We start from the raw sequence: 72,089 nt of genomic DNA, 5'->3' as shown, positions 1-72,089 counted from the left end.
CTACTACAACTTCAACTACCTAAAAAAGTTGAAAAAAGTTCATCAAAGTATTCAGCTCCCAAAAAACCATATTAAAACCCAATCATAACTATATGAGAATGTCGGAAACGACTACGTGGAATTCACTGCACCAGCAATAAACATGGGGTTGGATCATTAAAACCGTTCTTTATTGTTTAGTCCAATACTTTATTGCTTCAAAAAGAATCCATATTTTTAAGTAGAATGCTATAAAACATCAATCAAATGAAAGTACGTTGCTATTGCAACAATAGAAACTTACTTTTATTTATTGGTGTTTTAACATATTTACAAATTTATGCTATTCGTTTCTATTCCATCAGATGTAACAAAAATCATATTTACTTGAAATATATAAAACGTTACCTTGACTTTGTACATGGCCACATTTCTTCTTCTTATCATTCCCCACCAAGGCTAGCTATGCCTATCAGATCCAAACCAACTGAAGTTACAATCACATTGATTATTAGCTGCAAAGTCTTAAAGTATAATTGTTTCCAAGGGTTACTTCAAAACCCCCTATTAACAAAACAATGGGCCTAATCATCTTTAGAAAATAAATCAAGTAAAGATTGTCTAAAAATCATTGTTAGTATTTATTTGAAAAAAAACTACTTATAAAAGTTCAAATGAGATGATATCTATATGTAAGACATATTGTTTCTTATCTTTTCTTTTACATTAAGTCCTCGATGGTAAACTCAAAACCTTAAAAAAAACATTAATAGATGAAAAAAAAATATACATGTTCAGCCCTTAAAAGACATCCATCGAAAAAAGAATATGCATATCAAAATAGTTTACAGAAACAATTTCATTTACAAAAGCATTACTATAATGTAAAAAAAATAATTGATGTAGTGGTTAGGTATATTTCTACAATTTTGAGGAGCAAAAGTTCAAACCTAAAAAAAAGACTGTAGCTTGCAATAAGCCACATACCAACTGGAACTTATTGGGATTTATATGTAAAAGTTCAATAAGACACGATGTTGTAAAGGATCACCTGGACTGTGATGATGCAAATCGTTGGAAAGACGATGTTGTAAAGGAACGATTTAGATCAACATGATGGTTAATATTAAACAGAAATAACAGCACAAGAAGAAACAAAAGATAAACACATGCAGGGGTAGGGGTATATCAAGAAATCAAGAAACTAAATACATATACACATGACCATAAATAGTTAAGCAGTCACACACATGCATACACATTGAGAACCAGAAAGTGATGAGAAAAAAACAACAGAAGAAGAAACAAAAAATAAACAAACAATTTGAAAGTATGTTTGTTTTATAAAATTACCGATTGGATTGAACTCTTTGATTGAACAGAAAATTTTTGACTGTGATGATTTGATCCTTGGAAACACGATGCTGTAAAGCATCACATGGACTGTGATGATGCAAATCGTTGGAAAGACGATGTTGTAAAGGAACGATTCATATCATATAATTGAAGTGTATATTGAGCATAATATGATCAAATTGAGGTAATAAAGAAAATTAAATGCAATTGATATCATTCCTTAAATACGAAATCGGATACCACAATAAGATGGTATTAATCGGGTATGTAATGAATTTTGAGTTGATATGTACAGCTCACCGAGTAAAAATTGAAACAAAACAGAACGTTATTTTTATCATTATCAAAATAGATATGTAGGTGAAAGAAAGAAGGGGTATTATTGGTATTTAACTTTTGGCATGATTCAGTAGTTTAGAATGTACACGTGGACTTTTGGTTTTGTTTATTAGATAGGGAGATACTAATACTGATATTGATACATTCCAGTTTCCACCAAGAAAAAGCACAAAAGAATTTTTTTTATTTTTTTTCTTGAACAAGAAAAACAATCCACAAAACAATAACAGCCTCAAAAAACACAAAAGCCAAATCACATTATCAAAACACAACAAACTGTATAGCCATTTGCAAACATTGCCTTTCTATTTCTATTTCTATTTCTATTCTATTTCTATTCCTAATTTCCTATTCCTATCTTTAGTAGTATACTTTTCTATACCTTGTTACTTTCTTCCTATCAAACCTAAAATCAAAGGTTTATCCCCTTTTCCCTAGCCATCTCAATCACTGCATTTGCCTCATTACCACATAATAACCCAAGGTACGATTTCCACAGTTTCAACGAATACGGGTATACCGATATCGCCCTTTTATGAAAACTCTCCAAAATCGACTTAAACTCCAACATCTTCCCTAACACACCCCCTGCCTCCACCCACACGGACTCCGGTGCCACTGGAACCGCCTGAAACAGACAATTCATCAACACCGACCCCGCCCAAAAACAAACACTGTTACTGTTACTGTTACTGTTACTGTTACTGATACCGATACTACTAGCACCTGATTGTGTAAGCATCTTACACAGAGAAAGTGCCAGCTCATAATTCCCGGGCCTCAACTCCATCAAACCTTCCACAAAATCCACAAATTCCGCTGCTTTTTCAGAAACTTCAAACGGGACAAGACACGGGCCAAAACACGATTCGAGAACCGTGTTCATTAACGAGAAATCGGAAGAAACCGGACTCAAAAGATTGTTCATGAGTTTTTGGATTTTAGGGTTTTTGATGGTTTTGATGAAGCTTCTCGAGAGTGGCTCGTGAGGGCGTGTGGCACGTGAATCGGTTACATATCGGTTCAACCGGGTCAAGAAACCGACCGGTTTGCTCAAATCGAATCCGTTTTTTTGAAAAAACATCGCGTGCTCACTGACACAATGGATATAGTCTTTAACAGAGGCAACTTCTAAGGCTTGTTGGATTGCAATTTGGGCTTCTGTGTGTTCGTTTTGTAACTGTTTATGAAGTGAGAGGTTGAGAAGTCCAAACACAACGTCACTCTGGCTAGAACTAATCAAAACCCATCGTTCCATTAACTCTTTTGCAAAATCGGTTTTTTCATTCCGAAGGGCGTTTTCGGCATATTGGTTCCAAATACACTGTACGCCAGGTTTCCCGGCCCAATTCGTTAAAGCGTGTTCGAAAGCTGAGTCGACATTGACCGAGTCAAACTCGTTGACCCGTATCGATAAAAGAATGAGTTCCATTCTCGAAGGGTATAACTGTAAATACTTGTTCAGCAGATTCTTGGTAGATTCAAAACCTTCAAGTACAGCTGTACATCGGATGTGATTAAGGGCAAAAAAATGGGAATGGGATTCTTCGAGAGTTAGAGAGTCACTGATGAGTTCCATTAGGGCAACTACTTGCTGTTTTTCATCAGGGGTTAAATTGACAGAATGCCATTGAAGTCCGGGCAGCTCTTTCGGGCATTCGAATTGCTGGAGTATGGTTTCGGGCAGTTTTTTGTACATGATCAAGTATATGGAACAGATCCATAGGACAGATTTGTCAGAGGTTGTTAGGTGTGATTGGATATTGAAATCGGATGGATTTTTTGTTGAGGGTATGAGATTGTATACTTTTCGGATTGCGTTGTTGACTTTTCCGGAAGAAACTAAACAATTTATCATTTGTAAAAAAAGATCCAAGATGCACGCACTATTGAAATTTAGAACAGATGCATGACGACTTAGTGCTGACATGGCAGTGTTGTACCCGTGTAATCTGTCATCAAGTTTTTCCCGGCTATTGATGAACATCAGCCATAGCTCATATGATGAGTCATTGTGCTCGATCTGAAAACCAAAATCAATACCTTTGTTTTATATATATATAAAAAAAAAAAAAAAAGAATCAATTTAGGTACTTACAGCATAGTGAAATAAGTCATCTTTTCCAATTGACTTCTGATTGCTATAGTAAATGTGCAAATAGACAATCCATAGAAGTACAGATGTAGGATGTTCCTCAAGGGCTCGAGCCAGGACTATAAGAGCCTGTATATTTTCATTTTAAAATATAGTAATAAAAATATAAGAAAGATATAAGTATAAGAGAGATGAAAGATGAAATACCTCTCTACGTCCCTTCTGTTTGTTGACATCTCTAGTGAGTTTAAGAAGAGCCATTTCAAGTGGTTGATCAGTGTCATCCATATGCTGATCTGGCAGACCCTCTTTGAGATTTTGAGTATGGAAATATGATGATTGCCTATTCCAACCTCCATGGACTTCAATGCGTGTTTCGGGGCCATGAAGATATGGTTCATCTGAGTGCAAATCTACAAGGAATGAAGTTGAAACAACCAATGAAGCACTGAAATACTTCTGCCAACGTTGTTCAACAGTTTGAGCTAAAAGATACTTATAAGGATGTGACTCAGCTTTCAAACTGTCTAAACACACAAGGTAAGTAGGTGGAGCCAAAGGAACACAACCATTTCCACTCTTCAATGCTAATCCACCTTCACCATCTGCACACATAACACAACAATACAATATTCAAATTACATAACACAAAAAAAAAAAGTTATATCATATGATCATGATTCATATTTCATAGTTTCATAGTTTCATACCATTGGATGAATAATCTTTAAGATGTTGCCATGGACACTCATCATTGTTGCATTTACCTCGTAGCTCAAACATGCAAAGAGGCCATGAGGGGTTGATTGGTAAATTGTTGGAATAAGAACCAATTTCACCAATATGAATGTCCAACTTTGAATTGGAAATAAAATCAGTAATATCAGTAGGCTGTTGGTGTTGGTGTTGGTGTTGGTGTTGGGCCCCACAAACCTCTTCATCAACAACTTTCAACTCGTCTGTTTTTTCAAACTTTACATGACTGAAAGCACTCCTGAGAATCGGATCAGTCAAAGATCCATAGAAGTTTCCGGAAGCTTCCATTATTTCCCCATCTTCTCTTTCAACAGCAACCTCCATGTTTTGACTCTGAACAGATTCCATTTTCTTGGGAATTCTATTGCCTAACCTAGCAAACAGTTGAGACCTCAAAGTTGCTTCTAGAAGCAATGAATCCTCAGTGGGGTCCACCACGGATATTAAATTTTCATTTTTAGTCCTTTGACTCCTTTCACTACACGTTCCTTCATCTAGACTGGAATCAGCAGCTTTAAGCTCAAATGCAGATGTCTGTTCATCATCATCATCATCATCATCATCATCATCATCATCATGAAGTGAAGAACAAACATCGTTTGTTTTATCTTCTTCTTCTTCTTCTTGAGGCTCATCTGAAGTGCTAGTATCAGGTTCACCACAAGATTCGGTAGTAATCAACTTTGGTCCAGTGTGCTGACGTGGCACTGGCATGTTTGAGTTTGACCAGAACATGGTTGAGTCTTCCATGACATGAGACCGAAGATTAGCTGAAAATAATTCGCGTTTATGGTAAAGATAGGAACATTTAGTATTGGCTTCAGCTAATGCCCTTTGGGCTTTTCGATATGCTTTTAGGGCATTTCTTTCTTCAATTTCACATTTTCTACGGTGTTCTTGAGCTTCATCTAGTTCCTTATCTTGTTGTTCTTCAATCTCAAGTAGTGATTTGAGATCCATGTCAGCAGTTTCTGAGATGTTTGTGGGACCAAAATGATTCCAGAAAGTTGGATTCTTCAAACGTGCCTTCATTGGTTATGCCATAATATTTTTTCATTTACTCTTGATATAAAAACTTTAAGAATCTATATTGTTATTTACATAAACAGAAGTTTTAGTTGCAAAAAATTCTGTGTACCTGTTTATGTGGAGAAGTTTTAGTGGTTTTAGCCACTAATGGTGTAGAAGACTCCACCATATTTGTGATCCTGTTATGTCGCCTGCTATTCCTGATTATACCAGTACCTAAACAGCCAACAGATATCATGTAGTATGATGTATAACTTCTCTAATGATGATGAACAAAAATTAGTATAAAACAATTCAAAGTTCTCTTTCAAACCTGATGGAAGATTAGTTAAAGGCATGTTGTGATTTCTCACTTTTTTTGTCTGTTGTGTTACACTGGGATGTGCTGTATCTTTGTCACTATAGCTACCATCATATCTACCCTTTGGCCCATCACTTTCAGGGGCAGAAATGTCCGCTACAAATGTTGACTCTGTAAGAGGCCTATTTTGTTGGTCAACAGACATTAGGGTGTTTGTAGGAGGCTCAGTAACTTTAAGACGCTTCTTTTCAGGCTCCTTTGGTTCCATAACTTCAGTGGAATCTCTGCTCCTAACAACAGTACCTTTTGGGTTCATATTTTTTATAGAACTTGAAGCTTTCTTTAACTCATTCTCACGAATTGCAATCAACTGCCTTAGGTCTTGGAGTTTACTGCTGTTGATATGAACATTTGGGCCTACTTTGTTTTTGCTAGGGGCATTAGATTTCTTGATATGAAATGTGTTTCCATTATTATTCTTGGATGAGGTTCCATTAACTCTGTTCATTGATGAGAGAAATGTACGACTCACAGATAACTTTTTGGGTACTTTGGTGTTGGTTTTGGCAAACTTTTGCACAATTTGTGGATTCCTGTTCCCCACTGAAATGGGCAATTTTCTATTCTCCATAACTCCCCTTGTCATGTCGTCAGATTCAATTGTGTTTTCCATGTGTTCTTCAGAGTCACTGCCACTGTCATCATCTGAAAAACTAATCACAAATGGCACTCGATTCTTCTCTGTACCTTTACGATTGTTAGATTGAACAGAAGTTTTTAAAGCCACACCAGAATATGTAGAATTGCTAGTCAGACCAGACTTCCCTATCATGTATGCATCCTTGTTCAATGGAACCCGTGGAAGAGTGGTGCTATCAGGGAACTGAGAACCTGCAAACTCCTGGAGAATTCCATTGTATCAGAATGAGAACAGTTCATATTACCTATTATAGGTAGAACACGTAAGTTCCCCCAAAAAGGCTTCCCACTACAGAGCAACTCAGTCGGATATACATTAATTGCACTTACACCTATAAAGGACAACATACTAAATGAATAACATACAGAAGTATGACGTCAAGCAACCAAGCAAATCAACTAAGCTGACGCCTCATCAAGCAAGTGCGCAAGCAATATTTGCTATAACTGGATAGAATATTAAACATACCCCGCCTAAAAAACCCTTCGTGAATAAAACTAAACTGGAAACCGAATCAGTGAATAACGATACCAAAAACCTAGAGAACGAAAAACATATGAAGATTTAACCAACGACGTCTCTGATGTAATCAAATTAAATGAAAGTATCCAGTGAAAAAAATCTAAATCAACGGATTTGTATGCGTCCAATTTTAATAATGATGGACTTTAACAAACAAAAAATTCATTGAAATACTCTAGGGTTTTATAGACGTACGTCGTTTTCCGAAGCAGAAAGCTCGCCTTCTTCTCTGGTTTTCGATGAATTCGCGAAGACTTTTGCATTGGTATCATGATTGGATGTCGTAGGAGGAGAAGGAGAAGTTGTGGTGGTGTTCTCCATTTTCAATCTCTCCCGCTCTCCTCCCCTTCGCTGCGAATATCTCTGTATGAATGGCGGTTAAAAAAAATGAAATATTCGAAGTTTTCATGAACTAAAAAAACTGGTCAACTCAATGCTTTTTCTTTTTGTTAATTCCGTTTAGATGGATTTTTATTTTTACAATTCGGATTTCATGAGACGAAATTTTTTAAAAATATATGTAGCTTAAATTTTAGTCAATTAAATATATAAATTGTTTAGTTATGAATTAAAATTTATAAATTAGAAAACAATATATTATAATTTAATATTTTATTTATATGTTTTTATTGGATAATAATTTCGGTTTTGCTATAATAAAACCAAAATTCAATTTAGTAAACCAATATATTATAATTTAATTAATAATTTATTGATTAAAAACAATTTAGTAAATCAATAAACAAGTGAAAGATGAATATAAAAAACAAAAATATAAATAATTGTTATTTGGTTTTTTTGAACTATTTGGTCTTTATTTAAAAAACAAAAAACAATCCAAAATAATAATTTGCTAAAATTCAATCCAAAAATTCAAAAATCTAAACTAAATTGTCTAATCCTAATTTAGAATTTGACAATTTTGTTTTATCTAAACAACAAAGAGCCTACTTTTTGCTACTTGGTTAACAATTAGAACAAAAAAATCTTTGATAAAATCACAAATAAATAAGAAATATAAAAAATTGTATGTGTTTAAACATATTTTTGAATTAATTATAAAAAAGACATAATATTTTTGGGAAATTATATTTAAATCTAAACTAAATTTTCCATAAATAAATATTAAAAAAAAAAAAAAAAAAAAAAAAAAAAAAAAACCTCGTGTATAATTTATAAAAATGTATTTTGTTTATATATTTGGTTTGTAGGTAATCTTCCAATAATACGTAAGTTAGGTTTTCAAAATAACTCTAATAATAATGAGGTTTCTCAAATAATATAGGATTAAAAAAACATTTTTGTAGAGAATATATATATCAAAAACTGAAAGATCTATTATGTTCAAGAATCATATGATAGTGATATTGTTAATTAACATATGATATTAAAGGGTCACACTAACAACAACTTGATATAATTGATTATTTATTAGAAATTGATTTTAATAAATATTCAATAAACTCTTATAATTAAATTGAAAATTATTTGTTTCTAGGAAATAATAATTTTCCTTAGCAAGTAACATTATATAATCCATATGGTATAAATTAATAAGTTATGCACTCATGCACAACATTTTAGACTAGATAAATTATTTTGTCTTTTACCAAAAAGTTAAAGTTTATATGTTATAAACTTTGTTTATAAAATATAAAAGTTTTTACCTTCTTCTGCCTTTCTTATTTTCGAAAATTAAGAGACAAAAGATGGAGTGGCCTTTTGACTAGTTTATTCAAAAGAAAAGCATGATCTTATATTTATTTAATGTAAAGTAATTATAAGCATGGGAATCATTTAGCTAGTAGGTGCATAGGTGCTTAATGGTAAAGACCCATGAGCATTGTGTATGTTATATATATAAGAGTGAGACTTTCATTCACTTGTCTTAACACACACACCAAAACCTTAACATGCTTAGGCATGTTACACTCTCCATGTTGTTCATCTTTTTCATGAAGATTATTTGTTTTTATACTCTCTTGAAGTTCATACTTTGGTTATGAACTTCAAGCTTAAGAGTTAAGAGTTTTAGACTAACATTTACGTCAAGTTAGCTTATTGTTGGTTTCTCTAAAGTTCATCATTATTCATCGACTTCCAAGCCTCCCAAAATGATCCAAAGAACTACAAATGTTGTTATTTGTTCTTCTTCTTTTTTTGGTTATGTTTGTTTTCTTTATAGACTTTGCAAGAAGATACTTGGTATGTTTAACTTGTTTATGTTATTCAAAATATTATAAGTCTTCCGTTGCTAAAAATCATGTTTTTGAAACTATTTTTTTTAATAAACACCCAACAATTGGTATCAGAGCCAAGTTGCAAGTTTGGTTAGATTTTTTTATTTTTGGAAATCTTAGTTTTTGGAGAATATGGATAACTTAGTTTTGTATAAAAACAAGTTCATACATATTTTCTGTGACAACTTTATAATTGTTATTTTATGTGACAAAAGTTTTCATGCATCTTTTGTCATTTAAAGTTGTCTTAGAAAACAACGGTTGTTTAATGTGTATGTTGATATGTATGATGTCCATAAACTAGTCATTGACCATTATGTTTGTTGTGTTGTTGTGTTGATTGTTTTATAAAAATGGTTGTAATAATTTATTTTATTCATATTGTATGTAATAAATTATTTATGTTGGTTTTCTTGGTTTATTTTTTGTAAATAATAGAATATTTTTTAGAATTAATTTATTTGTATAAAAATGTAACAAGAAATGAAGTCGGAGTCATTTTTTGAAGACCAAAGTGCAATTTTTGCAAGTATAAGATGTGCAGGATTTTCAGTGACAGTTTGAAAACCGTCGCTAAATATTGTTGTTGTTGTTGGTAGATTTCTCAACGTTGCATATTGCTGAAAGATTGTTTTAAAAAAAAAATTTCAATCTTTTGCAAGCAAATGGTGTTTTCTCAAGTGAGATCTTCTACAACAATATTACAAGAAGATTTTTGGTCACTTAAAACGTCCATTTAGAAATGGACTTGACATTTTTGTGTTGACTCACAAAAAATGTCATTAGTTGGTTATATTTATGCACATAAAACTTTATGCATGTTTGTGTTGTCTATTTTATGCAATTATTATGTGTGGTTGATAAATTAGTTTTTCACATGCTAAAATAATTGTAGAAAATATAAACATCACATGGAGTTTGGTTTTCAAAATTTATAATGTGGACATAAGATGTAACAAGTTATTGTTTTAAAATAAAATTCGGTTTTATAAAAACGTTAATAACATCAAATTTTGAGATACTCAAATATAAGTTTTAAAACTGTGATTTTTATAATTATACAAACTCCAAATATAGAAGTAATAAAATAAAGATTTATTAAAGATATAAAAAGGTTCAAATGCACTCAAAACTAATACCGGTTATTAAAATTAAATTACGTTAAATTATATAAAAACTAGCTTTTATATAAAACCTTTAAAAGTGATTTTTTTTTTTTAAATTGGTACCATGGTTTATTATATGCATGTAATAACCATGATATCATATGTTTTTAAAACTAAAATTATAAAACTTATAAAATACCTTTTTACAAACCTCAAATCTATGCAATCTTTTTTAAAGAACACACGCACATCTCTTGTATGCACTAGTAGGATAAATGATACCAAACCTCTTAGTGTTATCTTTTGATGGTCGAGGTGTCTTCACGATTTATATAACCAAGTTACAAGCCGATTACACAAGTTTTTCAAATTTGGTGATTTGATCGGAAATCTTTTGTGATAAAGGATACCTAAGCAAGAGAGTTCTGAGGCATAGATGAGATCAAACATGTCTAATTAAATTTTTTATTAGCGATCCTATAAATCTAGAAATTATATAGTAGGATATAATTGATAATCGATATCTACCAGGTTGAATTCAAATGGATGGGATAAAGAATACCTGACCATTTATTTGTTTTGCAACATGGATCATAGACTTTGATAATTAATGTTTTTGGAAACTAAAAGGGTATTAATTATTAAAGAATTTAAATATTGAAAATACTAAATAAATTTTGTTAAAAATTTGTAGTTAGATAATCCATTCTCATTACCACGCATTGTCATTTTCTTTAATGACTTAATGAAACAATAACATTCACTAGATACAACTTCAATGAATGGGTTCATGTCTTAAGAGACAATCTCATGAGAGATATGAAATTGTATACTCTTAAAGGTTCAAGTCCTAAACTATTTGCTTTGAGCAATAAACCTAAACATGATACCTAGTAAAGGCATCACTATGATGCTAAAGATGTTTCTAACATCAAACTAGGAATAGTTTAAGCCCTAAAAGAGTCACCTTGTGTGATCTAGGAGACCCATGTTTTATGGACTGAACACATTTAAGCCCAAGAAATCCAATAAGGCCCACATAGATGGATCTTGTTTCTTTTGTGTGGAAACTAGACGCTGAAAGAGGATCTGCTCCTCTTATCTGAAAGAAAGTCTGGAAGAGACTAGTATTTCAGGTATCTACTAGATAGAACTTATACTTTTAATATAACACTTAGGTACTTGGTACTTAAATATTAATCTAATATTAGTAAATGGCTTGCAGATATTTACATAAGAGTAACCGGCTGAGGACAATCAAGTTGGAACTACACTCCCGGAGTGTAGTTTATTAATTATGTTAGGAACATAATGTAATTGTAACATAAAACAATGTCTGTTTTGGAACGGTGTACGTTTTAATTTAGCTTGCCTAAATATATGTCTCGGTTTATTTATGAATGATTGGTTATTTGCTTAAATCGTTTTTCATAACGATCACCATCATATTCGAAAATTATTAAAATTCTTTTATGAGACTAGATCTCTTAATAACAATTATAAAGTAAATATGAATGTTTTATAAATAACAAGTTATATATGCAAAATATTTTGACTTAAAATTGTTTTAAATCAAACTCATCGTTGACATTATTATCTTTATTATATAAATGACATTCACAAATTCCAACTTCAAGAAAGGGATCCTTGAAGGCAAATAATGTAATTTATTTGACATGTGTAAATATTATTTATATATAAAAGATTCTTATTGATATTTTCACTAAGTAGCATAGAAAATAAAATTATTAAGGAACTATACACTATGGTGTATGACTTCTTTTCTAATAAATGTCCAAGATTTAGCATAAGATAACAAAACAACTTTATTAGTAACTATAGTAGTTTCAATTATATTTTACATGGTAAAGAATAATTGTGAAAATTTTGTTTAAGTTTTCAAATATAAAGTTGAAATACAAACCGGTAAGAACTATCTAAGGCCTTAATGATAATAAAGGATGGATTAAATCCTACTTGGTATGATTTGCCTTCTAATCAGTAGAAATGTCCTCCTTTTATTTCTTTGGGATAACACCTATAACACTATCATTTGTACCATGAGTACAAACACCAACTAACTAGTGGATATAACATTTTCTTCATGAGATTATGTATGGAATGGCTCCATCTCTATCTTATTAAATGTTTTGTAGATTTAAAGCATGTGTTGGACTAAAAGCTTTTGAACCCAAAATCTACTACATACATATTTGTATAATACTCCAAATGTGGTTTAGATTATTATATTCAAACCCACCAAGAATAAGTTTTCTTATTCCTCTAATAGTTGAGTTAGTAGAAAGCAATCTTCTAATGACAAAGCAAGTGAGAGGTACATGGAACTTGAAGCTGTCACACCCGCGAACCAGACGGCGGAAACGTCCGGGGGCTCGCATGACTTTAATTGAATATCATCACAATGAATATACATGAATCATAACATAAACATCACCATGCATTAATATTTTACAACTGGAATTGTTCACATCAAGTATATTGTTTTAACATTACACATTCCTAACATAAATTGTTTGAGTGTTTTCAACAACATAACATCCTAACATTACTTCATATTACCCTTCCGCTTACCTGTTACCTGAGAATACAAGTTATTTTGGAAAAACGTCAACATATGAAATGTTGGTGAGTTCATAAGCAATGTTGTGATATAATGATTTGTGTAGTTTGTAAAACCCATAAAATCCGATATTTTCTGAAAAGACTATTATTTATCAAAGTGTGAAGATCCATAAGTTGATGCATGAATGATTTCAAAAACATATATATGAAGGGTATTTTGTATTATAGTTATAGAAATTTCAAGCGAGTGGTATTGAATTCCACGGAAAACCCGATGTTTTCCGATGTTGAAAGGTAACCGTGATTACTGATTTTTGTATCATCATATCGAATGAATATTGATTACTCCACATTGAATATCGTCTTAATTTCGTCTACTTTGATTTCTCATAAGCCTTAGCGAACGAAGAGAAGAGGAGCACTAGGTCCTGCTACTATCGTAAGTACCTTAGGTTGTCAGGTATGCGAAAGACACGATGGTCCAACTCGCATTTGATTAATTTGACCTTACTAGCCTTACTAATGGGCCACTAGGGCCCAATAGCGCATAAAAGCTATTGAAAGTCCTTTTACACGGAATTGGGTCATAGGAGGCCCAATAACATATAAGTGTTATCCCTTTGGGCCCAAAGATCATTTTGATGGACTTGCAAGATCCAACAAGCATGATTTGAAACTCTCAAGCCCAAAGTTTGTAACTCATCACAGTTATCGCGTATCTATTGAAGTGTTTGATTTAACGGTTGTTGTTTTTGTATTGATTCGAGATCGAATCGATTTGGTTATAACGATATTTGGAGTTAAACGTGTATTCGTTTTTCGTATTGTCGGTAGTTATGGATTTTGTATTTTGACTTAATGAATTAATTTGTTTAAAAGTAGAAGTTCGACCTTTTCTCTACCTTTCCTTTTATAAAAATAACAATTTTAGTCCTTTATATAAAAGAATTTCATTTTTAGTCTTCCTTAAAACATTTTCTTGACACTTTTGCATCATAAATTTGTTGAAAAGATAGTTTTAACCCAAAACTTATTTTGTTAACAGATTAAGCCCTTCCAGAATGGTATTTCTCGGTTAAAACCCTATTTTTTGCAACTTTTACAGTTTTGGCCCAAAATCCAAAAACTTTACATTTTTTATCCTTTTTGGTAGTGAAAAGCATTTTTGACCCTTGAAATAGTTTTATTACGCTATTTATCCCCTGTTTTGAAGAAAGTTTCATTTCAACCCCTCAAATTGTCATTTTTTGCAATTTTAGGCTTATTGGGCCAAAAAGCCCAAAATTAGCCAATTAAGCTAAAAATTTACATTTCAAGTCCTTTGAAAAAATTATTTTTCAGAAAAACAATTATGGAAACTGTTTCTACTCTTTTGGCCCTTAAGAAACCGTGACTTGGCCATTTTTAACCCTAGTTTTGTATATTTGACATTTTAAGCCCAAAAATGGGTTTTTATGTTGAACTATGTTTATCATAATCTTATAAGCTATTATTCTTGACTTGTTTAGTGTAAAATAACTTAGATTATGTTTGTTTCCCTTATCAGATCATAGATCTCGAGATTCACCCCTTTTTAGTTACATGTTTATCACAAAAACACATAAAAATACACATACATGCATAAAATCACACATAGCATACACATACACATAGATCTACATATTTTCTTGTATTCTCCCCCATAAAACACATGAAAACTGAAAAGAGAGGGGTATGAAGCTCACGTTGAGTTGTAGTTTCGGTTTTGAAGAGAGAAAAGGAAGAAAGTTTCGATCCTAGCATGTCCTCTTGGTAAATCTCGAACTTAGATGCTTCTAAGATGCAAGATCACAAGTTTGAATAGATTTAGAAGAGATTTTTGATGAAATGAAGTAAATAGATCATGGGTTTTGGCATCAACTTACCTAAGATGATGATTATCTTGTGAAAACCTCTTGAAACACAAGCAAATTTCGAGATCTTTGATGAAGAAGAATGGATGAGTCTTGAGTGTTTTAGAGAGAATTTTATGAGGTGTGTATGTTCATTATCTTGCTCTCGGTCGAAGAAGAAAAAGAGAGAGGGAGGGAAGAGAGAGTAGATGATAAGATGGTTACTTGGAAGCATGAGACTTTGCATGGAAACCCATCAAATATTAGTGAGGTGGCAATGGAAGTCAACCCTTCCTTTCTTTTGTGGTTTGGGCCGAGAATGGAGAGGGGAAGGAAAAATAATCGGGCCTTGTATGCTTAAGCCCATTTTATGGTTAAGTCAGATGATTTTTGGCCCAACAAAATCAAAGAATGATTTTTATATGACCTATTAGGGCTAATTTAAATTTGTTATGGTCCAATAAGGCCCATTAAAGATAACCTAGTTCATTTTAGGCTTATAAGGCCCATAATATTAAGTTTTAATGTGTATGGGTCCAATTAGGGCCCATTTGAGAGTTATATGTTCAAGATAATTAAATTGGAAGCTTATTGGTCTATTAGGCCCAATAAGGAATTCCTAGTCCAAAATGGACTTAAACCGAGATTTCAAGGGTTTTCCAATTCTTTGTTGACTATTTATAGTGCTTGAATGAAGTATTTGATGAAGTTTTGCTGTTATTGAATAAGCATCGTACATGCTTTCACATTGTTGGTTTATAGTTAACACAATTGTTGTAGTTACAAGGCATCAAAATTTCCTAGTTGTGACATCATCCCCTCGTTAGAGGGAATTTCATCCCGAAATTCTTTTGAAAGCTAGATTTGAGAATGCGAGAATAGGTGAGGGTACTTCTGTTTCATTTGATCTTCACGTTCCCATGTGAATTCTAGTCCGCATCTTGCGTTCCATCGAACTTTCACAATCGGAATGCGGCTCTGCTTGGTACGCTTCACCTCTCTGTCCATGATTTCAACTGGTTCCTCGATGAACAGAAGATTCTCATTGATTTCAATTTCCTCTAATGGGATGACGAGAGTCTCGTCAGATAAGCACTTTTTCAAATTGGAAACGTGGAACACAGGGTGTACACTGCTGAGCTCGGCGGGTAGCTGCAGTCTATAAGCCACTGGACCGATTCGGGCAAGAATCTCGAAGGGTCCAATGTATCGAGGGTTTAGTTTGCCCCGCTTCCCAAAACGAATCACTCGTTTCCAAGGAGAGACTTTTAGTAACACCCTATCTCCGACTTGAAACTCCAAGGGCTTTCGTCATTTATCGGCGTAGCTCTTTTGTCTGTCTCGTGATGATTGCAGTCGGGCCCTTATCTGAATTATCTTCTCGGTCGTCTCGCGTATGATTTCCGGTCCCGTTAAGGCATTGTTTGGCGTTTGCCCTCTTGCTAGCTGGGTGTCTCCTACCTCCGCCCAACACAGCGGTGATCTACATTTACGCCCATATAATGCTTCGAAAGGAGCAACTTTGATACATGAGTGATAACTGTTGTTGTATGAGAACCCGATCAAAGGCAAGTGGGTATCCCACGATTTTCCAAAGTCTATTACACACGTGCGAAGCATATCTTCTAGCGTTTGGATGGTTCGCTCGCTTTGGCCATCCGTTTGTGGGTGGTAGGCAGTGCTCATATCAAGTTGTGTTCCCATAGCTTTCTGAAGTGATTGCCAAAAGCGTGATGTAAATCTATTATCTCTATCTGAGATGATAGATACGGGTACTCCGTGGAGTCTCACGATTTCCTTGATATAAATTCTTATTAGGCGCTCCATCTTGTATGATTCTTTTATTGGTAAGAAATGGGTGGATTTCATTAGTCTATCAACTATTACCCAGATCGTGTCCAAACCATCCGTCGACTTGGGTAGTTTGGTCACAAAATCCATGGTAATCCTTTCCCATTTATACTCTGGAATTACTGGTTGTTGTAGTAATCCCGGGGTCTTCTGATATTCCACCTTTACTTTAGCGCAAGTAAGGCATTTTCTAACATAAGTGGCAATCTCTGCCTTCATATTAGGCCACCAATAATGTTGCTTAATATCCAAGTACATTTTGTCTGAACCTAGATGGATGGAGTATTGCGTCTTGTGGGCTTCATTCATGACTACCTCTCTGAATCCCCCAAGTTTAGGGACCCAAATGCGGTTCATGAAATAATATGCCTCGTCCTCTTTCACTTCGAGATTCTTTTCCATTCCACGTAACGCTTCGCTTGTTCTGTTTTCCGCCTTCATGGCATCTGACTGGGCTGTTCTGATTTGCGAGGTCAGGTGGGATTGGATGGTTATCGAGAGAGTTTTCACACGACAATTTGAGTATTCCCTTCGACTCAAGGCATCAGCTACCACATTAGCCTTACCTAGGTGGTACTTGATTTCGCACTCGTAGTCGTTTAGCAGTTCGACCCATCTTTGTTGCCTCATGTTTAGCTCTTTTTGATTCAAGATGTGTTGGAGACTCTTGTGGTCGGTGAAGATGGTGCACTTAGTACCGTAAAGGTAGTGCCTCCAAATCTTCAGGGCGAAGACCACTGCTCCCTGTTTCAGATCATGAGTGGTGTAATTCACCTCATGCGTCTTTAGTTGCCGGGACGCGTAAGCTATCACCTTTCCACGCTGCATGAGTACACAGCCTAAACCTTGATTTGACGCATCGCAGTAGACTATAAAGTCTTCCGTTCCTTCGGGTAGCGATAGCACCGGCGCACTGCAGAGTGCTTGCTTCAGAGATCGAAATGTTGCTTCCTGCTTGTGTCCATACGAAGGGTACGCCTTTTGTGTGAGCATGGTAAGCGGTTTGGCCGTCTTAGAGAAGTTCTGGATGAATCTCCTGTAATAGCCTGCGAGACCCAAAAATTGGCAAATTTCCTTGGGTGTTGTTGGAATTGCCCATCCTTCGATGGCTTGTATTTTATAAGGATCTACATGAATTCCTTCCTGGCTAACAACATGTCCCAAAAAGTTCACGCTTCGGAGCCAGAACTCACACTCAGAGAGTTTCGCGTATAGCTTTTTGGTTCGCAGGGTTTCCAGGATTTGTTGAAGATGTTGGCCGTGTTCTTCTTCGTTTCGGGAATAGACGAGGATATCATCGATGAAAACGATAACAAAGTTATCAAGGAATGGTCGGCAAATTCGATTCATTAAGTCTATGAATGTGGCAGGAGCATTCGTTAGACCGAAGGGCATTACAACAAATTCATAATGTCTGTAACGAGTTCGGAAGGCGGTTTTTGGAATATCCTCCTCCCGGACCTTGAGTTGGTGGTATCCAGATTGCAAATCTATCTTTGAGAAGTGACTAGCTCTTTGGATCTGGTCAAATAGGTCGTCGATTCATGGAAGTGGATATCGGTTTTTGACAGTGAGCTTGTTAAGTTCTCTGTAGTCGATACACATCCTGAAGGTACCGTCTTTCTTCTTGACAAAGAGAACCGGAGCTCCCCATGGTGAGAAACTGGGTCGGACGAATCCTTTATCCAAAAGCTCGCTGAGTTGACTGGACAGCTCTTGCATCTCTGCAGGAGCCAATCTATAGGGCGATTTGGCAATGGGAGTAGCTCCTGGCACAAGGTCAATTCGAAACTCAACTTGTCTTTCTGGGGGTATCCCCGGAAGATCATCAGGGGAGACATCTGGGAACTCACAAGCTACTGGAATGTCTTGAATGTTGACCTTTTTCTTGGATTTGTCTATTATATGAGCCAGGAACGTCAAGTCCTTCTTTTGTAGGTACTTTTGCGCTTTAATGAACAAGATAAGGCAAAGGTTCGTGTTGGGTTTTTCCCCGTATATATTTAGGGTTTCGTGATTTGGAAGGTGAAGGCGAACGGCCTTCTTGTGACACATAATTTCAGCATGGTGAGTCGATGGTACATAGCATAGATCATAGTACTAGTAGGGTAAGTCTACTCCTAACAGTCGATGGAGTGTCCTACGACTGCAGCGAGGTCATATACCGAAGTGTTGTGTCAACAACTGGGCCATCTCAGTCATATCTCCAATGACTTCATCCCGCTCATACTCAGCTCGCACTGCTCGTGCTTCCATGGCAAATAACTGTTGCCGCAGGGCGGCAATCTCAGCTTTTGGGGAGCGATTCTCCCTTGCGGGATTTACTGGTGGGGTGGGATGGTCTTGTTCCGCCTCGCTGACAGGTGCCGTGGGAGAGTCCTCGCCGGAGTCTTGTTCTTCCTCCATGTTGTCCTCAGCCTCATCGAACTCGTAGTCAGTGTCCGTGTACTCGTCAGGTCCCACGTCGTGTGCTCCCCCCTGATCTCCCTCCGGCTCATCTTCGATCATCCCGTGGGCTACTAGGAACTGGTGAAACTGAATGCCCTGGTGTTCTCCTTCCATGTCGACTGAGAAGAGGTATGCGAATAACTATCATTACTCCTACGACGCTTCAATTATTGTACAGATTGAGTTGATGCTCTCTTTTTGGTGATAAAGGGGGTATGTTTTTAGGTTTTCCTACCATCGCGATTTCCTCGGGACACGTGATAGTTGTACCTCGGAGAAAATGTAGTTGATCAGGCTACATCCTCTCCTTGATACAACTATGAACGGTCCCGGCTTAACCGAGATGCTAGCATTATCTTGTTTGGTTTGGTATTATGTTTTGTTTCCTAATTCACACAAGCAAAGATGTTTTATCGTTGTGTTTTATTTGTTTTGTTTTGTTCAGAGTTGTGTTAGTCCCTCTTTGGTTTATAGTTGCATATCAATGTGTGGTTAGATATGCTAGTTCACTATAAACAGAGCTCTGATACCAACCTATCACACCCTCGAACCAGACGGCGGAAACGTCCGGGGGCTCGCGTGACTTTAATTGAATATCATCACAATGAATATACATGAATCATAACATAAACATCACCATGCATCAATATTTTACAACTGGAATTGTTCACATCAAGTACATTGTTTTAACATTACACATTCATAACATAAATTGTTTGAGTGTTTTTAACAACATAACATCCTAACATTACTTCATATTACCCTTCCGCTTACCTGTTACCTGAGAATACAAATTATTTTGGAAAAACGTCAACATATGAAATGTTGGTGAGTTCATAAGCAATGTTGTGATATAATGATTTGTGTAGTGTCACACCCCCAAACCAAGGATGGCGGAAACGTCCGGGGGTGGAGGACTTCATGTATAGTATCACAACAACGAGTATAATAGTGCTCAAAGTAATTACAACCATCATAAATATAATTGAAAAAGTTACACCAAAGTGTATGTTTACATGATTTAAATCAATTACATTATGATGAAAAAATAAACTGTTTGACGATTTATCGTCCCATCCTCAAAACGCTGTTGATTTCCTGTTTCACTAAATTCCTAAGAATACAAGTAGTTTTGAAAAAGTGTCAACAATTAAGTTGGTGAGTTCATAAGTTTTTGAGATAAAGAGTTTGTAAACCGTTCTTTGTAATGTGTTGTGTGTCACCAAGAAAATCCAATATTTTCCTTTTAAAAGTTATGTGGTCCTAAATCCCAGGACCAAGAATAAACAAGTATTTTCCATACTTAATGATATAACCGTGGTTTTAAATCGGCATAAAACCCTTTTTGATTTGAGGGAAAATCCCGTAATGAATGACGTGTAGTCTTAAATACCAAGACCGAAAGTGTACAATAATATTCGTACTTATTGAGATAGAAAGTGATTTTAAATTGTCATAAAAACCCTTTTGATTGTAAAAATTCCCGTAAACTTTATGAGTTGTTAACTTCTTATGTGAGTCTCTATAACCATACTACGACTGAATGAACTTGCCACGACGTTTCTCAGGCGTCGCGAAACTGATATGACATTTGTCACCACAGACTTGCCGGTCTAACTGTTGCATGCAGCTCAGGTGTGTGGTGTCTAACCCAATATAGATCTATACACAACTATCACGTTCTCCCTACTAGAGACTCTGGTTATAACTACCAGTAATTTGAATCCCGTACTCGGACGTACGGGGAGAGAATGTCTCACAATTTAAGTTAACAAGTTTACGTGTGGTGTGCGTGAGTGTACAACCTTTTTCTGTGGGAATAAAACCTTCCGAAATGTTTTTGTTGTGTTAATGGAAACATAAACCATACCTATTATAGTTTATCAAAACGTTTAAATGTAATAGTTATAACTTTGTTATTATGGTTAGCTACTGTATTTGTGAAGGTAAAAACCCTTTTGTTTACCGATATGTATATATGCCTTTTACTAAAGTGAAGCAACATGCAATATAACAACTAATTAATTACCATACTTTTGTAGGTAAAAATCCATTTGTTTTCTGATGTATGACTATATACTAAGTCAAAATGTCATCTATTTGCAAAAACATATATTCACATAAAGATATACACCTTGCTCAACATGTTACAAGGTGAAATGAAATTGATAGCATTTTTCTGTTGTTAACATTTTCTTTTACTGATCTTAGAAAATTTATAGAAAAATCATCAAAGGTCCAAATCAGAATCCGTAAATTCTGAGAGTTTGGGAAATGAGTCTAGTTTGTTCATAATTTTTATTATGAATTTTAATGACCTCCAACTTGTGTGAAAAAGTCCATAATCACAGACTGGTCCGGATTGATGTTTGAAATGATAGGCAGTTTTGTAAAAGTCACCATAAATTGTATAAAAATCGTGTGGAGATGTGCAAGTAGTCATTTTAAAGCTAAGAACTGAAACTACTTGCACCTAAAATAGTTTTGAAAACTAAATTGTTTAAGTTGTCCAAAACAGTCCGTGAATGGAGTCCAACTTTTCTGATGAAAGCTGTTAGAAAAGTTTAGTTATGTTCTTGGTGTTTTAACTTGTAACCCCCCCCCCCCCCCCTTAAAACTTAAGAAAACCTAAAAATACAGGGGTATGAATTCAACTTATGTGATTTCAGTAGATGAATGTTGGGGAAGGGAAGTGTTCAACTCAAGAACACTTGAAGATGCCTTGAAGATTTTCGAGAATCAAGAGTATAATAAAGCTTGATGATCAGCCTTGGAGTCTTGAAATAGAGAGAAAAAGTTTGAGAGAAAAGTGTTTGATCTTTTGGTGGAAATGAGAGAATTAATGAAGTGTGAGGAGAGATGATGGATGTTCCATCTCTAAGAACGTGGGAAATGGCTGATGATTGATGGAAAGGTACAAGGAAGTGACTAGGAATGGTGGGGAGGAGTGTGGGTTAGTCATGGAGTGGGTATGGTGGTTGCTTGTGTCATAATACAAAGAAAGTCAACACTCAACCTTTGTACTTCACCCACTCTTCTTGGATAAGGTTTATCCTAAAAAAAACATGATTAATTAATAAATATGGGGCTTTATATGTTAAAATAAAGTTTTGGGTGAAAATCCCGCGTTAAAACAATTAAAAACGGGCCTAAAACGCAAGACTAGTCGAAAACCGGGTGAAAAAGAGCTTCCTGCGAGACCTCTCGGTCCTAGGCCGAGGTTTGGTCCCTTCTGTTGTTGGGCCGAAGGATAAATGGAGCGAAAGGGGTAGGAGGCGAAGGCGAAGGTAGGGTTCGATCTATGCGAGGTTCGGTCCGAAGGGGCCTTCGGTTCCTGAGAGGGTTCGGTCCGAGATGGTGCATTTCGCTTATGATGCCTTCGCTTCTGATGCCTTCGCTTCTGACACCTTCGCTTCTGACAAGTTCGGTTCCTAAGAGGGGTTCGGCTCCTTAAGAGGGTTCGGCTCCTTAAGAGGGGTTTCGGGTCCTTAAGTCTATTTTATCCGTTTTTACCCCGTTTTAAGCGGTTTTTGACCTGGTTAAGGGTCGGGATGGCCCGAAAGACTACAAAAAGTTTAAGGAACTTTTGAGAGAGATTTCACATACGTGGAGAGATTTGGGAGAGATTTCACATACGTGGAGAGATTTGGGAGAGATTTCACATACTTTGAGAGATTTCTCATACTTAGAGAGATTTGGGAGAGATTTCTCAAACTTAGAGAGATTTGGGAGAGATTTCACATACTTGGAGAGATTTCTCAAACTTAGAGAGATTTGGGAGAGATTTCACATACATGGAGAGATTTAGGAGAGATTCTAGGTAGAGAGAGATAGAGTGAAAACGATTAAGTGAGGTTTCGTGTGTGACATTTGTGAGTGTCCGGCTTCGCGACGCAAGGTCCGTAAACCTCGTTAAGTCATGTTTAAGGATATTACACACTCCCGATGAGTATGCAACATTGTTTTATCGGTTTGGTTCATTACTTAACGCAGTTTTAGATTAATGAAATCTAGATATACGAACTTTTCAATTGATGATTTCTTATTAGCATAGCGAGTTTTATAGCAATTACCTAACGTAAGCCCTAGTACCCACGGGTTAATTGAGTCGACCGGTTTGACTTGTTGACTTTGACTTGACCGGAAATTGACGGTTGTCACATGTAGTTTGTAAAACCCATAAAATCCGATATTTTCTGAAAAGACTTTTATTTATCAAAGTGTGAAGATCCATAAGTTGATGCATGAATGATTTCAAAAACATATATATGAAGGGTATTTTGTATTATAGTTATAGAAATTTCAAGCGAGTAGTATTGAATTCCCCGGAAAACCCGATGTTTTCTGATGTTGAAAGGTATCCGTTATTACTGATTTTTGTATCGTCATATCGAATGAATATTGATTACTCCACATTGAATATCGTCCTAATTCCGTCTACTTTGATTTCTCATAAGCCTTAGCGAACGAAGAGAAGAGGATCACTAGGTCTTGCTACTATCGTAAGTACCTTAGGCTGTCGGGTATGCGAAAGAACGATGGTCCAACTCGCATTTGATTACTTTGACCTTACTAGCCTTACTAATGGGCCACTAGGGCCCAATAGCGCATAAAAGCTATTGAAAGTCCTTTTACAAGGAATTGGGTCATAGGAGGCCCAATAACATATAAGCGTTATTCCTTTGGGCCCAAAGAACATTTTGATGGACTTGCAAGATCCAACAAGCATGATTTGAAACTCTCAAGCCCAAAGTTTGTAAGTTTACTCATCACAGTTATCGCGTATCTATTGAAGTGTTTGATTTAACGGTTGTTGTTTTTTGATTCAAGACCGAATCGATTTAGTTATAACGATATTTGGAGTTAAACGTGTATTCGTTTTTCGTTTTGTCGGTAGTTGTGGATTTTATATTTTGACTTAATGAATTAATTTGTTTAAAAGTAGAAGTTTGACCTTTTCTCTACCTTTCCTTTTATAAAAATAACAATTTTAGTCCTTTATATAAAAGAATCTCATTTTTAGTCCTTAAAACATTTTCTTGTCACTTTTGCATTATAAATTTGTTGAAAAGATAGTTTTAACCCAAAATTTATTTTGTTAACAGATTCAGCCCTTCCAGAATGGTATTTCTCGGTTAAAACCCTATTTTTTGCAACTTTTACAGTTTTGGCCCAAAATCCAAAAACTTTATATGTTTTATCCTTTTTAGTAGTGAAAAGCATTTTTGACCCTTGAAATAGTTTTATTACGCTATTTATCCCCTGTTTTGAAGAAAGTTTCATTTCAGCCCCTTAAATTGTCATTTTTTGCAATTATAGGCTTATTGGGCCAAAAAGCCCAAAATTAGCCCATTAAGCTAAAAATTTACATTTCAAGTCCTTTGAAAATTTTATTTTTCAGAAAAACAATTATGGAAACTGTTTTGACTCTTTTGGCCCTTAAGAAACCGTGACTTGGCCATTTTTAACCCTAGTTTTGTATATTTGACATTTTAAGCCCAAAAATGGGTTTTTATGTTGAACTATGTTTATCATAATCTTATAAGCTATTATTCTTGACTTGTTTAGTGTAAAATAACTTAGATTATGTTTGTTTCCCTTATCAGATCATAGATCTCGAGATTCACCCCTTTTTAGTTACATGTTTATCACAAAAACACATAAAAATACACATACATGCATAAAATCACACATAGCATACACATACACATAGATCTACATATTTTCTTGTATTCTCCCCCATAAAACACATGAAAACTGAAAAGAGAGGGGTATGAAGCTCACGTTGAGTTGTAGTTTCGGTTTTGAAGAGAGAAAAGGAAGAAAGTTTCGATCCTAGCATGTCCTCTTGGTAAATCTCGAACTTAGATGCTTCTAAGATGCAAGATCACAAGTTTGAATAGATTTAGAAGAGATTTTTGATGAAATGAAGTAAATAGATCATGGGTTTTGGCATCAACTTACCTAAGATGATGATTATCTTGTGAAAACCTCTTGAAACACAAGCAAATTTCGAGATCTTTGATGAAGAAGAATGGATGAGTCTTGAGTGTTTTAGAGAGAATTTTATGAGGTGTGTATGTTCATTATCTTGCTCTCGGTCGAAGAAGAAAAAGAGAGAGGGAGGGAAGAGAGAGTAGATGATAAGATGGTTACTTGGAAGCATGAGACTTTGCATGGAAACCCATCAAATATTAGTGAGGTGGCAATGGAAGTCAACCCTTCCTTTCTTTTGTGGTTTGGGCCGAGAATGGAGAGGGGAAGGAAAAATAATCGGGCCTTGTATGCTTAAGCCCATTTTATGGTTAAGTCAGATGATTTTTGGCCCAACAAAATCAAAGAATGATTTTTATATGACCTATTAGGGCTAATTTAAATTTGTTATGGTCCAATAAGGCCCATTAAAGATAACCTAGTTCATTTTAGGCTTATAAGGCCCATAATATTAAGTTTTAATGTGTATGGGTCCAATTAGGGCCCATTTGAGAGTTATATGTTCAAGATAATTAAATTGGAAGCTTATTGGTCTATTAGGCCCAATAAGGAATTCCTAGTCCAAAATGGACTTAAACCGGGATTTCAAGGGTTTTCCAATTCTTTGTTGACTATTTGTAGTGCTTGAATGAAGTATTTGATGAAGTTTTATTGTTATTGAATAAGCATCGTACATGCTTTCACATTGTTGGTTTATATTTTACATAATTGTTGTAGTTACAAGGCATCAAAATTTCCTAGTTGTGACAGAAGCAGATCAAGAACCATAACGTGATGTAGTTAGTGTTTGTACTAGTTTTAACAAGGATTGTTAAACTTTAATAATAGCTATTCACAAACACAAATTGTTCACATTATGGTAGAAATCATTTATGACTTGAGAAGTGTGAAATCTCTCATTGATGAGTTTTTGTTGATGGTTTCTAGCAAATCCATCAAATACCAAGATGCTATTTTGGATCTCGAATCCGATTAATGACTTAGAGTCATGAACATGAGATGTAATCCATGTATGATAATCAAGTATGGTCTTGACTGAACTTTCTCTTTCTAGCAAGGCTGGAAGGAGCAAGTGATTTTTCTAGAAAGAATACGTTACATGGACAGAAAAACAGTAGCCAGTGATCTTAGGTAATTCTTCTTCCTCCCCTTCATCCTCAAGGGCAATTATCCTATGATGATCGGTTTTGGAATAAGGTTTATATTTATGGGATCTTTGGGCCGAGAATTCGACCTTCCTATTGGGGTTATCATATGAGCTTGGAGGGTTGCTCTTCTTCTTGATTTTCTTGTCTTCTTTGAGCCTTATGAACCATAGTGCTCTGCTCCTTACTTCATCAGTTCTTTTGCATAGAGTCATTACAAGGTCTTCGTAGAAAGGAGAATCTTTCTTTAGGCCCATTTTGAAGGCTTCCACGACAATTTCCATGTTGATGTTGGGGATACTCAGAGCTTCCCTGCCAAACCGATTCATGAAATCCCTGAGGGGTTCCTTAGGATCCTGAACCACCTGATAAAGATCACTATTGATCTTTTCTAATGTTCTGCTACAAGATTATTGGTTGTTAAAAATATTAACTAAATGTGCAAATGAAGTAATAGAGTAAGGAGGAACATTTAGTAGCCATTTCAAGGCTGATCCTGTGAGAGTGGTGTTGGATTAGGTGTCCAAGCCCATAACTATAATTGGTATAAACTTGAATTGATAGTAGCACAGTCCTTTTGGGTTGCCCTCAACCCTAGCAATTGAATATTATAACTTTTAGAGAGAGAGAGAGAGAGCGAGAGAGAAAGAGAGAGAAAAATTAATTGGAAATCATAAAAAATGATTTATTAATATATCATGTGAATAATATATTAATTGAAAATCATATTATTTAATTAATAATTAATCAAGAATTAATTATAATTAATTTTGGGATTAATTGGATTAATTAAAAGTGCAGGGTCTGTTTGTTATCTATTGAAAGTTGAGAAAATGAGTCAATGGACCTCGTTGGATGAGGTGGACGAAAATCACTTGGGCAAGCCCAAGGAATTTCGTCCAAGCCCTTGCATTAGGAAGGGAATGGGCTGCTTGGTCAGCAAGCAAAGGGATTAGGGTTTCCTCCTTAAACTTTAGCTTTAACACCAAGCTACCTAAGCTATATAAAGGCCTCCCTAGCACATAATTTCGTCCATGCCTTCTCTTTAAGAGCATTAGACAAAATCTTGGTCCTCTCTCTCTCTCTCTCTCTTTATAGTTTTCCTCTTGCTAGCTTGGGTGTGAACTATTAGAGACACGACATTTGTGGTGCTTGCTTCCAAGAGATCTTCAAAGGAGATTTTTAGTTGTTTGTAATAACAACTAAAAGGTATGTAACACTAAACCTTTTCTGTAGTATTTTCAAAATACCTAGGTATCCCTAGGGTTCTTATTTGATGTTCAAATTTGTATGTTCAATTAGAGAAAACATAGATCAAGAATTAAGGTTGCATGCACACATAGGTTTTTGTTAGCTATGATCAAAACCCATCATTGGTATTAGAGCCTTGACTTGTTTTCTATTGAATTTGATTGCAACTGTTTGAATTTGATCAATTAAGGTTTATGGCAATTAAACCCTAATGGACTAGGGTTTTCAAAATTAGGGTTGCTTAGGCCCTAAGTTTCGAAATTTAGGAAAGGGTTGTAACCCTTTGCCTTTCCCTACAAGTTTCAATATTGGAGAGTTTCTTGCCTCCCAAGATTTCAAAATATAGGTAAGGATTGAAATCCTTACCTTTCTCCCCAAGTCCTCATTTTCGAAAATTGCTGGATATGATAGTGATTTTCTTATTTTTAGTAATTATATCCTTATTTGATTAACTAGTTAATTATAAAATTTGATTTATCCCTCCCATGATTTTCGAAATTTAGGGGGAGTGGATTAGGTTAAATTATCTTGATTAATTTAATTGGCTAATCCTCATCTGATTTAATAAATTAATTAAATGTTTAATTAATACAATTATTAAATCATGTGGTTTAATTTTAAATTTAAATTAAAAGTTTTAATTTTTGAAATTTAATAATTAAACCTAGTATTTTGAAATGTTTAAAATACACCTTATACTATATGTAAAATTTAATGTTTAATATTTACTATATGTATAAGACAAGTCAGTCGAACTGCTAGTACGCCTCATTCACAAAGTCGATCTATAAGGGGGTATAAGGAAACTGCCTATAAAATGGTAGTTGAATGAGTGTTCACTCTTACTCACTGCTTCCTTGATTGGTGGAGGGTCGTTAGCAAAACGGGTTTGATAGGACATAACCTCATTAAAAGTATAATGATAAAAAGTAACTAAACTATTTTCTAAAATCTCACTCTTAGTTACTTTAGGCAAAATGTGAATTTGATGCTAATCCAGGAAATTGCACATTACACTTTATAAGTCGTTAGTGGAGCGTGTATGGCTAATCGGGACATTAAAATGGGACTAATAAACGGTGGTAATGGGTGTCTCGAAAATTATCCTTGATTAATGGAGCGTGTGTGGTTAACCGACACATTAAAAGGAGATGATAAATGACATCGAGAGTACCAAGCTAATTTTCATGGTTATTCACATCTCGTTTGTGATCCTCGACATCCCAGTCACAAAAGTGAGAGCATAATCGAGATTAAACATACCATTGAATAGTCCAATGAATCTCAAAAGATCTAGGAGTTTCATAAGATTAAAACTGGTAAAAGCGTTACCTACCTAAAACATATTTGAATTTGATTATGGCATCCCTCTTCAAAGTTCGAATCGAAAATATTGATCCTAGACTTAATTTAAATTTATGGGTTAATAATTAAGGATTAAAATTTAATAAATTGAATTCTCTTTTCTCCTATGAAGATGTCAAGTCAAGACAACAATGGTGTTCCTTCTTCTTCTGGAAATGTTTTTCCTCCACCTTCTGAAGATGATCTTCCATTTTCTGCTTAAGGTGAGAGTGTGTTCCCTTCTTCAAGAAATGGTGGAAATGTAGTTCATGCTTCTTCAATTTTTCCTCCTCCTCCTCCTCCTCCAGTGACTCTCCTTAAGTCATGTTTCCTTCAAGCTAAAAAATATGAAGTTACTCAAGCCCTGTTGGCATGTAAACATCAAGATGGAAAGTTGATGTGTGCGCATGTTCTAAACTTGAAATTGTACATTGAAAGATTGGGTATGTTGGGTGTTGTTTTCCCAAGGGAGCTAGCCATTGACTTGGTTCTACTTTTGCTTCCTAGGTCATGTAGTCAGTTCATTAAAGACTATTATATGACTGACCACGACGTGACCCTAATTGATCTAACACATATGTTGATTGTTGCTGAAGTAGAAATCCTTAAGAGCACAAGTCAAGAAAAAGTGTTTGAGGGTTCTGTCTCCCAAATCTCCATGGACTTTGACAATGGTAGTCTAGAAAAGGTTTTTCTTCCAAATGGAAAGGGATTGGTCAAGGTCAAACCGTTTGACCATATGGTAAAGAGAAATACTAGTTTTGAAATAGTTCCATGTGCCAATCCTAAAAGGTCCATATGTTTCTATTGCCGATTGGAAGGGCATTGGTATCGAAGCTACCCATACTACCTGAAAGATCTTAGAGATGGTAAAGTCAAGTCGTGTGACTTTACTTTAGGTACATCCATTATCTAACTCCATTATTTTATTAAGTTCCTATTCATAGATTCTTAATACATGATGTAATGATCACGTTTTGATGTTTTGCAGGATCTAAGAGAAAAAGAAGCTTAAGAAGACTGAGTTGCATCTGATCATGAGAGATAGATTTCGTTTGCATGGTTCGATGATCATATTTTGGAAGCTACTCATAGGAGTTATGATGACTTAATAGATTGCTTAGGAAATGTCTAAAAACATTATTTTCATATTTTTTCATTGTAAGGACAAATTTTTCCGCTTATTATCAATAAAAGTGAATTCTGATTTATCTAGTTTACTTTATATTTCCTTGCAATGACATTTATGAAAATTGGTGGTTTCATTTCTATTATTAGCAACGTTAAATGTGGATTTGATTCTTGATTATATCGTTTGTGGTATTGTTATACTTAACCAAGTGAAAAGGAATTCTCATCGCCCAAGTTTCAATTGGATAGAAACTTGGAGTCATGCAATTTGAATAGTGTGATGTATGAGAATCTTGATCATTGGAAAATTATGAATAATTCGTTGATCACATGTTTATGTTAGTCAAATGAAGGACTAAAGGATCTAGTACACATTGATGTGGACTATTCAGATCCGCCACAAAGGATGATAACTTTAGACGCCCTTGTTTACTGATGATTCAGTAAATATGGTTGTGTTTATAAGATTAAGCATAATTCTGATACATCGAGGAGTTTCAAAGAGTGGCTGAACAAATAATAAGAATTTGTTAGGCAGAAAGATTAATGGTTCTCCAATCTAAAGGAAATGGGAGTACTTTAGTATCATGTTTTATGATCATCTTAATGATTGTGGAACCATGTCACAAATTGCTCCTTGAAGAACATCTTAGTGCAATTGTTTGACTAAAAAGAGGAATCAGATATTGTTGAAATGGTTAAATCATGAGATGAGTCATACTTCATATCAAATTAAAAATTTTAGAGTCATACTCTAGTAACTACAAATTGTATCTTAAAGCTTGTTTCGTACTAATTAGGTTTATATCACATCATTAAATGTGGAGTAATAATGTTTTCTTACTCTAGCACATTGGAATTGGAAGTTGTGATGTTTTGGTTAAAATAAAGGATAAGTTAAACACCAATTATGTGAAGTGTTTTCTTGTAAAGAATCCAAACTAACTTTTGAATATTTGTTTTTGCTCGTCAAGGAATGTTCCTTGAGAGAGAAATTATATGTCAAGAAGTCAGTGGGAGTCTTAATGATCTTGAAGAGTTTTCAAGAGTCAATCAAGAATAAACCTTTTAGTTATCACCAACACGCGACCTAAGGTTGATAACTTATCGTGTTAAGTTTACACATTCTTGTTTCTATGCATATTCCAGTTGAATTGGAGATTCTTATGAGTTCTATGGTTCTCATTTGACTACAAAAGGTAGAGCACGTTGGTTAGTGAAAGTACATTTATCAACATGGGTGAACTGCTTAACAACTAGGAAGCACCGGTAGGCCCTCATTCTACCAGAAGGTAATAAATTAAGAACATGTAAAGTTCAGTCCATGAAAGCTAAATTAAAATTTGAATTTGTCATAAACCTTATCTTATGATTGTAGGTTGGAAATGATGGATTCACATGGATGGGAACATATACACCATAAAATCTAGGTGGCAAAAGGTTTCACTCTAATTCATGAAAATGATTCTGAGGAAACAATTTCGCTAGTAGATTTTGAAGATTTGATAAATGTCATTATGGTTAGTGGTTGTGACAATTGCATTCTCAAATTCGTAATATGATTATGGCATCCCTTTTCATAGTTCGAATTGTGAGAAAGGGAAAGAAATAGTTTGAACATTCAGGACTTATAACTATAAGTTCTGAAAGGGTTTAAACGCACACATATTCTATCTAATGAAGGTGTATGAGCTTAAGAAGTCTAAATGAAGACTCATCGAGACATCACGTTTCAGAAATCTGCACTTTTGTAAGAAAGTCAAAAGGTATTGATTTTTATAAGTCTAGTTGATTTCTGAATACATGTCAAAGCTAGTGGGAGCATAATTGTTGTGTTATTGGGAGCATAATTGTTACGCTAGTAGGAGCATAGTTGTTATGTCGAGTGTTGTAAGATTTGCAATACTAATTGTAGGAAACAAAGATTTCAAATTTGCAAGTTGCAAAGTTTGGTAATTGTTTCGCTATAGAAAGATTTAAAGGAGAGGGAACTCATACTTTGTTTCGAATCTAAAAGTTTAGATTGAATGTTTTAACAGAACTTAGTCTTAGACATATATGAATATCGTGTTAAAATGATTCAACATAGGAAATTTGATATATGGAAATATTATAGTAAGAGACCGATCATATATCATGTCTTTATGTAAGACATTATGTATCGAGTCCCATATGCTTCAGATATAGGATCATTTACATATGCTATAATATTCACTTGTTCTGATTTTTCCAAATGCCTTGCGTATTGTGTGACAACCCGAAATTTCTATCTTGTACACTTATTCAAATCAATCAAGTTCAGACTCGTTTTTGCTATCTTCTGGCATTGTTTGGAGTCAATTAGAGTGTTCTAAGCCTTGTACCTTCAAGGTTAGGGTTTAGAATTTAGCCCCACAAGTGCAATACTTCAAAAATTGGCCAAACACTCCAACTTAAGGAGTGTACGACCGTACACATGGAGTGTACGGCCGTACACCCCCTTCTGGCCATACACTCTCATGTATAAATGAGAGTGTTAGACTCCTTTCATCTCTTTTCACACTCTTAAGGCCGAAAATCACTTCTCTCTCAAGTATCATCCGATTTTGCCTTCAAATATTCAAGTTGTAAGTGTTTTCTTCCATCTACTTGATGATTCATTACTCTATCTAGTAAAGATCTACCATTTCATCCATGAAACTACTCATTTTGTTTAGATTTTCAAGTGTTCATCAAGAACACCAAGAACACCAAGAACATCTACTAAGTTTTTGGGCCACAAACACCCCTAAAGGCTTCTATATCGTAAGTACCACTCCTCATGCTTGTTACTTACTGATTTACTCTTTATAAAAACGTCCAAAAGATGATCAATGAGGAGTGTATGGCCTTACACACCCCATGTGGTCGTACACCCCTCCATTTGGTGCTTAAATGCCTTAAAACTCATGTTCTAGGCTAGCACTTGATCAAGAACACTTAGGGAATGAAAGATAGAACTTTGGGATACACTTTTGACCATTTTTACATAATCAACAAGGGTGTACGGCCGTACACTCCTTATGTGGCCGTACACACCCTTTTTAGGGCCCAAAATGGCATTTAACTTTCAATAAGGTTAAGCATTGGTCAAGACACACTCCCTAGATGCTCAAGAGGACTTTAAAACACACAATGGCATGTTTCACCATGAGTGTACGGTCGTAAACTCACTTGGGCCATACACTCTGGCCGTACACACCCATGAGACACAATATTCTGGCCTTACACTCCTATGTGTGGCCATACACCCATTATATGCAACCCTTTGTACTTCTAGCACTTAAATCTAAGTGTTTTCTATGACCTAGGGTGTCCTTACTTGTATAATTAGTTATTTAAACACTAATTGTATACATACATATATATATATATATATATATATATATATATATATATATATATCATTATATGATAAATAGGACCCGTGTGTGCTCAAGTCTTCACTTGACACTTAGCATCCTATACCGATATTTCATTCGCATCACTCACTACAGGTGAGTTCATACCCCTTAATCTACCTTTTAAATGATTTTAAATGCTTTTATGGGGGGGGCGGGGGGGGGGGGGGGGGGAATACAAGTAGAAAACATACAGTTATAAAATCAATCACATGTGATTTATAGCCGTGTTTCAAACAAAGGATTTCTTATATTTTAAATGTGTTCAAACAAAGGATTTCTTATATTTTTAATTGTGTTCAAACAAAGGATTTCTTATATTTTTAACTGTGTTTCAAACAAAGGATTTCTTATACTTTAAACTGTCTTGTCAACCAAACTGCTTTTATATCGTTTTATAAATTGACATCAAGTCAACAATATTTATTATTAAACTCTTCAAATGTTTTACAAAACTTCTTTATAAACTTATATATTGTCAAATGCATGTATATATATATATATATATAGTTAGTTATATAAGTAATGCTTAAAGGACTTAGGACTGATAACTCGCTTTATTTCCTTTTCCTTGTTTGGATGTGGCCTGAGAGTATCGGTTATTTGTCTGACTGTCGTTTAAATATCAGTTATATATTATGTATACATATGTAGATATAAAAGTACTATAAATCAGTTCAGTACCTTTGGGTAGCAAAGACATACTTTAATTCATTCAAACTACAGAAATTACTAGTAAACTATAATAGGTATAGTTTAGGAGAATAATATCATATACAAATACTAGACAACGAATACTATAACAGAGAATACTATAACAGAGAATACTAGACAGAGAATACTATAACAGAGAATACTAGACAGAGGATATTATAACATAGAATACTATACAGAGAATACTATAACAGAGAATATTATACAGAGAATACTATAACAGAGAATACTATAACAAAGAATACTATACAAGAAATACTATACATAGAAAACTATTACTATAACAAGTATACTATAACAAGATTCAGAGATAATATAATGTGAGATACTACTTCATGGCATAGCAACAAGTTTGTTATGTCACGTTTTGTAACCAGAATCTCCTGGAGGGAGAGCGTGAGTTTGTGTATAGATCTATACTGGATTGACTATCCTACACCTTGCTGTTCGCTACAGTGGGACTTGCAAGTCTATGGGTGCCAAATGTCATTTCTTCCGACGTCTTTCATCTTCCTGTTTTAGTCAGTTAGTATGGTAACAACCTCATCACATTATACCTAAATTAAACCATTGGTTTTAAGGTAGTTATTACTTCAGTAGTTAATACAAATAATACTGTAGTACGCATACATTTTCCCATTATATTCAAATTGTGATCTTCTCACATAAAGGGTAATATAAAACTATATTTTGGTAATGATAGTCATATTTGGGAAAAGCATCCACTTTTACAAGAGAAATAAACATACAAAACAGTCGGGTCTTGGTAGAAGACTAATTTTTATACTAGTAGAAAATATAGGATTTTCTAGGAGTTTTCAAACATATACAAACATTTACATCAAACATTTACAAACTTTTTCATCGAACTTATACAAACATTCTCACTAAATACTTATGAACTCACCAGCTTAAATGCTGATCTACGCTTTCAAAATAACTTGTATTCTCAGGTCATCAGTAGATAGGTACAGTCACCCAGGTTTTGAGATGACGGAGCATGTTCAAGACTCGTCTTTTATTTTGATTTCTTGTTTTGGTGTCTTATTACTATGAAAGAACACACTTGTATGAAATTATACTATTAATGCAATGGATGATGTTGTTGCTTATTTACTACTTTGCATTGTTATGATACTATACATGATGTCCTTCACCCCCGAACGTTTCCGTCGTTCCCGTTTTGGGGTGTGACATATTGAAAGGGAAAATGGACTAGAACTTGGTGTGACTAAAGTTGTTAAACAACTGTTAAGAACACTCTGAGGTTTATTGAAGATTGGTTGTTTGTGGACAGTTGGAAGTATAGTATTAATTTGGACGGACCATATTATTGTAATTCTAAATGGAGGTGACTCTTGTTCAGAATTGATATTCATATGGGAATGTGGAAATATTTCCATTGTGGGAGTCAGTTATTGAAATATACATGGAGTTAGAGACTTTAATGCAAGGAAGGTATTCAAGGAGTGTATCTTGAATTTGAGACTTCATTACCATGAAATTGTTTTAAGTAACAAAGTCAATGGAACATCTTTGTGATATCGTTGAGAAAGTCTCTGTAACTTTGAAGCCTCAACATCACAAAAGGATCATTGCAAGTAAGGTTGAACTCTAACACATTCAATAGTAACAAGAATTTGAAATTATGAATTAAACATCATTGGAACAGTGTCCAATCGATTTGTTTACAAAGGAAGGACCATAGAGAGACATAGTATGCATGTTTATAACATGGCATGACTGATGTTTAATTCAAGTGTTTAGTTGATTACTCGAGACATTATACAATGAATAAAGTCTAATTGATATGGTGATTAAATAATATGGGTTTTATTTATATTCAATAGTTTTGAGACCATAGTTAATTAGGTTATTATTGTGTTTCACTTCGCATGTTTTATTTCCCGAATAACTAGATTATTCAAACATCCACAACCGCTCGTACTTTTGGAAGTAAGTAGCAAATTAAGATTGCCATGGATTGAACTGTAGATTGTCTATGGAGATTAGACATAGAAATAGTTTTTCTGCAACATTCATGAGTACTTTGAAAAATGGGGATTTTGAGTATTAGATAAACTCACGCTCAGATAATTACTTCATGGATTTTATCACGAGTAATTCTGAGATGATAACATCTTATATTCTTGAAACGAAGATATATGAATTGTTGTTTAAAAGTCAGTTGTGCATTGATAATACGTAAATGTATCCGTAACTTGATGTTATAAAACATATTGTTGTGCGTGATTTGATGAGTGAATAGTGCAAGCATATAAGTTGAAGTTTATCCGTTTCTATTTCCCTAACGGGAAAAGCGATATATATATATATATATATATATATATATATATATATATATATATATATATATATATATATATATATATATATATATATATATATGGGCCCTTCGATGATTTGATGTCGACATCTAAAGCGCTTGGCCAAGCCAGGACTGAATTGATGTGTTTAATTGGTAGTCTAATTTCAGTCGTCATAAATCAGAAATCGGGAAACAAAACTTGGACATTGAGATTGATTATAATCCATGTCTCATGTCCATACGATATCTTGTAGAACGGAGGAATATTTGATCACTTATCTTGGGACACGTAACTGATTGGGTTTCGGAAGCTACAATCTATTGATCAGTTTGGAAGTTATACTGGCAATTATAGTTATTAGACTTATCCAAGTGGGAGACTGTTGGACTAAGTGTCTAAGCCTATAACTATAATTGGTATAAACTTGAATCGATAGTAGCACAATCCTTTTGGGTTGCCCTCAAACCTAGAAATTGATTAGGATAGCTTTTAGAGAGAGAGAATGATAAATAAATTGGAAATCATAACAAATTATTTATTAATATATTGTGTGAATAATATATTAATCGAAAATCATAATATTTAATTAATAATTAATCAGAAATTAATTGGAATTAATTTTGGGATTAATTGGAATAATTAAAAGTGCAGGGTCTGTTTGGCTATTTATTAAAAGTTGAGAAAAGGAGTCCATGGACCTCATTGGATGAGCTGGACGAAAATCACTTGGGCAAGCCCAAGGAATTTCTTCCATGCCCTTTCATTAGGAAGGGAACGGGCTGCTTGGTCACCAAGCAAAGAGATTTAGGTTTCCCCTTTAAACCCTAGGTTTGGCACCAAGCTACCTCAACTATATAAAGGCCTCCCTAGCACATAATTTTGTCCATGCCTTTTCTATTGGATTAGTTTCTAAGCCCATAACCATATTTGGTAAGTACTTGACCCGGTTATGCAAGGTCCTTTTGGGTTGCCTTCAAACCTGACAATGGAATAGGATAATTGTTGGAGAGAGAAGAATGATTTATTAATTTATTACTTGATTAATAAATTAATTTGAAATCAAGATAAATGATTTATTAATGTATTATGGATATAATATATTGATTAAAAATCATATTGTTTAATTAATATTTAATTAGAAATTAATTTGGAATTAATTTTAGGATTAAAGGAATTAATTGAAACTGTAGGGACTAAAGGTGACAATGTTCAATAGTTGAGCATTGAAGCATTCTAGAACCTCCCTTAGAGGTGGGGAACGAAATCTAGAGTGTCCTAGGGTTTCCTTGGGCTCTACGGGTGCCTTGGAAGCCTTAGGCAGGAAGTTAAGGGATTAAGGTTATCTAAGATACACCTGCCTTATCCTAAACCTTCCTTATCACCTATATAAACCCCTATAGGGTTGGATTTCGTCTAAGGCATTCCAAGAGAGGCTTAGAGCCTAATTTTCACTTCCCTTCTCTCTCCATAGTAATCCTTGGTTGCTAGGTTTGTTTGTGAGCCATTAGAGGTACTACACTTGTGGTACTTGCTTTCAAGAGCTAAGGAAATTCAAGGAACTAGTTGTTATTACTATATAACAACAAAAGGTATGTATTCTATTCTCCTTTGTGGATTTCAAAAATCATTGGAGTATCCCAGGTTTTTTTTTGTGTTCATAAAGTTGTATGTCTAATAGTGAGAACATAGATCCAATTAGGGTTGCATGCACACATAGGATTGTTTGTATAAAACCCATCAGTGGTATCAGAGCCATTGGTTTTTTGTTTTCAATTAGCATTATACAAATGTATGAACTTGACAAATTAGGGATTATGGCCAATAAACCCTAGGATGCATGAATTTTCGAAATTAGGGTTCTTGAACCCTGATTTACGAAATTTGGTTAGGGTTTCCCAAACCCTTTCCTTAGCCTCCAAGTTTTCGAATTCTAAGGTTGTCTAACCCTAGAATTTCGAAATTTGCCTTGTCCCCTAGATAGGATTCCCAAATTTTAGGGATTTGGATAATGCCATATCTTGTTATTATCCTTGATTCCTTAAATAGATAATTAAAGATCTTGTGAATTATCCCATTCCATAAATTTTCAAATCTTAGGGGATATGGGATTAGATTAAATTAATTGTTTAATTTAATAGATAATCCTACAATATTTAATAATTAAAATTAATTGTTGAATTTTGGATAATTATTAAATCAATGTTTTAATATTTAAAATTCTAAAATTTAAGGGTTGGATTTTCGAAAATTTTGAATAAAATTAAAACCTAATTTGTTTTGAAAAGTTTCAAAACTTGCCTTCAAGTTTTGGACTTTAAATTGTTTTATTAAAAGGTTTAATTTTGAAAGTCTAAATTCTAAAACCCCTAGTTTTGAAAAGTTCAAATTACACCCTTATGGTTTTGTTAAGTTAATTAAAAGTATAATTAAAAGAGAGTTAATAAATCCACAATCATATGGTTTATATTTAATCAAATTAAAAGTGTAATTTGTTAAATTAAACCACCTAGTATTTTAAAAGCGTAATATACACCCTTATACTATATATAACATTAAAAGTCTAATATTATATATGTATAACTTAAACTGCTAGTCTTAGCGTCAGTAGGCCTCATTCACGAAGCCGATCTATAAGAGGGGTATAAGGTTATGGCCTATAAAATTGCCATTTAATGGGTGTCCACTCTCACCCACCGCTTCCTTGATTGGTGGAGGGTCGTTAGCCGAACGGGCAGGATAGGGCAAACCCTTTCCATTAAAAGTATAATGAAGTATAAAGTAACTAAATGTTTTTACAAAATTCTCAATCTTAGTTGCTCTAGGCAAAATTGAATTGATGCAATTCCATGAAATTACACTTTGTGCCCTTGCGAAGACGTTAGTGGAGCGTGTGTGGTTAACCGGCACACTAAATGGTTCTAAGCAAAGGTAGCAAAGGGCGAATCAATGTTTGTCATAGTTCGGTGGAGCGTGTGTGGTTAACCGGCACATCGAATAGGTGATTGTAACATTGGGGGCACCATGTAAGTTTGCATGGTTATTCACACCCTGTTTTGTGATCCTCGGCATCCCAGTCACAAATCGAGGGGCATATCGAGATTTAAACATGCCATTGAAAATTTCAATGAATCTCAAAGGATCTAGGAATTTTTCAATACATTTAAAACCTAATCTCTTTTTCGTTTTTCATGGTGGAAAATTAGTGAATCGTCATTCACTTACCTTCAAATGTTCTGCAATTTGGGTTACGACATCCCTCTCCCAAGTTGTGGAATATTGTGTTGGGTCCTAGCCTTAATATCTCATTTGGGTGATTTATTAAGGACTCAATCAATCAACAAACTTGAATTTTTTTCTCCCGTTTTGTAGATGTCAAAGTATGACAACTATGGTCTTCCCAAATCCCGTGGAACAAGCTTTCCACATGAAGATGATATTCCACGATTCGATCAAGGAACACGAGATCATGTTTCACTTCCTCCACCTCCTCCAATTATTCTCCCTAACCCCCAAGTACGCAGGCTTGAAAAGTTCAAGATCACTCAAGCCCTTTTGGCAAGTAAACACGAAGATGGGAAACTTGTGTGTGCACACGTCTTAGAGATGAAGTCACACATTGATAGGTTAAGGATGTTGGGTGTCGAGATTTTAGGTGAGTTGGCTGTTGATTGGGTTCTTCAGTCGCTTCCTGAATCATATAGTGAGTTCGTTAGAGAGTACTATATGATGGATCATGACGTGACCCTCATTGATCTTGCCTATTTGCTTATAGCTGTTGAATCACAATGATTTGGCGTGCTGGTCAAGCAAATTTGTTTGGTGAATCAAACTCCCAAACTACAATGGACATTCAAAATGGTGACATTGGAAATCTAGAAAAGGTAAACTCTGAGATAGTTCCATGTGTCATTCCAAAAGAGTCCATTTGCTTTTATTGCCAAAAGAAGGGGCATTGGAGACGAAGCTGCCCTATTTACCTACGAAATCTAAGAGATGGGAGAGTCAAGACGTATGACTCTACTTCACGTAAAATCCATTAACTAACTCTTTTAAGTTCCTATTCTAGATTCTTAATACATGATGTGATAAGATTACATTTTGATGTTTTGTAGGATCGAAAAAAAGAGAGGAAGCTTAAGGGAAGAAGTGAGCTGAATCTAATCGTGAAGAAATGGATTTTGATCGCATTGCTTGAAGATTAGATTCTTGAGCTACTACTTGGAGTTAGAATAGATTGCTAAGAAATTTGTAATAACATAGTTTTTTAATTGAATTACATTGTAAGGACAAATTTTTCCGCAATAAAATAAATTTTGATTTTATCTTATTTATTTATCCTTGCAATAGCGTGTATGAAAAATTGATGTTTTAAGGTTTGTATTATTAGCGATAATGGATTGGATTCTTAATTAGGTTATTTTTGGAAGTGTCGAGAGTTTACCAAATAGTGAGAGTTTCTCATCACCCAAGTTTCAAGTGGATAGAAACTTGGAATCATGCAATGTGTATTGTATGATGAATGACAAACTTTCACATTTGGGAAATTTAGACTAATTCTTTGACAAAGTGTTAATTGAAGGACTAGGAGATTGAGTACACTAGGTGGTACGTTGATCAAGACTACCACAAGAATGACAAAGATATTCGTCATGATTTACTAAAGTTTAGTAAATATGGTTATACTTATAAGATTAAGTATAATTTTGAGTTGATTGAAAGAGTTTCAATCAATTGCAGAACAAATAAGAAGAATCAAGTAGGCAGAAAGATAAAAGTTTCTCTATTCTAAGAAGAAGGGAGAGTACCTTTTTATTGTGTTTTATGATAAGTCTTAATGATTAAGAACTATTTCTCAATTGGTCCTCTAAGTGAGTCTTAGTACATATGTATGTCTAAGAAGAGGAATCGAGAATTGTAGAAATGGTTAAATCAAGAAGTCAATCATAATTCGTTCCAATATCAAGTCTTAGAGTCAAGATCGTGACTTGAGTGAAAAGTCTTAAGTAGGTTTATAACACTCATCAAATGTGGAATTTGGAAAAGTTTTCTTATTCTTGCACATTTGAAATTGGTAGGTTGTGATGTCTTGGATAAGACAAAGACCAACTAGGACCAATTTTGTGAAGTGTTTTGTCTTGATTAAAGCTACACTAACTCTTGAATATTTGTTTATCAAGAAAAGTGTCCTGACAAGAGAACCTTATATGTCAAGAAGTCAGTGGGAGTCTTAAATGTCTTGAAAAGTTTCAAGAACAAATTCAAGAATAAACCTAGTTGATCATCACTAGCGTACGACTTGAGGTTTATAACCTATCGTGACTGACATACTCTAGTTTCTGTGCCATTCCATTTGAGTTTACTATGTGTGTGAGTTCTATGAGTTCTCATTTGAACGCATAAAGGCAAGCACATTGATCAATGGAAATTACATTGATAAGTAAGGGTGAGCTGCTTAACAACCTGGAAGCAATGGTGAGCACTCGTGCTGCCATGAGGCAGGAAATTGAGATTGAACAAGTTCTGTCCATATGAGATGGATTTGTCACAAACATTGTCTTATGATTGTTGTTATGACAAATTTACATGGATAGGAACACATACATCATAAAATCTAAGTGTCATAAGGTTTCCCTCCTTCGTGAAAATGATTGTGAGGAAATGCTTTCACTAAGAGAGATTTTAAGGAGATAGCAATTGTGTAAATTGTATTCTCAAATTCGATTATGATTACGGCATCCCTCTTCATAGTTTGAATTGTGGGAAATGGCAAATGGGTCTGAACATTTTAGACTTATTGCTATAAGTTCTATAATCGTTTAGACACACACATGAGTTATATAAGAAAGGGTGTATGAGGTTGAGAAGCTTAGATAAAGTCTTATCGAAGCGTCTTAGTATTAGAAATATGAACTTAAGAAACTCAATAAGCATTGTTTTCTAAAAGTTCAACTGTTTTTTGAATACATGTCAAAACTAGTGGGAGCATAAGTGCTATGTTGGTATGAATATAATCATCATGTTAGTGGGAGCATGATAATTATGGTAAGTTGCAATTTAGCAATATTAATTATAGAAAACAAGTGTTTTAATTTGCAAAGTTGAAAGGGTTGAAAAGTTGTTTTGCTATAATTAAGGGAGAGAATATTATACGTCGTTTCAAAATCTAAGAGCTTAGATCGAGAAATTTTAATCAAATTTAGTCAAATATATGAATTGCATTCTCAAAATTCGATTATGATTACGACATCCCTTTTCTTAATTCGAGTTTTGAGAACATGGCAAATAGAAATATTATGGCAAAAGACTGATAAAGTATCACGTCTTTATGTAAGACATTATGCTTCGTGTTCCATACACTTCGAGTATAGGATCGATCGCATATGCTGTTATAATTGACTGTTCTAAAATTTCCCAAATGCCTAGAGCATTAAGAGGGAAAAAGGACTAGAACCGGACATGACTAAGTTTATTAACAACTATCAAAGGACAATCTAAGGTTCACCAAAGATTGGTTGCTTGTGAGTCGTTGGAAGTGTAGTATTGGATGGACCATATTGACATTATTATTATTAGATATGATTCTATTAATAATGAGTTGTCATATGGAAAATATAGAAATGTTTCCATATTGGGAGTTGGACGTTAAAAATCTATATGTCTAGATTAGAAAATTTTATGCAAAAAAAAAAGATGTTAAAAGGAATGTACTTTGAATATGAGACTTCATATCTATGGAATTGTCTTGCAACAATCTCCAATAGAGGACTTTGTAATTTCATTCGCAAAGACTTTGTGACCTTGGCGCTATGACATTACGAAAGGATCGTTGCATAAAATATTAGAATCTAGCATATTCTATAAGTAGCAAGAATTTGGTATTCTTACACTTGTGGTAAGGATTGGGAATTGTGAAATGAGTATGATTGAAATTGTGTTCAATTAATCTATTTGACAAAGTTAGGACCATAAGAAAACATAGTGTGCATGCTAAGAGCATGGGACAACTGTAGTTATAATTCAAGTAATAAGTTGATTACCCGAAACAACAAATAATGAGTAATCAATATTGTGATAAGTAAAAGGTGTTTTATTTATACTCAAAAGTTTGGGGCCATATAAGATTAGTATTATTCTTGTGTTTCACTTTGCATGTTTTGACTTCCTGAATAATTAAATTATTTCAGAATAATCAAATTATTTGAATGTTCCACAGTCACTCATACTTTGGGAGTAGATATGAAAGAAGATTGTCGTGAATTGGTGTGTAGATTGTTTAAAGTGTATTAAACATGGCAAAGGTTTTCTGCAACGTTCATGAGTGCTTAAGAATATGATTTGAGCATTGGATTAAACCCACGCTCACTTAGATCGCTTCATGGATTTTATCACGAGCAATTGGTGAGACGATAATATCTTATATTATTGAAACCGAGATGTGTGAGTTGTATCTTGTAAATCGGTTGCACATTGATAATATGTAAACGCACTAGTAACTTGGTGTTATAAAACATATTGTTGTGTGTGATTCGGTGAGTGAGTGCAAGCAAGCATTGTATCAAAGTTTATCCGTTCCTTTTATCCAAATTAGGATAAAAGCGATATCTTTGGGCCCCTCGATGATTTAGTGATGACAAACGTAAATGCTCGGCCGGGCTAGGGCTAATTTGATTTCTTCAATTAGTCAGTCGTCATAAATCGGGAATCGAGATATAGTACAAAGAGAATGATTTGAAATCATATCTCATATGATATCTAGACGATAATATCTTATATTATTGAAACCGAGATGTGTGAGTTGTATCTTGCGAGTCGGTTGCACATTAATAATATGTAAACGCACTAGTAACTTGGTGTTATAAAACATATTGTTGTGTGTGATTTGGTGAGTGAGTGCAAGCGAACATTGAGTCGAAGTTTATCTGTTCCTTTTACCCAAAGTGGGATAAAAGCGATATCTGTGGGCCCCTCGATGATTTAGTGATGACAAACGTAAATGCTCGGCCGGGCTAGGGCTAATTTGATTTGTTCAATCAGTCATTCGTCGTAAATCGGAAATTGGGAAACAACACATAGACTGAGAGAATGATTTCAATCCATGTCTCACGTCTATACGATATCTAGAATGGAGGAATATATGATCCCTTATCTAAAGGACAAGTTACTGATAAGATCAGAGTCCGACAACGTCTTTGAGAGCTACGATTGCCAATCGGGTTGTACTTGCATTTATGGTTACTAGACTTATCCAAGTGGGAGACTGTTGGATTAGTGTCTAAGCCCGTAACCATATTTGGTAAGTACTTGACCCGGTTGTGGATGGTCCTTTTGGGTTGCCTTCAAACCTGACAATGGAATAGGATAATTGTTGGAGAGAGAAGAATGATTTATTAATTTATTACTTGATTAATAAATTAATTTGAAATCAAGATAAATTATTTATTAATGTATTATGGATATAATATATTGATTAAAAATCATATTGTTTAATTAATATTTAATCAGAAATTAATTTGGAATTAATTTTAGGATTAAAGGAATTAATTGAAACTATAGGGACTAAAGGTGACAATGTTCAAAAGTTGAGCATTGAAGCATTCTAGAACCTCCTTAGAGGTGGGGAACGAAATCTAGAGTGTCCTAGGGTTTCCTTGGGCTCTACGGGTGCCTTGGAAGCCTTAGGGAGGAAGTTAAGGGATTAGGGTTATCTAAGATACACCTGCCTTATCCTAAACCTTCCTTATCACCTATATAAACCCTTATAGGGTTGGATTTCGTCTAAGGCACTCCAAGAGAGGCTTAGAGCCGAATTTTCACTTCCCTTCTCTCTCCATAGTAATCCTTGGTTGCTAGGTTTGTTTGTGAGCCATTAGAGGTACTACACTTGTGGTACTTGCTTTCAAGAGCTAAGGAAATTCAAGGAACTAGTTGTTATTACTATATAACAACAAAAGGTATGTATTCTATTCTCCTTTGTGGATTTCAAAAATCATTGGAGTATCCCAGTTTTTTTTTTTGTTCATAAAGTTGTATGTCTAATAGTGAGAACATAGATCCAATTAGGGTTGCATGCACACATAGGATGGTTTGTATAAAACCCATCATTTTCTCTAAGAGCCTTGGACGAAATCTTGGTCCACTCTCTCTCTCTCTCTATAGTTTTCCTCTTGCTAGCTTGGGTGTGAACTATCAGAGGCACGACATTTTTGGTGCTTGCTTCCAAGAGATCTTCAAATGAGAATTTTATTTGTTTGCTATAACAACTAAAAGGTATGTAACACTAAACCTTTTATTTAGTTTTTTTTAAAATACCTAGGTATCGCTAGGGTTCTTATTTTATGTTCAAAGTATATGTTCAATTAGAGAAAACATAGATCAAGAATTAGGGTTTCATGCATACATAGGTTTTTGTTTGTTATGCTCAAAACCCATCAGGTGGAACCAAAAACTTCCACAGGAAAGCTTCTTTCAAGTGTGTGGGAATGGGGATGATATCCATTTTTTTCCTGTATTATGCTACATGTTCTTTAGGATTTGTGGTCCCGTCATAATGCTTCATGCTGGAAGTTTGGAAACACTTTGGGACATCGATGTCAGCGATTGTAGGAGCGTATCTTGAGATCTTGTGGCTTGTTGAGGAGACTTCCGATATATGTTGGACTACTCCAGGTACACTTGAGATCATCTGTCATAGCTGTTGAAGTTCTTTGGCCATGAGCGGGCTCATTCCTGCATTAACATCCATAGAGTTAGCAGTAATGATATTATTATTGACAAAGTTACCAAGATCCTTGTTATTGGAAGTAACAAAAGTTTCCCTGGGATCTTGGGTCGTATGGGCTTACTCGCTTGGAGTTACGCCCTAAGTGGGAACAGTTTCCGGTATTGAGGATCCTATCTCGCGGCAATTCGCTGGGGATCCTATATCACAGAGTTTAGGATATTGGGCTGTAAGATCGAGGGTGCTACTTCTTGAGGCTTGTGGATCTCTGATCTCATTCTCTCCACTTCCTTGAGTATTGTACTATTATCCTCCTGTTGTGGAGTGGCTTGTAGTTCCAATATCTTCATCATAGTGAATATTTCATTATTGGAAATCAGCATAGGAGGATCCTGAAGTCATTGGGTAGTGACCGAAGAGGTGTTTTTCTTCGGTGCCTAAAATTCTTTCTTAGGAGCTCCATCTGGGGGCGAAGGAAGGTTTTTAGAGGAAATTGGAGGAATGGAGGAAGAGGATAAGGTCGTTTAGGTAGAGATGATTCCCGAACGATTACGAACACCATGGCTCCACGGTGGGCGTCAAATTGTTTTGGTTAAAAATTGATTAAGTGTAATTCAACCAAATTGTATGAGAGGTTGTGATGTTAGTGTAATGTAAGTATCAAATGGTAATCAAAGTGAGATAAATGATTTACAAGGAAGCCCTCAATTCTTTGTAGGATCTCCGACATAAAACCTTGGGAGGTGATAATAATCACCTGCCTTGATGTGTTTTATTGATTTTAATCTGAGGTTACAAAGATTGTGAAAATAATACGAGTACAAGAGTAGAGGTAGAGCTAATCGTATATGTTGTGTATTAGATACATGTGTTATTTATAGTCTAGTGTAAGTAATAAGAAGTCTGATAATTCCAGGATCCTCCAGAATCAACATATGAACGTTATTTGACTTGGTATTCCAGGTCTTTTGCCTAGTTGAAATGACTCTCCATTGAGAATGGGTATTGTGTTGACTAGCTCTACACATGTGAGAAAAATAAAGAAAATATAGTCGTTACAAATGTTAGAAATATTAGTGGTAATAGTTAGGATCCCGAGATATGTTCAAAGATCCTGAGGCTTCAGAAATATTTGAGGATCCTGAATATGATTCAAGGATCCTGCCACTAACAATAGTGCTCCATGCAAATAAAAGTAAGGCCGAGCATAGCATAGGAAATGTCAAAGCGATAAGGTATCTTGCTCAATTTGATTAAGATGTCGATGAAATTGGTAATGGTAGATAAAAACCAACTACATTGTAGAAGAAAGGTGTCAAAGGCAAGCGAAGCCCTATTTCTAGAAATTTTACATAAATACCAACCTTAGCATGAGGAGCCATGGTATCACTATGATATGAAAGCTCAACACCAATGTAAAAAGTCTAAGAACTCTTGAGCAAGCAAAGAAAAAAAACGAAAAACTAATAAGAGAAAAAGGAACGAATAACAAACGGTAATATAAGGAAAAAAACCAAAAAGGTAGGTAAAAACCCTTCTTCAGTTATCATGAAAAATCAATCATACTCCCATATTTTCGATAATAAACATATTTTTGTAGCAAGGTTGCCAATGCAGTGACAAGACAGACAGAACCAACCAACTAACAAAAAGTCATTATCTCTATCCGGCTACAATGAAGTTGGCAACTGTAACTTCACCTTACACCTATCATGTTGTGGGACTTAGTAGTGTACCATACTTAGAATGATCTCACTTTGGCACAAATAATCTATATGTGGACTGAACAATAATACTCCACTAAAACAAAGTAAAGGCTAAGTCGATTCAAAGCAAGGTTAAAGCGCCAAAGTATCTTTAAAAGGCACACGATATAGACATATAAATTGTATGAGGTGACAAACATTATCTCATCCTCCAACTCTATAAATACATCCTCCATAAAAGGTATAAGAAAGTAACACAACACTCAAGAGTTTCTTCGGACCTAATCTTTAACACTTAGATCTAAAGCTGATTCACAAACACAATTTTGGGTTCAAAGTTCATATTGTAAGGTAATTGATTCTAAGTTCATATTTTGTGCTTAAGTATACATTATTATTGATTCTTAGTTGTAACGTAGCGTGGCAAATCAAAGAGAAGACATGTGGAATCATTTCTCAGTTAGAAATAACCTTCATCTTCTTCTTCTTCTTTTTTCTTTTTTTTTTTTGCAGAAACACCTATGAAAATGTCATTTCTTACTGAGAAATAACGTTTATGTATGTATTGCTACAAAAAAATCTTAATAAGAAATGACATATTCACAATTGTTCCTTCAAAAAATGTGAATTCTCACACCTACAAAATGCTATTTCTCAATGAGAATCAACATTTTCGCATCTATCCTACTAAAATGTTATTTTTCAATGAGAAATGACATTTTGAGAAATGACATTTTCTCTCTAAGACCATTTTTTCAATGGGACCATTTCACAGCTCACTTATTTATTTGTACTTATTCATTTTTTTTCTAGATTTTGGGTGTTTGGATTTTGAAAGACTGTAAACCTTGATCATTAATGGTTTTCTTGGAAATAGATAGATAAGATTAGTGATGGTGTGCCTAAGGCAGCACAGCAGAGCCGCGTCCAAGCCCTAGAGTCGGGCACACCAGCCAGACCCAGCCCAGAAGGCTCAGCGCCCGCTGGCGCCCCCGGGAGCTAAACGCCCAGGCGGAAGGCTCGCACCTGCCAAGTGACGCTCCTTGCTCCAAGACAAAAGGTACGGTCAGGAGAAAAACAGTGGGATCAGAGCATTACCGTCGGAGCCAATGAGAGCGCTATAGCGGTTGAGGGCGCACGACCCTCCAATCAGCGCCTCTAATCCTGTCTCCCAAAAAAGCGATACTGTCTGGTACGGACCAGGCAGGAGCACTAGGTATAAAAGGATGCATTCTCAGACTAGCGAGGTAAGTTCTTTGGCCCTTTTGGGGAACGCATACACAAACCCTAAATCATCCTCTAACTTGACCGTGGGAGCGTTCTTCCGGGAGCTCCTCTCGGAAAGCGGCTGACGGCCCTCGTTCTCTGTCATTCAACTGAAGCAGAAGCAAGGTCTTACGGGGGACAAGGTTCCATCATTTGGCGCCGTCAGTTTGTGAGACGAAGAACATAAGCAAAAAGCACGAAAACAAGCAACAATGGCGTCCAACGGTAGTGAGGGACAACCAACTAGTCCCATATGTCCTATGACGAAGTTGGACGAAACACCACCGCCTGCAACGACCAACAGGGCCGTTTTGGGCAAAGGAAGTTCTACGACAGCCGCCGGAAACGTTTCACAACCGTCATTTTCTCAGCAAGAAACAGCTCCGGTGGAGCTACTCCCGTCTACACAGCTTCAGATGCCGCCATTCTTTGCGCCGTCGCTGCAACAGACACGAGCAATCCACTCGACAACACCCCCGTCGAGTCACATTTTCAACATTCCGCCGCCGTTTGCAACACCTTCACCATTTCAGATGACGGGTGGATAGAGTTCCACAACCCTATTACCACCGTTGGCGCAAACCATGATGAGCCACTCACCACCCATTTACCTGACGGTCGGTACATGGACCGGACCGACCATACCTGCCAACAACAACCTGCAACAGCCGGTAATGACCAGCCCCACTACATCCATACACCCTTTCTCCACTAGTTATCCCTTCCAGTTACCATTCCAACCATACCCCTTTTATGGACCAAGTCCGGGTACCTTACGCCACCACCGCATGGTATGAACTCCCAATACCAGCAGGGGATGTCGACTATCCCAGGCCAGGATGGTTTTTCCTGAAGCGTAACGTCTCCGTTCGTCAAAGAGCTATTGGATTATGAGATACCAAATACCGCAAAACTCCCGACACTCAAAACGTATAATGGAACCACCAACCGGACAGTCACATCGACACATATGAATGAACGATGTCGTCGCTAAAGCTTAACGAGAAGTTCTGGTGCACATACTTCCCAACGAAACTCGAGGGCAACGCCGGCACGTGGTTCAAAATGCTACAACCAGGCAGTATTTCAAACTTTGCTCAGCTCAAGTATCTTTTCCTCACCAACTTCATGTAGTTACGCAAATACAAGGGGGACTCTCATTCCATTATCGGCTGTAAACAAAGAGAGGGGAAACTGTGCGAGAATACTTTACAAGATTCACAAATGCCACGCTGGATGTACCAGGGCATGACGAAGGCCTTATAGCCGGAGCCTTCACGTGGGGACTCCTGCCAGGCCCTTTGTCGCAAAAACTCATGGGAAAGAAGCCCTTAGCACGAGCCGAGTTGAAAGAAAGGGTAGAACGATATCTACGGTAGGAGGATGGTGAAGCAGCTAAGCAAGCCTACTTGAATGCCATGACGACCAGGCATCACCACCCGAGTCATACAGACTTCCGAGGGAGAGGAAGACACTATGGCTAGTCAAGAAGAGCGCCGGTGCATTTTCGACCATTTGTTAAAGACGACAGACGGAGTCGTCGCCCAGAAGTGTACGCGGTGTCTGAGAAACAGCAACCGGCCAAGTCACCCAAGAGTCGGTACTGTGAATACCACAAAAGTAAGACGCATGGTACGGTTAACTGTTCGGTACTAAAGAAGGAGATGGAGGAGAAACAACTCAAAGGAGATCTGGTGGAGGTGGCGCGAAGCCTGCGCGCCAAGTTTGATGCTGAGAATGCCAAGGGCCCACCCCGCGAAGGGGTTCAGCCCAGGGAGATATTGATGATACGCAACAAAAGAAGTAGGGAGGAACAACGGAGAGAGCAAACGACTGTTAAACCTTCAGCACGCGCACTTACGTTCTCCATTCAGGATCCCCGGTCGGATGGTTGGAGAGGTGACAACCCGCTGATAATACAAGCATCTATCAAAGAAATGACTATCCATAGGGTCTATGTCGACACCGGGAGTTCAGCAGACATCATCTATGAGCATTGTTTCCGACTCCTCCCAGATCACTGGAAAGACAATTTGCGACCTATGACTGGTAGACTGGTGGGATTCACCGGCCATAGCCTGTGGCCGCTAGGCAGAATCCATCTTCCCCTGACAATCACTAGCCATGACAAGCAGCGAAAGAAAACTGCCCTGATAGATTTTGTGGTCATCCGACATTCAGCAGAGCACAATATCATCCTAGGAAGGACAGCCCTCTTGAAGCTAGGGGCAGTACCATCAACCATGCATGGGATCATGAAATTTGACACACTGAAAGGCGAGGCCATGATACTGGCCACTCCACCCAAAGAATTGCAATGCTATACAGTCATGAAGCCAACAGAAATAACCAAAGGGTCCAAAAGACCTAGGGGCAGTCCTATAAAGGGGAAGGAAGTAATCAATGAAAGACACCTTGATCAGCCGATCAGTGTTGGATGTGACCTCCCAGATCACACGAGAAGAGCGCTGGTCGACTTGCTTAAACGTTACAAACATGTGTTCGCATGGACTCCTACAGACATGGTGGGAGTAGAAAGGAAGGTCGTTGAACACAAACTGATGATCAGGCCAGGAGTAAAAGAAGTTAAGCAGAAGAAGAGGGTCTAAGGGGGAGACCGTAACAGGGCGAGTAATGCAGAAGTGACTAAGCTGACGGAGGCCGGGATATTAAGGGAGGCAATATTCCCAACGTGGATTGCGAACCCAGTTATGGTTCGCAAACAGGATGGATCGTGGCATATATGCATATACTTCTCCGATCTAAATAAGGCGTGCCCTAAGGACTGTTACCCCCTCCCGGAGATCGATCAGAAAGTAGAATCACTACATGGATTTAAACTAAAATGCTTTTTGGACGCATATAAGGGGTATCACCAGATTTTGATGAGCAAGGAAGACGAAGAGAAAACAACCTTCTATATAGATCATGGCACTTTATGCTACACTAAGATGCCTTTCGGATTAAAGAACGCAAGGGTGACATATCAATGTCTGGTTGACTCGATATTCGCTAAGCAAATTGGAAGGAACATCGAAGTGTACGTGGACGATATGGTAATTAAAAGCCCGAATGAGGAAAAGATGCTGCAAGACATTGAGGAAACTTTCCAGACATTAGAAGCGGTCAAGATGAAGCTAAACCCAACCAAGTGCACGTTTGGAGTGGAAGAGGGGCAATTCCTGGGATACTATATCACCAGACAAGGCGTCCAGCCCAGCCCGACCAAGGTTGACGAGTTCATCGAGACGCCAACCCCAAACTCCCTCCGAGATGCACAGGGTCTGAACGGGAAGCTTACAGCTCTAAGCAGGTTCATTTCGAAATCCGTTGACAAGGCCATACCATTGTTCCATACCTTAAAGGGGTGCATTGAGAAGAGCAACTTCCAGTGGACGAATGAGGCAGAAAAGGCGCTCCAGAAAATCAAGGAAGCGCTACACGAGCTGCCAACTCTGGCCACCCCTATCCCTGGAGAAACGTTACAAGTGTATCTTTGAACGTCAGGCGAAGCGATATCCTCGGTATTGGCTGTGGAAAGGGAGGGGGAACAGAGGTCGGTGTACTTTGTTAGTAGAGCATTGCAAGGACCAGAACTCAACTATCCCACACTGGAAAAGTTGGTATTAGCACTCATCTACGTCGCGAGACGACTAAGGCGATACTTCGTGGCACACCAAATCGAGGTACTCACAAGCTACCCCGTTAAACAGATCTTGCTCAAGCCAGAGACGTCAGGCTGGCTGGCCAAGTGGGCAATTGAGTTGGGGGAACACGACATAAACTACCGCCCAAGAACGAGCATCAAAGGGCAGGCGCTGGCCGACTTCTTACTGGAGATTCCAGACGAAGGGAACCTGACGAAAGAGAAGGTGTGGGTAGTTGAAGAGGCCTCGGCTGACCATGGTTCATGGACCCTGTATACGGATGGAGCATCCAGCAGGGAAGGCTCGGGGGCAGGGCTGATCTTGACTAACCCAGAAGGAGAGGAGGTAACCTATGCCCTCCGCTTCGACTTCCATACGTCAAACAACGAAGCAGAGTACGAAGCACTTCTTGCAGGATTACGGTTAGCCAAGCAGGTGGGTGTGAAAGCCGTAACAGCCTTAACCGACTTGAGGTTAGCAGCAAACCAAGTCAATGGAAGTTTCGAGGTAAGAGATCAAAGAATGGGAAAATATGTAAAGATGGTGAAACAACTAGTAGGATCATTCGGCTGGTTTACAATCAAGTAGATACCCAGAAGCGAAAACAAGAGAGCAGATGCTTTGAGTAAGCTGGCATCCACATGCTTTGACCACCTATCAAAGAAAGTTTTAGTAGAGGTACTTCGAGAAAGGAGTATAGATGAGCAACAAGTGAACACCCTAACCCCCGTTGGACCCACATGGATGACACCATACCGGGAATACCTCCAAAGAGGAGTGTTGCCGGACGATCATGATGAAACCAGGAAAATACGTATAAAGGCTCCCTCATACGCAATGGTGAATGGAGAATTATACAAGAAGGGATTCACGTCTCCATGGTTAAAATGTGTGGATCAAGCCAAGGGGGTAGAGATATTGCAGGAGGCACACTCAGGACAAGTGGGTGCACACGAAGGGGCGAGAGCCTTGATGGGCAAAGTGTTACGAATGGGGATATACTGGCCAACGATACAGCAGGATGTGATAGAAGTAACCAGGAAATGTGGGGCATGTCAGTCTTATGCCCCAGTCCAGGCGAACCCCTCGGCCCCGCTGTAACGCCCGTAGATCAGGGTTAGTCAATTTAGAGACGATAAACATCAAAATGACTTTTTGATGGAAGGTTATTTAGAAGGATTAATCTTAACCAAGTTAGTATATGTCACAAGGTTTCCGTGCATATAAAGAACGCCAAAATCCGAGTTATAACGAAGAAGTTATGACGTGTCGAAGTTTCGCGACAGAACCGACACGACCTAGCGCGACGTAAATAGTGAATTTAAGTTAGATAGATATCTATCCTTAGTGATCTAAATGAGAATTGAAGATCTCATCTATAGTAGTGCAACGACGGAAAGACGGACGAAAACGGAGTTCAGATGAAGGAGTTATGAATTTCGAACGGAGTTTTCCTGTCCCGGCCTACTAAAGATAATACATAAGTAATATACTTATAATATATTAAAAATAAAGTCAAAATTAGCCAATGGAGTCTAAACGAGAGTTGTAGATCATAATCTCACCTTCACGTCGATATAAAGAACGTCGAAAACGGAGTTCGTATGCGAAAGTTATGAATTTCTGAAGTTCGGGGCGCGAAACCCCAAAACTGTCAGAGACCACGACGTGGCAAGCAGTGCCACGACGTGGCAAATCTCCTGACACCTCTGGGAGGCCCCCAGATGCAACTTGGGATGATGCATGCAATGACGACCAAGCCCACGACGTGGCAAGGGCCAAATTTGCCCTATAAATAGATTTGAAGGGTCAGCCGTTTAGGGTTGCTATTTTCTCTCTTCTCTCTCCCGTTTTGCATCGATTTGCGTGCCAGAAATACCCCGAAGCCCCGGTATTATTCTCTAGCCCCGAGGCAAGTCCCGAGATCCCGAAGATCCCGAGAAGTGTGGTTCCCGAGCCGAAGCTCTGCCCGCGAGAAGTTCGATTTTTGAAGAGATCTTCCAGATCTGCTGAGGATTACTACTTCTGCAAGTCGTAGTGCTGTCCGATCGTCTTCTGATCAAGTGAGTGTATAGTCCCTTTCATAAACACGATTTTAATACAAGTATTGTTTGAATGTATTAAGTATATGTTTGTTGTGAGTGTGTAGTTACTTTCTTCTAACGCATAAATATTAAGTATTTACTATGAAATACGTGTTATGTGTTTATATATTGGTCTTGATTTGAAGGGGGTACCTAATCTCTTTCAAATGCACGATTTTATACAAGTATCGATTTAATGTACTAAGTATATGTGTTATGTGAGTGTATCAATGTTATCTTCTAATCTCATAGATATAATTTATTCTCTGTGAAATATGTGTTATGTTTATGTGCCTCATCTTTTATCTGGAATGTGTTTTGAATGAACATATTATACATGTTTTAAACTGTGTCTAAAAATGTATATTTTATCTAATAAAATGTTGGGTAGAACATGGGTAGATAGTTGTCTTATGATAAAAGGACGAGAGGCATCGATGTCATTGTAATCCAGTCATCTAGCGGAATTTAGATGACGACCACGGACTTTTCTAGACAGTCCAGTGGAACGCTAGCAGGCTCATAACCTGTAGGTGTTAATGAACTTGGGTGTTCATTCGCTGTATTCCATCCCCCTCATGGTTGCCTTATTTGACTTATATTGCTGAGGAACCCCCGAAGCATGTGTTGTCGCCCCGATAAAATATTCTTAGACTAGGTCCCTTGTGTTAGTTGTCTTAGGGACGTAAGGTGAGAATAACGGGAATGGGTAATTGGGTTAGTATTGGTTGCTGAAATTAAATTAATTATTTATTGTGGGTTGAAAACCCTATATGCTCACCAGGCTCCCAAGCCTGACCCACTCAGTTTTCTTTGCATTACAGGTAATGGCACAAGAGTATAAGTTGGTGGACTTGACGAAAGATTTTGGATTATAGATCAGTAGTTATAAATAACTTTTTTTAAGGTCTATTTTGTTCTGTTTATGCTTTTGGTCTGTATTGAACATGACATCCAGAGATTTTGTTATATAATGAAAATACATTTCTTTAAAGAAATGCTTTGATAAACTCTTATCATGTTTTGTTTTGGGAACAAATTCCGCAACTCTTTTAAATCAAAAGAATTTACTCTGATTTTATAAAACAAAGCATAAACAAATCGGTCTTTTCTGGCCGTGAAATTGGGGATGTCACACCCGCTAAGCAACATATCCAGCCCATGGCCTTTCTACCAGTGGGGCATAAATATAGTGGGTCCATTCCCAGAAGCACCTAGCTGTGGACTACTTCACAAAGTGGATTGAAGCTGAGCCTCTGGCATGCATATCTGGGAGGCACATGATAAAATTCGTATGGAAAAACATCATGACAAGATTCGGAACACCTAAGGTTCTCATCAGCGACAATGGCTTGCAGTTTGCTGAGAACATGTTCAAAGATTGGTGCACCGCCAAAGGGATAAGCCAACGCTTCACATCGGTGGCACATCCTCAAGCGAACGGCCAAACGGAGGTGTCCAACCGAACCATTGTCAATGGGATTAAGAAGAGGTTGGGAAAAGCAAAGGGGAATTGGGTAGAAGAGATACCAATGATGTTGTGGTCATACAGAGCTACACCACGGAAAAGCACAAAGGAAACCCCTTTCAGCTTGACGTATGGAACCGAAGCCATGCTTCCCATGGAGGTAGCAGTGAACACACTGATGGCGGCCAACAAAGATGAGGAAAGCAACGTAAAATACCTGAGGATAAACCTAGATATCCTAGAGGAGAAGCGTGAAGAATCGAGTGTACTCCAAGCCGCATATAAACATGCAACAGAAAGATATTACAACCAAAGGGTAAAGGAGAAGGCCTTCAAAGTCGGCGAATATGTTTTGAGGAAAAACGAAGCAAGCTGAGCCCAACCTCAAGGAAAGTTGGGCCCAACATGGGAAGGCCCATACAGAGTCACGGAGGCAAATAGGAGCGGTGCATACGTGTTGGAGACAATGGAAGGAAGGCCCAGTCCAAGAACATGGAATGCTAGAAACTTAAAGAAATATTTCTTCTAAGGCAAGGGAAGAAAAGGAGGCAACCCAGTTGGTTGACGTCTCATTGAGCTCATCGTACCCTGAATACTTAGAGTATATTTGTTCATGCTAAGAGACATGAGTTCAGTACTTAGTGTATTCAAAATTCCATGCTAAGAGACATGAGTTCGATACTTAGTGTATATATAATTCCATGCTAAGAGACATGAGTCCAATACTTAGTGTATTTAAAAATACCATGTTAAGCATCATGAGTTCAACACTTAGTGTATTCAAAAAACCCGCGGTTAATGAAATGACAATGCAATTGCAGATCTTCATATACTTAGTGTATTAGTCTAATGACTGAATGATCACATGCGAAACCCAATCATGGATGCTAAGTGCGTCCAATATAGACACTTAGTGTGCCAATAGTAGCAAGGGTAAAACAAAGTGCCCGGCGCATCAAGGCGCTGTGTATCCTGAATAACGCATAGTAATCAAGCAAGCAAAAAAAAAACTAAACTAAACAAAACAAGCAGGCAATTGATAATGCCTAAAACAGGCCAAACGTACATCCAAGAAAGCGAAATATTGTTTTAGAAGTTCAAACATTACACATCAAAACATCAAATACTAAACCAACAGAAAAAAGAAACCTTACGACTCCAGACCATCCCCACGAACATCCTTCTCACCCACCACAGCCTCCACCCCAACACTCTTTCCAGCATTTTCTCCAATCGCCCTACCATCGCCTTCTCCATCATCAACAACCACTTCACTAACGTTACCATCACCAACACTTGCCCCAAAATCATGCTCACCACCACCACCAGACCCGTGATCCTTACCATCACCTTCCATATCAACACCCGTCACCAACACCATCTCATGACCCACAGTACTCTCAGGCGTACCCTCTGAACCACCAAAGGAGCATAACTCCCGCAAACATTCAATACCCACCTCCCCCAAACCTAACAGAATCGCATGATCCGTACTAGCGAAGGACAAAAGAGCATCATTTATGCTAACTACGGGACCAACAGACGATGCACCAACAACCGCTCCCACCGCCACCTGAAGTCTTCTGAACAGACTCGACCCCAGCCATGTACGCAGCATGGCGGATAAGACTGATGGCGTTGGTAAAATCAGGATGCTCTATCAGTTTATCAACAATACGAACAACACCAACATGCAACAACCAATCCAAGTCTCGTCGAACAGCATCCACATCTGACTGCAGTGACGATACAAGCTTGTCGCGATCGACAGCATCACGCTCAAGAATTTCAATCTGGATCATTAAGCCTTCATTCATTTGTGTGAGAGAATCAACCTTGATTTCCAATGCAACCCTAGCCTCTTCAAGAATGTTCTTCTCGGATGCTAGCAACTCACATTTCTTCTCAGAAGAGCGAAGATCATCACCAAGCTCATTCAGACAACGCTCCAAACTAGTCACACGCGATCCACAGGTGGCATGTGTGGCCCCCACCTCGCCAAGGGTTTGGATACGCCGAGAACCTGCAACAAGATAAAACATGGCCTGTGCAGCAGCGTAAGCCATATTGTGAGCAAGGGCAGGATTACCCATCGCCTCCATATCCTCAACTGCAGCTGGAGGGAAGGCGTGGCGCGAGAATTCCAGAGCATTGGCACGAACAGACAGACGAGAATCATCGCGAAGATCCCAAGATGGCACAAAGACTGTAGACTCAGAAGCACCATCACCAGGGCCACCGTCATTGGAAACTAACTGGCCCATGGGGGCCAAAGCCTTTCGTCGGGGAAAGCTTGGAGGGAGCAAACGGAATAGTTGGAGAAGGAATGGAAGAAAAATCTGAAATAACGGGCTGTTCAGTCGCCCTGTCGACTCCCTCAGACTGTTGCACGTCATCATCGGGAATCACAACCACGCCAGTGGATGTGGAACTCACTGGTGCGGAACTCATCGAACTCAGCAGGCGAGAAAAGCTGCGCGTAGTATGCACTCTCTTGGTGGCAGGGGGAGCGCCAGTAACCGGCTCGCCCATGGCTTGCATAGCTTTCCGTTTTGCCTGCATCCGCCGAACATCAGCAATGACACCTTCTTTGCTATCTTCATTGTCCTCCAGGGAGGAAGAGGGAGCGCCGCCCAGGGGCATGGCAGAGGAGATGGGGCGAGCACGCAGCGGATTCTCCTTGGACGCCGATGAGCTTACTGGAGGAATAGGAGGAGTAGTGGTCAGAGCAAGCCGGTTTGCTCGGCGAGGAGGGGAAGGCTATCGACCAGATCTACCTCACGAAACTCCAGTTTGCCCCGATAGCGGTTACGCAACACCTCATCCATAGACAAAGAAGACTCAGTGCCTGGGGAAAGCAGAATGGAGATACTAAAAACATGGAAGCAACGGGGAGAAATAAGAAAAGAAAAGGGGGAAGATACTACACTGACCATCAGCAATGGAGAAGAACACCGCCATCTTGCCACGCCGCCTCCAAGAAAGACTCATCCCCACACCAGAAAGAAGCGCCTCAGAGTAATCTTCGGCGAATACCTGCACACTCTTCAGATAATCGGCAACACCCTGGTTGTGGGGGAAAAGCTTAGGAATGGTATCAGCGAATGCATTGGCACGATAGCGGCCACTTCCAACCAGCTCCTGGTTCACCCATAACCACTTATCCTGCCAGTTCTTGGGGGTACGCCCATTGGGAACTAAGGCATGCCCCCCCTCGCCGGACTGAGAAGGTACATTTATCTCCGGTGATGCAGAATCGAAAGAAGAACTTGAAGACAAAGTAGTCGGGAAGGTACCCGTTTGCCCTACAGATCATCTCGAAGGCAACCACTTTGTTGATAACATTAGGGGTCAACATCTGAAGACTACAGCCATCCTTCTAAAGGACTTCCTCCTGAAAGTCCGTCAAGGGAAATCGTATACCGGCGTCCAGGGTTTTCAGGAAAACCCCAATTTTGCCAGGAGGAGGGGAAGAGATGCTAGAGCTACGGGAAGGAAATTCCACACCTTCTAAGGAGGATAATCCATACGTGGCCTCCAATTGTCGATACTTGGCAGCAGAAGGGACGATTCCGGGAAGGTTAGCCATTAAAGGGAAAGAAAAATGAGCACGAAGAGAAAAGGAAGAACGGGTGAAGCGAAAGAAACTGTGCAGATACCCTCTTAAAGAAGGGGAAGAGGCGGGACATTTAAATGTCTGACGTAATGATATAACTGCCAGCAGTCATGCGCAGTCACGTCGCCATTAAAAACGGAGTGGCGGGTAGAGGAAAACGAACACGCGTCAATTAATTAAGTCCAGAACGCCGTAACTAGCGCTGCAATGCTACGGCTGCTAGACTGGGGGACTTGATGGTGTGCCTAGGGCAGCACAACAGAGACGCGTCCAAGCCCTAGAGCCGGGCACACCAGCCAAACCCAGCCCAACAGGCTCAGCGCCCGCTGGCGCCCCTGGGAGCGGAACGCCTATGCGGAAGGCTCGCGCCCACCAAGTGACGCTCCTTGCTCCAAGAAAAAAGGTACGGTCAGGAGACAAACAGTGGGATCAGAGCATTACCGTTGGAGCCAATGAGAGCGCTCTAGCGGTTGAGGGCACACGACCCTCCAATCAGCGCCTCTGATCCTGTCTCCCCAAAAAGCGATCATGTCTGGTACGGACCAGGCAGGAGCGCTAGGTAGAAAAGGATGCATTCTCAGACTAGCGAGGTAAGTTCTCTGGCCCTTTTGGGGAACGTATACACAAACCCTAAATCATCCTCTAACTTGACCGTCGGAGCGTTCTTTCGGGAGCTCCTCCCGGAAAGCGGCTGACGACCCTCGTTCTCTGTGATCTTGCAGTAGTGACTAGGCAACCAAGAAGAATTCAACTGAAGCAGAAGCAAGGTCTTACGGGGGACAAGGTTCCATCAATTAGAAATATCAATGATATTTATATAACTTGTGGATTTAGATATCATTAGTGCATAAATCGTTATTTGATGATATTTATATACTCTATTAGTTATATGAATTGTTATTTCATAAATGTTTTGATTGAAATTCATCGATTAACTTTCACATAATAATGTTAAGGCTGTGTTTGGCGAGCCATAGCTAGCTAATAAGCTAGCTTATTTTTCGAGCTTTTTTATGTTGTCGTGTTTGGTAAGCCAAAAAGTAGCTTATAAGCTAGCTTTTTGAAAAGCTACTTAGACTAGCTTTTTAGGAGCTTTTTTAAAATTTTCCAAATACACCCCTTAATTAATTATAGAAACACATATTCTTACATGTCCTTTTATGTAATTTAATATATTTCAGCTAGTTTTACCAAACATTATTTTTTATCAGCTAGCTTTTCAGCTATCAGCTATCTTTTTATTTAACAGTTAGCTTTTCAGCCATCAGCTAGCTTTTCAGCTAGTCCGCCAAACATAGCCTAAATGTTCATATTATTCTGTGAGAAATAGCAACTTTTAGTACTCACTAAGAAATGACCATATTTTATACTAAGAAGTAAGAAGTGATAATTTCTTAGTATCCATGAGAAATTATAATTATCAATAGTATGCACATAGAAATGGTCATATTATGCATCGGAAAATTACAATTCTCAATATCCCACTGAAGAATAGTCATATTGTACACTAAATTTCTTAGTACCTCGGAAATTGCAATATCTGGTGCTCATAAGAAATTACAATTTCGCAGAACACACTACGAAAACACCATATTTTAGTTGTGAAAATAAATATTTTTACACAGGTGTCGTGCATATACTAAAATATGACATTTTTTCTATTATTTGTTGTGTAAAGGTTAAATATATGAAATATACGAGAGTAAAACATAACTATTTTATTGACTCATTGTAATCTTCTTTATTTATTCGTTTCAAATCGTATTTTAGTAAGATCATAAAAATATAAAAAAAAAATAGTTTAAATTGAGGCATCATTGTGGTCAGTTTCACAGCTCTAGGTGGCAACATGCTATTGGGAAATGGGTGGTGGTCTCGCTTATGAGGTCAAATAAATATGTTTTTGTTTCCGAATTCAACTTAACGAAAGAAAAGAAAGGTAACGAGAAAAAAGTAAAAAAAAAAATGATGTTCCCGAGTTTCATTAAAAAATGGAAGTGGAATGATCATTTTCCCTCCTAACTTTCCTTCTTGTTTGGATGGATTTGAAAAAAGAACAAAATGATTAATTTTGCTTTCACTTCTTTCCAACTCAAGAATACAAAAGACAATCTTTTTCTTTTCCTAATCTTCTTTTCTTTCCTTATTTTCTTTTCTTTGCTTATGTTCAGGAACTACGCATAAGAAGACCAAAGCGCATTCCGCATTGCTACGGTCCATTTTGAGAAGGTTGCGAAATTGATATTTGGAAAAAGCTTATGAAAATTAGCTTAATTCTTATTTTCTCTTTATTTTCTTCGTCTACAAATATCTTAAATTGGTGTGACTTTAGTTGGTTAGAATAGTATCGGTAGTATACAAAACATAATTTTTTAAATTTTTTAGTTTTTTCGACTAATTGTGTGCAAGTAAAATCGTAAATCGCCACCTAATTGAAAAGTAAAGATGATCTTGGTTCAATTACACTAAAAACTGATATGATTAACCTATTTTCGGTTTTAGATTTTTTTTTAATACACCTACAACAAAACCACCCTTAAAAAGTCCAAATATCTATGCATGTGTTAAATGCACCTTTCTAGCATGTGTTATGTATTTATATCGTTCCAATTTTTGGAGAGATTAATTATTGCTCAATCACTTCTCATGACCCATAGATGATAAAATCAAACATAGAACACGAAAATATTAAACTTGATCATGGTACAACAACCATAATATTTATAACCAAAGAATGCACAAATCACATGGTCAAAATTAAGTCACCAATAACAACACATTCATAATCATGAATCCATGATAAACCCTTGTAATCTCATTCACCATCCCATTAGTGCTCTTCTCACTTTATCAACTACATCCATCTTAGCTTGCTTGCTCATTAACACAAATCCTCGAGTTTCATCCAATCGAAACTTATAAACTTCCCACTCGCGCTCTGCAGTCGAGTGTCTGCCAACCTCAGCCTGCAGACACCCAATTATAACAATGTCATCCAAATACAAAACAATTTACACAACTATAATCATAAACTTTTAAACGCATAATCTCCTAATAACAAAAAAAAAAGTACAATGCTATGCAACTCACAGAGAAGATGCATATTCCGAGTGTCTTCAATGCAAATGTGACATCATAAAAAACACGCGGCCTTCCCTTCCCAGAAAGCTCAACGAGATTAGCAACAAAAAGTTCTGTATCCGGGCCACGGTTTGTGATGATGACTCTTAATGGATGTAGCATCTCTTCTTTTAGACGTGAACATAAAGCAACTTGGTTTTCCTTATCCAATATCTTTTTCCCATCATCTTTTTGTATAAACAAGTCCAAACTTCGGTACCCTTTCACACTACTAGAGATTCTTCCATATGCAATCTGAATAAAAACACGATAACCTTCTCATTTCAAACATCAAATAGATTTCTTAGCTGTTAATGTGATGGAAGTGAAGATGAGTATATATACCTGGATATTGCAGTCTTTGGAGATCTTTAAAATGTCATAGATGAGAGCTTTCTGATCAAGGCATTGTATTTGAAGCAAAGTATGAGCTGGACTCATTAAATTATCAACCGTTATAACAGCATCATTTTCCTTAGTGGCAAGCTGACAACTAAACAATTCATCAGCAATTTCTTCTGAAATTGAAGTAAACCCTTTTTGGCTTTCATATTCAGGTCCTGCTAACTCTAGTTCACAGCTTATACAATACTCTCCTAACACACCACTTAAATGCTCACATGTTTCTTCTCTTCTAATTTTTGTATGCAATAAATCCCTAAAAAAATTCAACATCAACAAATATTATTTCAATCACATGTGTAAATATATATAAGATTTCAAAAAGGCTTACAAGTGATCAGTGATAAAGAAGAGATCCAAGACCTTGCCATCTGGGTTTGTCATTACTTTTAAGCTTTGAATTGTGAGCTCGAGTTCACAAAGAACTTGTGTAACATCTATAAAATTGGAATTTTATATGTCAATGAAGTTTCAGAAGGAAAAAAAAAGATAGAATGGTGTTAATGGTTACCATGGATCAACCCTTTTCGATCAAGAGAAAAGACCTTTAACAGATAAATTGGAGGTGGTTTAGAAGAATCGGGTAATTGATTGAGATAAAACGCAGGCAAAAACGATGGACAACAAGATAAAAGCCGCTGTTTTAAGCTCTCCCAATCAATTTTCAGCGAACATGGCCTCGAGACAACCCATAACACGATGTAACACCATTTCCCATCTGTAGAAAAATCTGATGCAGAAAGAAATCTTAGGGTTCGTTGTTGAAACTTGAATGTTGAAATTATGAAATTCATACTAAATCAAAGAATCTCAAAAGGTGATTTAAACATAACATGATTACAATTAGTTACAATAGGAATAGAGAGAAGAGGGGAAAACCTCCACGGGTGACATAGAGTCCGAATTCGAGTACATTCCGTACAAGATCACAACCGAGCCCAGGCTTGTCGGGGCAGTTCACCGTGACGACGGTTGGTTCGTCGGAACTTTTCCGTTCCTCGATCAAAACGACGTCTTCCCACGACATCCCCATTCTCTCCGACGGTGGTTCTGAACTTCTGATGTACAGAATTGACTCCGCCGGAGACTAAATCGAACTCCGACGACTAAATCGAGTCGAGCATTACCGGAGACGGCGTATTTCCGGTGTTGCTTTGAGTAGGTGAGGATTCAGTTTATCATCTTTCAATCTTTGCTTGTCTAAATCGAGCGAAAGAGATACAAACGGTGGGGATTCATGATTCATGTGCTAATGTGCTATAGGCTGGCTGGTGGCGGCGTCGCAGGTGGACCCATGCTGTGTAGATTCCACGTCAACCAGACAAACAACACGTATCCAAGGTCATGAACGTATTAGGATCATGTCATGATTCATTATCGTTTTGTCTTTGCCCATACATAATAACATAAAAAACTATACAACTCCATTTAAAATTCTCTTTGTGGTTACAATAATGAGCTCAATAGTCAATTCTTAGGACACTACGGACTTGCATTTTGGTGCTATGCGCGCCCAAACAACTCCAATCATGCGTCATAAATCATAATTGATACCAAACTAATGATTCCCACAATAATCATGATAATGGCGTTTTCTTTTCGCCCCACCCAAATTAGGTAAATAATATAATATTTGGTTTCTTTTATGATTTAAGTTAAAATAAATTAGAAGAAATTGCATTATGGTTCTATAGTTATGGTTCTATATGGTAAGCATTTTTCTTTCAACTTTTATCATAGTTTTGTAAAATTGATACCAAAGGTTATTTTGGTTTTCAAATCTTATAGTTTTGGTCCCTACTCCATTCCTTGGAAGAAGACATGTAAAAAAATTAAGATTACCCTTCTTTTTGTCTTTTCTTATTATTATTATTATTATTATTATTTAATATTATTGTTTAGAATTATTAAATAAATAACTAGGCCCATTTGCCCTACTCCCACCTGTGCCCTACGGATGAATGTGGTCTTCAGACTTCAAGTAGTCTTCAGAGTTATTGATAACCTAAGCAGTTATCGCGGTCGAAATTTCAATAGCGGTCACATGTCGGTATTTGAAATCGCGGTTATTGTGGTGGTATAGTAGTGATATAGCGGTTTTTTAATATTATGTATAATTTATATTATATATTTATAGAAAATTTATATATTAGATTATTAATACTATACATAATTAATATCATAAAAAATCATATATAACATAATATAATTTATATATATATATATATATATATATATATATATATATATATATATATATATATATATTCTAATATAGTAATATGGAAACTAAAAAATGTCAAAATGTCATCGCAACTCAAGTCGTTTGTGGTTCCTAAGAAGTGAAACAGACAAGAAATGGAAGTTCTCATTTTTTGCTTTGTAGTTTTGTAACGTCCCAAAATTCAAGACTAAAAATTTCATTTAATAAAACATTACGTTAAGCAAATTCATCGTTTTCAAACATAAACAAAGTATTAGTTTCCAAAATACATATTCGTTATCAGAGTAAACATTCCCAGGCTGTCTAAGTTATGGTGTGTGCCATGCGATCATCCCGAGCTCCATCATCCGCTACCGGAAGTACCTGAAACCAAAACTGAAAACCGTAAGCACGAAGCTTAGTGAGTTCCCTACCCTACCACATACCATGCATAACTACATACTGCATATACTGGGCCGCGCCCGCTATCCTGGGCCTCGCCCCCTACCTCGGGCCTGGCCCGCTACAACGGCCCCGCCTGGCTTCGAGCCCCGCTCGGATACAGATCTGTTTCACGCAGGCCTCGCCTATCACAGGGCCTCGCCCACTAACATATAATAGCACATAAACATCTCACATAAGCTAAACACATACTAACGGATCTTGTACTAAGGCCTCGCCTATCTCTGGGCCCCGCCCCTGACCTGCTACTGATGAGTCACGGAACCCCGTCCATGCTCCTACTGGTAGTGAGATACGGGCCCAGCCCACACTCACTCTTTTCCTGACTTGGGCCTCGCCCCTGCTCTGCTGCTACTGAGATATGGAACACCATCCACACTCTATTATTGGTGAGATACGGGACCTTGCCCACACTCACCTCCCTACCAGGCACATACAAGTATCACACAGACAACAAGTATAAACTATCACATAAACCATTCCTTGGGCACCCGCCCTCTATCATTGGACCTCGTCCCGAATATCATACTAGCATACTGGGCCTAGGGCTAACCCCTGGGTCTTCTACTCATAACTACATGGGCCGACATTGTGGTCGTAGACCCATTCATACACAGGGAAACTCACCTGATACTGCTGAACTGCTGCTGCTAATTCCTTTGACCGCTACCTGACCACTGACTCCGGACTGCTGCTCCACTAGCTCCCCGAGCTACCAATATCAACATAACACTTAGTCTAGCTGACCTTCAAAGGTCAACTAAGTCAACTCTTGTCAAAGTCAAAGTCCTGGTCAAAGTCAACCTTCCAGGTCAACCCTACTCGCCGAGTCTACTTACTGACTCGCCGAGTCCCTATGCTCAAGGTCCTTCCAATCACGACTTGACTCGCCGAGTCAGCCCCTGACTCACCGAGTCTACTGATTCCCGAATCCTGTCCTGTCCAACTCACTGAGTCCTTCCTCGACTCGCTGACTCGACTCTTAACTCGAAGGGTTTGGGACTGCGCGACCTGACTCGCCGAGCACAAGTCAATCTTCATCCAACTCGCTGAGTTTTTCATCCAACTCGCCGAGTTCATGCACATCTTCATCCGACTCGACGAGCTGTTCATCCCACTCGTCGAGTTCCTCCTCATCTTCAAGCTATTCGCCGAGTCCACTCGAAGGACTCGCCGAGTCCATTCAGATCTACATACATGCAGAGGACTTTCGAGTCATGCATGGACTCCAAACTGTAGATCTACCCTTCCCAAGCCTATCCCCCACGTAAAGTTGCAAACTTTACGTGTAGAGAGGGAGATCTAGGCAAAAAGCACCATAAAATAGGGTTTAAGGCCAAGGGGGCTTCAAAATCGACTCAAGGGCTGATACTTTATGCTTCCCCAACTCATAACACACTTGGATCTGAAGTAGCAACTCCAGATCTGGCTCCTAACTCAACATAATATCATTATGGCTAAAGAGCCCCAACAACCACACATAAATCTAGATGCAAAAAGGGTCCAGGAACTAGTTTATACCTCCAAAAGCTCAAAAATGTCTTCCCAATCCCGGATCTACAGTCCCCTTCTTGCACTCTCAAGATTCTTCTTCTTCCTCCAAGCTAAATGCACTCTTGAAGGCAATAAATGGTTCAAATAGAGGATATGGCGGCTAGGGTTTAATATCCAAGGCTTAAGAGGCAGTAAGGAGCCCTAGGAAGAAGATTAAGACGTTTATATAGGCTCCAAGTCCCGAATTTAGGGTTTTCCACGCACAGGCCAGACTCACCGAGTCCACTTGGCCGACTCGCCGAGTCGGTCACTTACTCCTTGACTCGGATCCCGCTCGGACTCGCCGAGTCCCTCCTTGGACTCGCCGAGTCGACCCTTAAACTTAGGGTTTTCTTTCCGTTCTTGGCCTTCAAAACTTTGGGTGTTACAACTCTCCCCCACTTAAATTAAACTTCGTCCTCGAAGTTTGCCATGGTCCACCGCCTGCGATCCGCCTCCAATACCCACCAATTATCCCAACACCAGCCGCCTACCTGCGCTGGTCTTCCACCTGGTCATTCTGACTAACATAAACCTCACGGTTAACCCTCGGGTCAAACCTGACCGTGAACAACTTAGAAACAGAACTTACTCAACCGACAATCCTTCTGGTACTCACCGAGTACTGCACTGAACCCATAGGGGTTCTCCACTTCCTTCCTTGTGCGATTTCCTTGCCTCCCCAAGGCAATGCTCCATAACCAACTATTCCTTCTATCACTGTGAAGGCCCTAACCTTCACCAACTCCATCACCCCCGCTTACCAGTACGGGTCATTATCGCCAGTATCCACTGGGCATTTCTTTCTACTATGGTTTGGTGTCGAGCACCACACGATCAGCTAACTGAATTCCACCATACACTGCATACTCGCACTGCCACTGAATGACAATTCTGCTATTCCTCATCTGACTTCCTGATGAACTGAGACCACCCTAGTCCCTACCAACCTATCAATGACTGGATTACCGACTCCCACCGGTAGCTAGTCCCAACACCACCACTAGTCGCTCCCAGCGACTTCCAAAGAACTTCGATCACCTAACTGCTCAATCTACTCTGCCATTCAGGCACTACAAACCTGGGATTCTCGATCCCCTAACTTGACACTAAGGTCCCTACCAGGTCCCACCTGTGCTGCTAAAACTCACAGGCCTTGCCCACGGGTCCCACCCGCATCTATCCTTCTATTCCCACTAGTTTAATCACTCTCGCTCGGGCCTCGCCTACGGGTCTCACCCAACCATACTACTGAGCAACCCTGCTCCCAGGTCTCATCTACACTGCTAATCTCATACGGGCCTCGCCCACGGGTCTCACCCAACTATATCCTGGAGCGGCCTCTCCCAAGGTCTCACCCCTCTAGGGCTATACAGGCAAACTCCATATCATTCTCATCCACTACCCATTCCTGATCCCTATCTGATCACTAGGAGATAAGGGCCTCGCCCCAACTCCGCTAACAAAACTACTAAGGAATGCTACGGCTTACCCGTAGTCTTACATCACCATCCATTGTTGACTGCTAGAACGAAGGCACCCATGTGCCATTAGCTCTCAAGATCCTCATTCCGACTCCCCCAAGTCCTACGGGCGATCCACAACCTGAATTCTCAACCATAACTAACCATTACCATCACACACACTAGCTGATGGGGAGTTTCTCAAACTCCCAACCCTGAAATCCTCAATCCATGAAACGCTGAACTACTTCTCTTCCTTCTCGGAGGTTACGTACTCATTCTGGGTCTGTGTGCTCCTCTCTGGGCACACCCAGAGGATTCTCCCCCACTTCGATCCTGCTTACCCCTTGCTGCTCAATACTCAAAAGAGATCCCGATCTTTGCTACCACCCCATAACCCATCTACTGAGGAACCCAAGCCCACCATAGCTAGGGATTTAGCCAATCCATCACAATCGTTGTACCACTCCGAACTTAGCGAGACGTACCAAATCTCTCCCAAGCATGCTATAGTTACTGCATCCTTCGAAACCTTCTTCAATAGAGCACATCCCCTAACTACCATACAAATATCCAAGGTATGCAGATGACATATAACTCGATCACAATCAACCAATAAAAATAAAATACCTTTACCGATAATGATGCAGAACCATAACAATAAAATCATGCACAAATAAAAGAACTGAAAATGGGAAATTGCATACCTGCAACGTCGGGCGTTGCTCGCGTCTCCAAGGTCGTCATCTGAAAAGCCCTGCTCTCTGCCGCAGGTGCCTCTACCCGGCCCTGACGGCCATCCGTGATCCTCAAAGTTGCAGGGGCGGGTGCCATCACCCGTCCTGCCGAAAACAAACTGGGACACTAGGCCTTCTTGTGGCCCCGCTGGTTGCAGTGGAAACATATCAAGTCTGATCCCTGCGCGGCGGTAACAGTACAATCCCTGCTGAAATGGCCAGTCCGACCGCACTTGAAACATCCAGACTCACCACCGCTACCACTCCTGCACGCGCCCCCGTGCGCCCTGCCACACTTTCCGCACCGACTGCGGTCCTGATGATCCCTTGATCTCGAATCCGATCTCTTGGGCCTTTTGCCCGAACCCGCAGCTACTTGAACCTCATCCGGCTTCCTCTTCCGGATTTGCTCCAAATTAATTTCCCTTTCTCTAGCCCGAGAAATCATATCTTCCAGCGTCTTACAGCTGGATCTGCTCACGAACTCCCTGATGTCATCCCTCAACATCTCGTGGTACCGAGCCTTCTTCATCTCCTCATCTGCGACATACTGCGGCACAAGAAGAGCCCTCTCCATGAACTTGACGGTGATCTCCGCCACAGTCTCAGTAGTCTGCGTCAAATCCTGAAACTCTCGTGCCAGCTGCTGCACTTCAATAATCGGCGAAAACTCCGCCCTGAACCTAGCCGAGAAATCGCTCCAAGTCATCGCATCCAACGCGGCATCATCTCCCAAAGCATGACCAATCTCCTCCCACCAATCCCTCACTCTGTCCTTTAGAAGACAGGAGGCGAGCCTAACCTTGTCCCCCTCGGGACACTTGCTCGTACGAAAAGCGTTGGCAACATCAGCCAACCATCTGCTGCTAGCAACGGGGTCCCTAGCCCCATGATAATCTGGTGCCCCGCAAGCCCTGAACTCTCGAAATGTCAAGGTACGCGCTCCCAACAACGCCATCATCTCGGTACGGAAGGCTCCCAGCCTTTCATCCAAGATCTCCAGTATACCCTCCTTGACCGTGCCAAAGATCACAGGAGTCTGAACTAGGATACTGCGCGTAACCTCAGCTGATATCAACTCTCTCATCCGCTCCTCGAGCTGCTCGGCCCCTGAACTCGAGCCTGATCCCTCTCCGGCGCCTGATCCGCCCGCTGGTCTCTCTCGCAACGTCACCATGCTGAAACACATAACACAACCACTATCAGAAAACTCATCACTACTGCGAGACTGAACACACCCCCTACTAGGTTCCCGGTCTTGTCTTGGCCCTTCCCGAATCAAGTACGGATCCTCTGCTTTCAGTAGTACGGGCCCATACTACCTTCCCCATCTATCCGTACTTTCCTCAAGAACTGCCTTGACTCCACCAGGTCCCTTTTCTACTACTTCTGCTCCCAGCACTATCTCATCCTAGGCTAACCCTAGGGAAACCTCTGACTCAACTCAAGCCAGTCCTCAGCTGCTGAAGGTCTCCTTGTGATGCCAATTAGCCATTACCTGGATACCATCACATGTGACGAGGCTCAGATAATCCTTCGAGTAAAAGACTCGTCCCTACAACGGTTAGACTCAAACGAGAGCTGCAAAATAGGGCCAAACCCAACACTCTGAGATTATTCAACCCTGATCACATGTGACATTGCGTATCCACCTAATAGCTAACTCCCATCACTCAAAATCCCACATTGCACAAAGCAAGCAGCATTCAGACAAGGGGAAAATCTAACCACAACATACTCAAGCAATCATATCCACATAGCAAGAATCTGAACTAGCATGCAGCATAACTCATAACATCAGGCATATCCTAAACAGGCTATCCCACTATTGTCTAATCAGCATTATCATGCAGCACAAAACACATAATCGGGCACATAAGGCATCCTTCCTAGATCCTTAGTCCTATTCTAGCATGCTGTTCTACTAATAAAATCATAAACTTGTATGGGTATTTTGGGGTACATACTTGAGCTCGGTTGATTGCATGCACCACACCCTTTTCTCTTTTCAAAGTTCTTTTTCTTTCTGAATTCTTTTGTTTTTCTAAAACTATTTTTAGTTCTCAAAAATCTTTTTACGAAACTGTCTTTTCATTTTTGAAAACTTTTCATCCGACCCCTCAGTTTTAGTTTAGGTACACCCGAGAGCATGCCCGAATC

General features: G+C 37.9%; 3 protein-coding genes across 3 annotated transcripts; 1 reads left to right on the top strand and 2 right to left on the bottom strand.

Annotated features, from left to right (window-relative positions):
* Positions 1–1,838: 1,838 nt before the first annotated feature.
* On the bottom strand, positions 1,839–7,468 carry LOC111885189 (uncharacterized). Its single transcript, XM_023881468.2, has 7 exons — positions 7,273–7,468; positions 5,868–6,756; positions 5,664–5,770; positions 4,480–5,551; positions 3,977–4,374; positions 3,773–3,898; positions 1,839–3,697 (listed from the first exon to the last, which is right to left on the bottom strand). The coding sequence occupies exons 1-7, from the start codon at positions 7,396–7,398 to the stop codon at positions 2,087–2,089; spliced, it is 4,329 nt and encodes a 1,442-aa protein (XP_023737236.1). The 5' UTR covers positions 7,399–7,468; the 3' UTR covers positions 1,839–2,086.
* A 44,437-nt stretch (positions 7,469–51,905) lies between these two features.
* LOC111885192 (uncharacterized) lies at positions 51,906–53,942 on the top strand. The gene is made up of 3 exons (XM_023881471.2): positions 51,906–52,476; positions 52,702–53,348; positions 53,430–53,942. Exons 1-3 carry the CDS (start codon positions 51,906–51,908, stop codon positions 53,940–53,942), a joined length of 1,731 nt encoding a protein of 576 aa, XP_023737239.2.
* An 8,728-nt stretch (positions 53,943–62,670) lies between these two features.
* On the bottom strand, positions 62,671–64,780 carry LOC111885172 (ACT domain-containing protein ACR9). Its single transcript, XM_023881456.3, has 6 exons — positions 64,411–64,780; positions 64,043–64,261; positions 63,863–63,968; positions 63,475–63,787; positions 63,100–63,384; positions 62,671–62,975 (listed from the first exon to the last, which is right to left on the bottom strand). The coding sequence occupies exons 1-6, from the start codon at positions 64,562–64,564 to the stop codon at positions 62,829–62,831; spliced, it is 1,224 nt and encodes a 407-aa protein (XP_023737224.1). The 5' UTR covers positions 64,565–64,780; the 3' UTR covers positions 62,671–62,828.
* Positions 64,781–72,089: the final 7,309 nt, after the last annotated feature.

Source organism: Lactuca sativa, chromosome 9, assembly GCF_002870075.4.
Source record: "Lactuca sativa cultivar Salinas chromosome 9, Lsat_Salinas_v11, whole genome shotgun sequence".
NCBI classification, from domain to species: Eukaryota; Viridiplantae; Streptophyta; class Magnoliopsida; order Asterales; family Asteraceae; genus Lactuca; species Lactuca sativa.
This window is presented reverse-complemented; position numbering and strand designations above follow the sequence as displayed.

Coding starts and splice junctions, on each gene's coding strand:
- LOC111885192 (XM_023881471.2), top strand. CDS start 51,906: ATGGTTCGCAAACAGGATGGATCGTGGCATATATGCATATACTTCTCC. Junction 52,477..52,701: donor CTCCCTCCGAGATGCACAGG/GTCTGAACGGGA, acceptor TTTGAACGTCAG/GCGAAGCGATATCCTCGGTA. Junction 53,349..53,429: donor AAGTCAATGGAAGTTTCGAG/GTAAGAGATCAA, acceptor ACAATCAAGTAG/ATACCCAGAAGCGAAAACAA.
- LOC111885189 (XM_023881468.2), bottom strand. CDS start 7,398: ATGGAGAACACCACCACAACTTCTCCTTCTCCTCCTACGACATCCAAT. Junction 6,757..7,272: donor TTTCTGCTTCGGAAAACGAC/GTACGTCTATAA, acceptor GGAATTCTCCAG/GAGTTTGCAGGTTCTCAGTT. Junction 3,899..3,976: donor AACAGAAGGGACGTAGAGAG/GTATTTCATCTT, acceptor GAAAATATACAG/GCTCTTATAGTCCTGGCTCG.
- LOC111885172 (XM_023881456.3), bottom strand. CDS start 64,564: ATGGGGATGTCGTGGGAAGACGTCGTTTTGATCGAGGAACGGAAAAGT. Junction 63,969..64,042: donor TCGAAAAGGGTTGATCCATG/GTAACCATTAAC, acceptor CCAATTTTATAG/ATGTTACACAAGTTCTTTGT. Junction 63,385..63,474: donor CCAAAGACTGCAATATCCAG/GTATATATACTC, acceptor GTTTTTATTCAG/ATTGCATATGGAAGAATCTC.